Genomic DNA, 72089 nt, shown 5'->3' on the forward strand with positions numbered 1-72089 from the left:
CGTCTCTTCCAAGGGGCATTGAAACAGTTTTGTTAAACCACTCTGAACTCCACGTCTCTTCCACTCTGCATTAAAACCGTCTTGTTAAGCTACTGTGACCTCCACGTCTCTTCCAAGGGGCATTAAAACCATCTTGTTAAGCTACTGTGACCTCCACGTCTCTTCCAAGGGGAATTAAAACCGTCATATTAAGCTACTGTGACCGCCACGTCTCTTCGAAAGGGCATTAAAACCATCTTGTTAAGCTACTTTGACCTCCACGTCTCTTCCAAGGGGCATTAAATCCGCCTTGTTAAGCTACTGTGATCTCCACGTATCTTGCAAGGGGCATTAAAACCGACTTTTTAAACCTCTCTGAAATCCACATCTCATCCAAGAGACATTAAATTCGTCTTGTTAAACCACTTTGATCTCCACTTCTCTTCCAAGGGGCATAAAAACCGTCTTGTTAAGCTACTGTGACCTCCACGTCTTCTCCAAGGGGCGTTAAAACCGTCTTTTTAAACCACTCTGAACTCCACGTCTCTTCCACGGGGCATTAAAACCGTCTTGTTAAGCTACTGTGACCTCCAGGTCTCTTCCAAGGGGCATGAAAACCGTCTTGTTAAGCTACTGTAACCTAAACGTCTCTTCCAAGGGACATTAAAACCGTCTTGTTAAGCTACTGTGATCTCCACGTCTCTTCCAAGGGGAAATAAAACCGTCTTGTTAAACCACTCTGAAATCCACATCTCTTCCAAGGGACATTAAATCCGTCTTGTTAAACCACTCTGATCTCCACTTCTCTTCCAAGGGACATTAAAACCGTCTTTTTAAACCACTCTAAACTACACATCTCTTCCAAGAGGCATTAAAACCGTCTTGTTAAGCTGCAGTGACCTCCACATCTCTTCCAAGGGGCATTAAAACCATTTTGTTAAGCTACTGTGACCTCCACGTCTCTTCCAAGGGGCATTAAAATCGTCTTGTTAAGCTACTGTGATCTCCACGTCTCTTCCAAAGGACATTAAAACCGTCTTGTTGAACCACTATGAAATCCACATCTCTTCCAAGGGACATTAAAACCGTCTTGTGAAACCTCTCTGAACTCCACGTCTCTTCCAAGAGACATTAAAACCGTCTTGTTAAGCTACTGTGACCTCCACGTCTCTTCCAAGGGGCATTAAAACCATATTGTTAAGCTACTGTGACGTCCGCTTCGCCTCCGAGGGGCGTTAAAACCGTCTTGTTAGCTCACTCTGAATGCCACATCTCTTCCAAGGGACAATAAAACCGTTTTGTTAAGCTACTGTGACCTCCACGTCTCTTCCAAGGGGCATTAAAACCATCTTGTTAAACCACTCTGATCTCCACGTCTATTCCAAGGGGCATTAAAACCGTCTTGTAAAGCTACTGTGACCTCCACGTCTCTTCCAAGGGGCATTAAAACCGTCTTTTAAGCTACTGTGACCTCCAGGTCTCTTCCAAGGGGCATTAAAACTGTCTTATTAAACCATGCTGACCTCCACGTCTCTTCCAAGGGGCATTAAAACCGTCTTGTTAAACCACTCTGAACTCCACTTCTCTTCCAGGGGGCATTAAAACCATCTTGTTAAGCTAGAATGATCTCCACGTCTTTTCCTAGGGGCATTAAAACAGTCTAGTTAACCCAGTCTGACCTCCACGTGTCTTCCAAGAGGCATTAAAACCATCTTGTTAAGCTACTGTGACCTCCACGTCTCTTCCAAGGGGCATTTAAACAGTCTTGTTAAACAACTCTGACTTCCACGTCTCTTCCAAAGGGCATTAAAACCGTCTTGTTATGCTACTGTGACATCCACGTCTCTTACAAGGAGCATTAAAACAGTTTTTTTAAGCTACTGTGACCTCCACATCTCTTCCAAGGGGCATTAAAACCGTCTCGTTAAACACTCTGAACTCCACATCTCTTCCAAGGGGCGTTAAAATCGTTTTGTTAAGCTACTCTGACCTCCACGTCTTTTCCAAGGGGCATTAAAACAGTTTAGTTAAACCACTCTGAACTCCAAGTCTCTTCCACGGGGCATTAAAACCGTCTTGTTAAGCTACTGTGACCTCCACGTCTCTTCCAAGGGGCATTAAAACCGTCTTGTTAAGCTACTGTGACCTCCCCGTCTCTTCCAAGGGGAATTAAAACCGCCTTATTAAGCTACTGTGTCCGCCACGTCTCTTCCAAGGGGCATTAAAACCATCTTGTTAAGCTACTGTGATCTCCACGTATCTTGCAAGGGGCATTAAAACCGACTTGTTAAACCACTCTGAAATCCACATCTCATCCAAGAGACATTAAATCCGTCTTGTTAAACCACTCTGATCTCCACTTCTCTTCCAAGGGGCTTTAAAACCGTCTTGTTAAGCTACTGAGACCTCCATGTGTCCTGCAAGGGGCGTTAAAACCGTCTTTTTAAACCACTCTGAACTCCACGTCTCTTCCACGGGGCATTAGAACCGTCTTGTTAAGCTACTGTGACCTCTAGGTCTCTTCCAAGGGGCATGAAAACCGTCTTGTTAAGCTACTGTGACCTACAAGTCTTTTCCAAGGGGCATTAAAACCGTTTTATTAAGCTACTGTGACCTCCACGTCGCTTCCAAGGGGCATTAAAACCATGTTGTTAAGCTACTGTGACCTTCACGTCTCTTTCAAGGGGCATTAAAACCATCTTGTTAAGCTACTGTGATCTCCACCTCTCTTCCAAGGGGCATTAAAACCGTCTTGTTAAACCACTCTGAAATCCACATCTCTTCCAAGGGACATTAAATCCATCTTGTTAAACCACTCTGATCTCCACTTCTCTTCCAAGGGACATTAAAACGTCTTGTTAAGCTACTGTGACATCCACGTCTCTTCCGAGGTGCATTAAGACCATCTTGTTAAGCTACTGTGACCTCCACGTCTCCTCCAAGGGGCATGAAAACCGGCTTGTTAAACCACTCTGACCTCCACGTCTCCTTTAAGGGGCATTAAAACCGTCTTCTTAAACCACTCTGAACTCCACGTCTCTTCCAAGGTGCGTTAAAACCATCTTGTAAAGCTACTGTGACCTACAAGTCTCTTCCAAGGGGCATTAAAACCGTCTTGTTAAACCACTCTGACCGCCAAGTCTCTGTCAAGGGGCATTAAAACCGTCTTGTTAAACCACTCTGAACTCCACGTCTCTTCCAAGGGGCATTAAAACCATCTTTTTAAGCAACTGTGACCTCTACGTCTCTTCCAAGGGGCGTTAAAACTGTCTTGTTATCGCACTCTTAACTCCACATCTCTTCCAAGGGGCATTAAAACCATCTTGTTAAGCTACTGTGACCTCCACGTCTCTTCCAAGGGGCATTAAAACCGTCTTGTTAAACCACTCTGACCTCTACGTCTCTTCCAAGGGGCATTAAAACCATCTTGTTAAGCTACTGTGACCTCCACGTCTCTTCCAAGGGGTATTAAAACTGTCTTGTTAAACCACTCTGACCTCCACGTCTCTTCCAAGGGGCATTAGAACCGTCTTCTTAAGCTCCTGTAACCACCACGTCTCTTCCAAGGGGCATTTAAACCGTCTTGTTAAGATACTGTGACCTCCACGTCTTTTCCAAGGGGCATTAAAACCGTTTTGTTAAACAACTGTCAACTCCACGTCTCTTCCAAGGGGCATTAAAACCTTCTTGTAAAGATACTGTGACCTACAAGTCCCTTCCAAGGGGCATTAAAACCGTCTTGTTAAACCACTCTGACCGCCAAGTCTCTGTCAAGGGGCATTAAAACCGTCTTGTTAAACCACTCTGAACTCCACGTTTCTTCCAAGGGGCATTAAAACCGTCTTTTTAAGCAACTGTGACCTCTACGTCTCTTCCAAGGGGCATTAAAACCGTCTTGTTAAGCTACTGTGACCTCCACATCTCTTGCAAGGGTCATTAAAACCATCTTGTTAAGCTGCTATGACCTCCACGTCTCTTCCAAGGGGCAATAAAACCGTCTTGTTAAGCTACTGTGACCTCCTCATCTCTTCCAAGGGGCATTAAAATCGTCTTGGTAAGCTACTGTGATCTCCACATCTCTTCCAAGGGACATTAAAACCGTCTTGTTAAACCACTATGAAATCCACATCTCTTCCAAGGGACAATAAAACCGTCTTGTTAAACCTCTGAACTCCACGTCTCTTCCAAGGGGCATTAAAACCGTCTTATTAAACCACTCTGACCTCCACGTCTCTTCCAAGGGGGAATTAAAACCGTCTTATTAAACCCCTCTGAACACCACGTCTCTTCCAAGGGGCATTAAAACCGTCTTTTTAAGCTACTGTGACCTCCACGTCTCTTCCAAGGGGAATTAAAACAGTCTTGTTAAGCTACAGTGATCTCCACGTCTTTTCCAAGGAGCATTAAAACAGTCTAGTTAACCCAGTCTGACCTCCACGTCTCTTCCAAGGGGCATTAAAACCATCTTGTTTAGCTACTGTGACCTCCACGTCTCTTCCAAGGGGCATTTAAACAGTCTTGTTAAACAACTCTGACATCCACGTCTCTTCCAAAGGGCATTTAAACCGTCTTTTTAAGCTACTGTGACCTCCACGTCTCTTCCAAGGGGCATTAAAACCGTCTTGTTAAACCACTCTGAACTCCACATCTCTTCCAAGGGGCGTTAAAACCGTTTTATTAAGCTACTCTGATCTCCACGTCTCTTTCAAGGGGCATTAAAACAGTTTTGTTAAACCACTCTGAACTCCACGTCTCTTCCACGCGGCATTAAAACCGTCTTGTTAAGCTACTGTGACCTCCAGGTCTCTTCCAAGGGGCATGAAAACCGTCTTGTTAAGCTACTGTAACCTAAACGTCTCTTCCAAGGGACATTAAAACCGTCTTGTTAAGCTACTGTGATCTCCACGTCTCTTCCAAGGGGAATTAAAACTGTCTTGTTAAACCACTCTGAAATCCACATCTCTTCCAATGGACATTAAATCCGTCTTGTTAAACCACTCTGATCTCCACTTCTCTTCCAAGGGACATTAAAACCGTCTTTTTAAACCACTCTAAACTACACATCTCTTCCAAGAGGCATTAAAACTGTCTTGTTAAGCTGCAGTGACCTCCACATCTCTTCCAAGGGGCATTAAAACCATTTTGTTAAGCTACTGTGACCACCACGTCTCTTCCAAGGGGCATTAAAATCGTCTTGTTAAGCTACTGTGATCTCCACGTCTCTTACAAGGGACATTAAAACCGTCTTGTTGAACCACTATGAAATCCACATCTCTTCCAAGGGACATTAAAACCGTCTTGTGAAACCTCTCTGAACTCCACGTCTCTTCCAAGAGACATTAAAACCGTCTTGTTAAGCTACTGTGACCTCCACGTCTCTTCCAAGGGGCATTAAAACCATATTGTTAAGCTACTGTGACGTCCGCTTCGCCTCCGAGGGGCGTTAAAACCGTCTTGTTAGCTCACTCTGAATGCCACATCTCTTTCAAGGGACAATAAAACCGTCTTGTTAAGCTACTGTGACCTCCACGTCTCTTCCAAGGGGCATTAAAACCATCTTGTTAAACCACTCTGATCTCCACGTCTATTCCAAGGGGCATTAAAACCGTCTTGTAAAGCTACTGTGACCTCTACATCTCTTCCAAGGGGCATTAAAACCGTCTTTTAAGCTACTGTGACCTCCAGGTCTCTTCCAAGGGGCATTAAAACTGTCTTATTAAACCATGCTGACCTCCACGTCTCTTCCAAGGGGCATTAAAACCGTCTTGTTAAACCACTCTGAACTCCACTTGTCTTCCAGGGGGCATTAAAACCATCTTGTTAAGCTACAATGATCTCCACGTCTTTTCCTAGGGGCATTAAAACAGTCTAGTTAACCCAGTCTGACCTCCACGTGTCTTCCAAGAGGCATTAAAACCATCTTGTTAAGCTACTGTGACCTCCACGTCTCTTCCAAGGGGCATTTAAACAGTCTTGTTAAACAACTCTGACCTCCACGTCTCTTCCAAAGGGCATTAAAACCGTCTTGTTATGCTACTGTGACATCCACGTCTCTTACAAGGGGCATTAAAACAGTCTTTTTAAGCTACTGTGACCTCCACATCTCTTCCAAGGGGCATTAAAACCATTTTGTTAAGCTACTGTGACCTCCACGTCTCTTCCAAGGGGCATTAAAATCGTCTTGTTAAGCTACTGTGATCTCCACGTCTCTTCCAAGGGACATTAAAACCGTCTTGTTGAACCACTATGAAATCCACATCTCTTCCAAGGGACATTAAAACCGTCTTGTGAAACCTCTCTGAACTCCACGTCTCTTCCAAGAGACATTAAAACCGTCTTGTTAAGCTACTGTGACCTCCACGTCTCTTCCAAGGGGCATTAAAACCATATTGTTAAGCTACTGTGACGTCCGCTTCGCCTCCGAGGGGCGTTAAAACCGTCTTGTTAGCTCACTCTGAATGCCACATCTCTTTCAAGGGACAATAAAACCGTCTTGTTAAGCTACTGTGACCTCCACGTCTCTTCCAAGGGGCATTAAAACCATCTTGTTAAACCACTCTGATCTCCACGTCTATTCCAAGGGGCATTAAAACCGTCTTGTAAAGCTACTGTGACCTCTACGTCTCTTCCAAGGGGCATTAAAACCGTCTTTTAAGCTACTGTGACCTCCAGGTCTCTTCCAAGGGGCATTAAAACTGTCTTATTAAACCATGCTGACCTCCACGTCTCTTCCAAGGGGCATTAAAACCGTCTTGTTAAACCACTCTGAACTCCACTTGTCTTCCAGGGGGCATTAAAACCATCTTGTTAAGCTACAATGATCTCCACGTCTTTTCCTAGGGGCATTAAAACAGTCTAGTTAACCCAGTCTGACCTCCACGTGTCTTCCAAGAGGCATTAAAACCATCTTGTTAAGCTACTGTGACCTCCACGTCTCTTCCAAGGGGCATTTAAACAGTCTTGTTAAACAACTCTGACCTCCACGTCTCTTCCAAAGGGCATTAAAACCGTCTTGTTATGCTACTGTGACATCCACGTCTCTTACAAGGGGCATTAAAACAGTCTTTTTAAGCTACTGTGACCTCCACATCTCTTCCAAGGGGCATTAAAACCGTCTCGTTAAACATTCTGAACTCCACATCTCTTCCAAGGGGCGTTAAAATCGTTTTGTTAAGCTACTCTGACCTCCACGTCTTTTCCAAGGGGCATTAAAACAGTTTAGTTAAACCACTCTGAACTCCAAGTCTCTTCCACGGGGCATTAAAACCGTCTTGTTAAGCTACTGTGACCTCCACGTCTCTTCCAAGGGGCATTAAAACCGTCTTGTTAAGCTACTGTGACCTCCCCGTCTCTTCCAAGGGGAATTAAAACCGCCTTATTAAGCTACTGTGTCCGCCACGTCTCTTCCAAGGGGCATTAAAACCATCTTGTTAAGCTACTGTGATCTCCACGTATCTTGCAAGGTGCATTAAAACCGACTTGTTAAACCACTCTGAAATCCACATCTCATCCAAGAGACATTAAATCCGTCTTGTTAAACCACTCTGATCTCCACTTCTCTTCCAAGGGGCATTAAAACCGTCTTGTTAAGCTACTGAGACCTCCACGTGTCCTCCAAGGGGCGTTAAAACCGTCTTTTTAAACCACTCTGAACTCCACGTCTCTTCCACGGGGCATTAGAACCGTCTTGTTAAGCTACTGTGACCTCTAGGTCTCTTCCAAGGGGCATGAAAACCGTCTTGTTAAGCTACTGTGACCTCCAAGTCTTTTCCAAGGGGCATTAAAACCGTCTTAATAAGCTACTGTGACCTCCACGTCTCTTTCAAGGGGCATTAAAACCATCTTGTTAAGCTACTGTGATCTCCACCTCTCTTCCAAGGGGCGTTAAAACCGTCTTGTTAAACCACTCTGAAATCCACATCTCTTCCAAGGGACATTAAATCCGTCTTGTTAAACCACTCTGATCTCCACTTCTCTTCCAAGGGACATTAAAACCGTCTTGTTAAGCTACTGTGACATCCACGTCTCTTCCGAGGTGCATTAAGACCATCTTGTTAAGCTACTGTGACCTCCACGTCTCCTCCAAGGGGCATGAAAACCGGCTTGTTAAACCACTCTGACCTCCACGTCTCCTTTAAGGAGCCTTAAAACCGTCTTCTTAAACCACTCTGAACTCCACGTCTCTTCCAAGGGGCGTTAAAACCATCTTGTAAAGCTACTGTGACCTACAAGTCTCTTCCAAGGGGCATTAAAACCGTCTTGTTAAACCACTCTGACCTCGACGTCTCTTCCAAGGGGCATTAAAACTGTCTTGTTATCGCACTCTTAACTCCACATCTCTTCCAAGGGTCATTAAAACCATCTTGTTAAGCTACTGTGACCTCCACGTCTCTTCCAAGGGGCATTAAAACCGTCTTGTTAAACCACTCTGACCTCGACGTCTCTTCCAAGGGGCATTAAAACCATCTTGTTAAGCTACTGTGACCTCCACGTCTCTTCCAAGGGGCATTAAAACTGTCTTGTTAAACCACTCTGACCTCCACGTCTCTTCCAAGGGGCATTAGAACCGTCTTGTTAAGCTCCTGTAACCTCCACGTCTCTTCCAAGGGGCATTTAAACCGTCTTGTTAAGATACTGTGACCTCCACGTCTTTTCCAAGTGGCATTAAAACCGTCTTGTTAAACAACTCTGAACTCGACGTCTCTTCCAAGGGGCATTAAAACCATCTTGTTAAGCTACTGTGACCTCCACGTCTCTTCCAAGGGGCATTAAAACTGTCTTGTTAAACCACTCTGACCTCCACGTCTCTTCCAAGGGGCATTAGAACCGTCTTGTTAAGCTCCTGTAAACTCCACGTCTCTTCCAAGGGGCATTTAAACTGTCTTGTTAAGATACTGTGACCTCCACGTCTTTTTCAAGGGGCATTAAAACCGTCTTGTTAAACAACTCTCAACTCCACGTCTCTTCCAAGGGGCATTAAAACCTTCTTGTAAAGCTACTGTGACCTACAAGTCCCTTCCAAGGGGCATTAAAACCGTCTTGTTAAACCACTCTGACCGCCAAGTCTCTGTCAAGGGGAATTAAAACCGTCTTGTTAAACCACTCTGAACTCCACGTCTCTTCCAAGGGGCATTAAAACCGTCTTTTTAAGCAACTGTGACCTCTCCGTCTCTTCCAAGGGGCATTAAAACCGTCTTGTTAAGCTACTGTGACCTCCACATCTCTTGCAAGGGTCATTAAAACCATCTTGTTAAGCTGCTATGACCTCCACGTCTCTTCCAAGGGGCAATAAAACCGTCTTGTTAAGCTACTGTGACCTCCTCATCTCTTCCAAGGGGCATTAAAATCATCTTGTTAAGCTACTGTGATCTCCACATCTCTTCCAAGGGACATTAAAACCGTCTTGTTAAACCACTATGAAATCCACATCTCTTCCAAGGGACATTAAAACCGTCTTGTTAAACCTCTCTGATCTCCACTTCTCTTCCAAGGGACATTAAAACCGTCTTGTTAAGCTACTGTGACATCCACGTCTCTTCCGAGGTGCATTAAGACCATCTTGTTAAGCTACTGTGACCTCCACGTCTCCTCCAAGGGGCATGAAAACCGGCTTGTTAAACCACTCTGACCTCCACGTCTCCTTTAAGGGGCCTTAAAACCGTCTTCTTAAACCACTCTGAACTCCACGTCTCTTACAAGGGGCGTTAAAACCATCTTGTAAAGCTACTGTGACCTACAAGTCTCTTCCAAGGGGCATTAAAACCGTCTTGTTAAACCACTCTGACCTCGACGTCTCTTCCAAGGGGCATTAAAACTGTCTTGTTATCGCACTCTTAACTCCACATCTCTTCCAAGGGTCATTAAAACCATCTTGTTAAGCTACTGTGACCTCCACGTCTCTTCCAAGGGGCATTAAAACCGTCTTGTTAAACCACTCTGACCTCGACGTCTCTTCCAAGGGGCATTAAAACCATCTTGTTAAGCTACTGTGACCTCCACGTCTCTTCCAAGGGGCATTAAAACTGTCTTGTTAAACCACTCTGACCTCCACGTCTCTTCCAAGGGGCATTAGAACCGTCTTGTTAAGCTCCTGTAACCTCCACGTCTCTTCCAAGGGGCATTTAAACCGTCTTTTTAAGCAACTGTGACCTCTCCGTCTCTTCCAAGGGGCATTAAAACCGTCTTGTTAAGCTACTGTGACCTCCACATCTCTTGCAAGGGTCATTAAAACCATCTTGTTAAGCTGCTATGACCTCCACGTCTCTTCCAAGGGGCAATAAAACCGTCTTGTTAAGCTACTGTGACCTCCTCATCTCTTCCAAGGGGCATTAAAATCATCTTGTTAAGCTACTGTGATCTCCACATCTCTTCCAAGGGACATTAAAACCGTCTTGTTAAACCACTATGAAATCCACATCTCTTCCAAGGGACATTAAAACCGTCTTGTTAAACCTCTCTGATCTCCACTTCTCTTCCAAGGGACATTAAAACCGTCTTGTTAAGCTACTGTGACATCCACGTCTCTTCCGAGGTGCATTAAGACCATCTTGTTAAGCTACTGTGACCTCCACGTCTCCTCCAAGGGGCATGAAAACCGGCTTGTTAAACCACTCTGACCTCCACGTCTCCTTTAAGGGGCCTTAAAACCGTCTTCTTAAACCACTCTGAACTCCACGTCTCTTACAAGGGGCGTTAAAACCATCTTGTAAAGCTACTGTGACCTACAAGTCTCTTCCAAGGGGCATTAAAACCGTCTTGTTAAACCACTCTGACCTCGACGTCTCTTCCAAGGGGCATTAAAACTGTCTTGTTATCGCACTCTTAACTCCACATCTCTTCCAAGGGTCATTAAAACCATCTTGTTAAGCTACTGTGACCTCCACGTCTCTTCCAAGGGGCATTAAAACCGTCTTGTTAAACCACTCTGACCTCGACGTCTCTTCCAAGGGGCATTAAAACCATCTTGTTAAGCTACTGTGACCTCCACGTCTCTTCCAAGGGGCATTAAAACTGTCTTGTTAAACCACTCTGACCTCCACGTCTCTTCCAAGGGGCATTAGAACCGTCTTGTTAAGCTCCTGTAACCTCCACGTCTCTTCCAAGGGGCATTTAAACCGTCTTGTTAAGATACTGTGACCTCCACGTCTTTTCCAAGGGGCATTAAAACCGTCTTGTTAAACAACTCTCAACTCCACGTCTCTTCCAAGGGGCATTAAAACCTTCTTGTAAAGCTACTGTGACCTACAAGTCCCTTCCAAGGGGCATTAAAACCGTCTTGTTAAACCACTCTGACCGCCAAGTCTCTGTCAAGGGGAATTAAAACCGTCTTGTTAAACCACTCTGAACTCCACGTCTCTTCCAAGGGGCATTAAAACCGTCTTTTTAAGCAACTGTGACCTCTCCGTCTCTTCCAAGGGGCATTAAAACCGTCTTGTTAAGCTACTGTGACCTCCACATCTCTTGCAAGGGTCATTAAAACCATCTTGTTAAGCTGCTATGACCTCCACGTCTCTTCCAAGGGGCAATAAAACCGTCTTGTTAAGCTACTGTGACCTCCTCATCTCTTCCAAGGGGCATTAAAATCATCTTGTTAAGCTACTGTGATCTCCACATCTCTTCCAAGGGACATTAAAACCGTCTTGTTAAACCACTATGAAATCCACATCTCTTCCAAGGGACATTAAAACCGTCTTGTTAAACCTCTCTGAACTCCACGTCTCTTCCAAGGGGCATTAAAACCGTCTTATTAAACCACTCTGACCTCCACGTCTCTTCCAAGGGGCATTAAAACTGTCTTATTAAACCCCTCTGAACACCACGTCTCTTCCAAGGGGCATTAAAACCGTCTTTTTAAGCTACTGTGACCTCCACGTCTCTTCCAAGGGGCATTAAAACAGTCTTGTTAAGCTACAGTGATCTCCACGTCTTTTCCAAGGAGCATTAAAACAGTCTAGTTAACCCAACTGACCTCCACGTCTCTTCCAAGGGGCATTAAAACCATCTTGTTTAGCTACTGTGACCTCCTCATCTCTTCCAAGGGGCATTTAAACAGTCTTGTTAAACAACTCTGACATCCACGTCTCTTCCAAAGGGCATTTAAACCGTCTTTTTAAGCTACTGTGACCTCCACGTCTCTTCCAAGGGGCATTAAAACCGTCTTGTTAAACCACTCTGAACTCCACATCTCTTCCAAGGGGCGTTAAAATCGTTTTGTTAAGCTACTCTGATCTCCACGTCTCTTTCAAGGGGCATTAAAACAGTTTTGTTAAACCACTCTGAACTCCACGTCTCTTCCACGGGGCATTAAAACCGTCTTGTTAAGCTACTGTGACCTCCACGTCTGTTCCAATGGGCATTAAAACCGTCTTGTTAAGCTACTGTCACCTCCAGGTCTCTTCCAAGGGGCATTAAAACCGTCTTTTTAAACCACTCTGAATTCCACGTCTCTTCCAATGGGCATTAAAACCTTCTTATTATGCTACTGTGACCTCCACTTCTCTTCCAAGGGGCATTAAAACCGTCTTGTTAAACCACTCTGACCTCCACGTGTCTTCCAAGAGAAATTAAATCCGTCTTGTTAAACCACTCTGATCTCCACTTCTCTTCCAAGGGGCATTAAAACCGTCTTGTTAAGCTACTGTGACCTCCACGTCTCCTCCAAGGGGCGTTAAAACCGTCTTGGTAAACCACTCTGAACTCCACTTCTCTTCCAAGGGGCATTAAAACCATCTTGTTAAGCTACTGTGACCTCCACGTCTCTACCAAGGGGCATTAAAACCGTCTTGTTATGCTACTGTGACATCCACGTCTCTTACAAGGGGCATTAAAACAGTCTTTTTAAGCTACTGTGACCTCCACATCTCTTCCAAGGGGCATTAAAACCATTTTGTTAAGCTACTGTGACCTCCACGTCTCTTCCAAGGGGCATTAAAATCGTCTTGTTAAGCTACTGTGATCTCCACGTCTCTTCCAAGGGACATTAAAACCGTCTTGTTGAACCACTATGAAATCCACATCTCTTCCAAGGGACATTAAAACCGTCTTGTGAAACCTCTCTGAACTCCACGTCTCTTCCAAGAGACATTAAAACCGTCTTGTTAAGCTACTGTGACCTCCACGTCTCTTCCAAGGGGCATTAAAACCATATTGTTAAGCTACTGTGACGTCCGCTTCGCCTCCGAGGGGCGTTAAAACCGTCTTGTTAGCTCACTCTGAATGCCACATCTCTTTCAAGGGACAATAAAACCGTCTTGTTAAGCTACTGTGACCTCCACGTCTCTTCCAAGGGGCATTAAAACCATCTTGTTAAACCACTCTGATCTCCACGTCTATTCCAAGGGGCATTAAAACCGTCTTGTAAAGCTACTGTGACCTCTACGTCTCTTCCAAGGGGCATTAAAACCGTCTTTTAAGCTACTGTGACCTCCAGGTCTCTTCCAAGGGGCATTAAAACTGTCTTATTAAACCATGCTGACCTCCACGTCTCTTCCAAGGGGCATTAAAACCGTCTTGTTAAACCACTCTGAACTCCACTTGTCTTCCAGGGGGCATTAAAACCATCTTGTTAAGCTACAATGATCTCCACGTCTTTTCCTAGGGGCATTAAAACAGTCTAGTTAACCCAGTCTGACCTCCACGTGTCTTCCAAGAGGCATTAAAACCATCTTGTTAAGCTACTGTGACCTCCACGTCTCTTCCAAGGGGCATTTAAACAGTCTTGTTAAACAACTCTGACCTCCACGTCTCTTCCAAAGGGCATTAAAACCGTCTTGTTATGCTACTGTGACATCCACGTCTCTTACAAGGGGCATTAAAACAGTCTTTTTAAGCTACTGTGACCTCCACATCTCTTCCAAGGGGCATTAAAACCGTCTCGTTAAACATTCTGAACTCCACATCTCTTCCAAGGGGCGTTAAAATCGTTTTGTTAAGCTACTCTGACCTCCACGTCTTTTCCAAGGGGCATTAAAACAGTTTAGTTAAACCACTCTGAACTCCAAGTCTCTTCCACGGGGCATTAAAACCGTCTTGTTAAGCTACTGTGACCTCCACGTCTCTTCCAAGGGGCATTAAAACCGTCTTGTTAAGCTACTGTGACCTCCCCGTCTCTTCCAAGGGGAATTAAAACCGCCTTATTAAGCTACTGTGTCCGCCACGTCTCTTCCAAGGGGCATTAAAACCATCTTGTTAAGCTACTGTGATCTCCACGTATCTTGCAAGGTGCATTAAAACCGACTTGTTAAACCACTCTGAAATCCACATCTCATCCAAGAGACATTAAATCCGTCTTGTTAAACCACTCTGATCTCCACTTCTCTTCCAAGGGGCATTAAAACCGTCTTGTTAAGCTACTGAGACCTCCACGTGTCCTCCAAGGGGCGTTAAAACCGTCTTTTTAAACCACTCTGAACTCCACGTCTCTTCCACGGGGCATTAGAACCGTCTTGTTAAGCTACTGTGACCTCTAGGTCTCTTCCAAGGGGCATGAAAACCGTCTTGTTAAGCTACTGTGACCTCCAAGTCTTTTCCAAGGGGCATTAAAACCGTCTTAATAAGCTACTGTGACCTCCACGTCTCTTTCAAGGGGCATTAAAACCATCTTGTTAAGCTACTGTGATCTCCACCTCTCTTCCAAGGGGCGTTAAAACCGTCTTGTTAAACCACTCTGAAATCCACATCTCTTCCAAGGGACATTAAATCCGTCTTGTTAAACCACTCTGATCTCCACTTCTCTTCCAAGGGACATTAAAACCGTCTTGTTAAGCTACTGTGACATCCACGTCTCTTCCGAGGTGCATTAAGACCATCTTGTTAAGCTACTGTGACCTCCACGTCTCCTCCAAGGGGCATGAAAACCGGCTTGTTAAACCACTCTGACCTCCACGTCTCCTTTAAGGAGCCTTAAAACCGTCTTCTTAAACCACTCTGAACTCCACGTCTCTTCCAAGGGGCGTTAAAACCATCTTGTAAAGCTACTGTGACCTACAAGTCTCTTCCAAGGGGCATTAAAACCGTCTTGTTAAACCACTCTGACCTCGACGTCTCTTCCAAGGGGCATTAAAACTGTCTTGTTATCGCACTCTTAACTCCACATCTCTTCCAAGGGTCATTAAAACCATCTTGTTAAGCTACTGTGACCTCCACGTCTCTTCCAAGGGGCATTAAAACCGTCTTGTTAAACCACTCTGACCTCGACGTCTCTTCCAAGGGGCATTAAAACCATCTTGTTAAGCTACTGTGACCTCCACGTCTCTTCCAAGGGGCATTAAAACTGTCTTGTTAAACCACTCTGACCTCCACGTCTCTTCCAAGGGGCATTAGAACCGTCTTGTTAAGCTCCTGTAACCTCCACGTCTCTTCCAAGGGGCATTTAAACCGTCTTGTTAAGATACTGTGACCTCCACGTCTTTTCCAAGTGGCATTAAAACCGTCTTGTTAAACAACTCTGAACTCGACGTCTCTTCCAAGGGGCATTAAAACCATCTTGTTAAGCTACTGTGACCTCCACGTCTCTTCCAAGGGGCATTAAAACTGTCTTGTTAAACCACTCTGACCTCCACGTCTCTTCCAAGGGGCATTAGAACCGTCTTGTTAAGCTCCTGTAAACTCCACGTCTCTTCCAAGGGGCATTTAAACTGTCTTGTTAAGATACTGTGACCTCCACGTCTTTTTCAAGGGGCATTAAAACCGTCTTGTTAAACAACTCTCAACTCCACGTCTCTTCCAAGGGGCATTAAAACCTTCTTGTAAAGCTACTGTGACCTACAAGTCCCTTCCAAGGGGCATTAAAACCGTCTTGTTAAACCACTCTGACCGCCAAGTCTCTGTCAAGGGGAATTAAAACCGTCTTGTTAAACCACTCTGAACTCCACGTCTCTTCCAAGGGGCATTAAAACCGTCTTTTTAAGCAACTGTGACCTCTCCGTCTCTTCCAAGGGGCATTAAAACCGTCTTGTTAAGCTACTGTGACCTCCACATCTCTTGCAAGGGTCATTAAAACCATCTTGTTAAGCTGCTATGACCTCCACGTCTCTTCCAAGGGGCAATAAAACCGTCTTGTTAAGCTACTGTGACCTCCTCATCTCTTCCAAGGGGCATTAAAATCATCTTGTTAAGCTACTGTGATCTCCACATCTCTTCCAAGGGACATTAAAACCGTCTTGTTAAACCACTATGAAATCCACATCTCTTCCAAGGGACATTAAAACCGTCTTGTTAAACCTCTCTGATCTCCACTTCTCTTCCAAGGGACATTAAAACCGTCTTGTTAAGCTACTGTGACATCCACGTCTCTTCCGAGGTGCATTAAGACCATCTTGTTAAGCTACTGTGACCTCCACGTCTCCTCCAAGGGGCATGAAAACCGGCTTGTTAAACCACTCTGACCTCCACGTCTCCTTTAAGGGGCCTTAAAACCGTCTTCTTAAACCACTCTGAACTCCACGTCTCTTACAAGGGGCGTTAAAACCATCTTGTAAAGCTACTGTGACCTACAAGTCTCTTCCAAGGGGCATTAAAACCGTCTTGTTAAACCACTCTGACCTCGACGTCTCTTCCAAGGGGCATTAAAACTGTCTTGTTATCGCACTCTTAACTCCACATCTCTTCCAAGGGTCATTAAAACCATCTTGTTAAGCTACTGTGACCTCCACGTCTCTTCCAAGGGGCATTAAAACCGTCTTGTTAAACCACTCTGACCTCGACGTCTCTTCCAAGGGGCATTAAAACCATCTTGTTAAGCTACTGTGACCTCCACGTCTCTTCCAAGGGGCATTAAAACTGTCTTGTTAAACCACTCTGACCTCCACGTCTCTTCCAAGGGGCATTAGAACCGTCTTGTTAAGCTCCTGTAACCTCCACGTCTCTTCCAAGGGGCATTTAAACCGTCTTTTTAAGCAACTGTGACCTCTCCGTCTCTTCCAAGGGGCATTAAAACCGTCTTGTTAAGCTACTGTGACCTCCACATCTCTTGCAAGGGTCATTAAAACCATCTTGTTAAGCTGCTATGACCTCCACGTCTCTTCCAAGGGGCAATAAAACCGTCTTGTTAAGCTACTGTGACCTCCTCATCTCTTCCAAGGGGCATTAAAATCATCTTGTTAAGCTACTGTGATCTCCACATCTCTTCCAAGGGACATTAAAACCGTCTTGTTAAACCACTATGAAATCCACATCTCTTCCAAGGGACATTAAAACCGTCTTGTTAAACCTCTCTGATCTCCACTTCTCTTCCAAGGGACATTAAAACCGTCTTGTTAAGCTACTGTGACATCCACGTCTCTTCCGAGGTGCATTAAGACCATCTTGTTAAGCTACTGTGACCTCCACGTCTCCTCCAAGGGGCATGAAAACCGGCTTGTTAAACCACTCTGACCTCCACGTCTCCTTTAAGGGGCCTTAAAACCGTCTTCTTAAACCACTCTGAACTCCACGTCTCTTACAAGGGGCGTTAAAACCATCTTGTAAAGCTACTGTGACCTACAAGTCTCTTCCAAGGGGCATTAAAACCGTCTTGTTAAACCACTCTGACCTCGACGTCTCTTCCAAGGGGCATTAAAACTGTCTTGTTATCGCACTCTTAACTCCACATCTCTTCCAAGGGTCATTAAAACCATCTTGTTAAGCTACTGTGACCTCCACGTCTCTTCCAAGGGGCATTAAAACCGTCTTGTTAAACCACTCTGACCTCGACGTCTCTTCCAAGGGGCATTAAAACCATCTTGTTAAGCTACTGTGACCTCCACGTCTCTTCCAAGGGGCATTAAAACTGTCTTGTTAAACCACTCTGACCTCCACGTCTCTTCCAAGGGGCATTAGAACCGTCTTGTTAAGCTCCTGTAACCTCCACGTCTCTTCCAAGGGGCATTTAAACCGTCTTGTTAAGATACTGTGACCTCCACGTCTTTTCCAAGGGGCATTAAAACCGTCTTGTTAAACAACTCTCAACTCCACGTCTCTTCCAAGGGGCATTAAAACCTTCTTGTAAAGCTACTGTGACCTACAAGTCCCTTCCAAGGGGCATTAAAACCGTCTTGTTAAACCACTCTGACCGCCAAGTCTCTGTCAAGGGGAATTAAAACCGTCTTGTTAAACCACTCTGAACTCCACGTCTCTTCCAAGGGGCATTAAAACCGTCTTTTTAAGCAACTGTGACCTCTCCGTCTCTTCCAAGGGGCATTAAAACCGTCTTGTTAAGCTACTGTGACCTCCACATCTCTTGCAAGGGTCATTAAAACCATCTTGTTAAGCTGCTATGACCTCCACGTCTCTTCCAAGGGGCAATAAAACCGTCTTGTTAAGCTACTGTGACCTCCTCATCTCTTCCAAGGGGCATTAAAATCATCTTGTTAAGCTACTGTGATCTCCACATCTCTTCCAAGGGACATTAAAACCGTCTTGTTAAACCACTATGAAATCCACATCTCTTCCAAGGGACATTAAAACCGTCTTGTTAAACCTCTCTGAACTCCACGTCTCTTCCAAGGGGCATTAAAACCGTCTTATTAAACCACTCTGACCTCCACGTCTCTTCCAAGGGGCATTAAAACTGTCTTATTAAACCCCTCTGAACACCACGTCTCTTCCAAGGGGCATTAAAACCGTCTTTTTAAGCTACTGTGACCTCCACGTCTCTTCCAAGGGGCATTAAAACAGTCTTGTTAAGCTACAGTGATCTCCACGTCTTTTCCAAGGAGCATTAAAACAGTCTAGTTAACCCAACTGACCTCCACGTCTCTTCCAAGGGGCATTAAAACCATCTTGTTTAGCTACTGTGACCTCCTCATCTCTTCCAAGGGGCATTTAAACAGTCTTGTTAAACAACTCTGACATCCACGTCTCTTCCAAAGGGCATTTAAACCGTCTTTTTAAGCTACTGTGACCTCCACGTCTCTTCCAAGGGGCATTAAAACCGTCTTGTTAAACCACTCTGAACTCCACATCTCTTCCAAGGGGCGTTAAAATCGTTTTGTTAAGCTACTCTGATCTCCACGTCTCTTTCAAGGGGCATTAAAACAGTTTTGTTAAACCACTCTGAACTCCACGTCTCTTCCACGGGGCATTAAAACCGTCTTGTTAAGCTACTGTGACCTCCACGTCTGTTCCAATGGGCATTAAAACCGTCTTGTTAAGCTACTGTCACCTCCAGGTCTCTTCCAAGGGGCATTAAAACCGTCTTTTTAAACCACTCTGAATTCCACGTCTCTTCCAATGGGCATTAAAACCTTCTTATTATGCTACTGTGACCTCCACTTCTCTTCCAAGGGGCATTAAAACCGTCTTGTTAAACCACTCTGACCTCCACGTGTCTTCCAAGAGAAATTAAATCCGTCTTGTTAAACCACTCTGATCTCCACTTCTCTTCCAAGGGGCATTAAAACCGTCTTGTTAAGCTACTGTGACCTCCACGTCTCCTCCAAGGGGCGTTAAAACCGTCTTGGTAAACCACTCTGAACTCCACTTCTCTTCCAAGGGGCATTAAAACCATCTTGTTAAGCTACTGTGACCTCCACGTCTCTACCAAGGGGCATTAAAACCGTCTTGTTAAACCACATTGAACTCAACATCTCTTCCAAGGGGCATTAAAACCTTCTTGTTAAGCTACTGTGACCTCCACGTCTCTTCCAAGGGGCATTAAAACCATCTTGTTAAGCTACTGTGACCTCCACGTCTCTTCCAAGGGGCATTAAAACCGTCTTGTTAAACCACTCTGAACTCAACGTCTCTTCCAAGGGGCATTAAAACCTTCTTGTTAAGCTACTGTGATCTCTACGTCTCTTCCAAGGGGCATTAAAACCATCTTGTTAAACCACTCTGACCTCCACGTCTCTTCCAAGGGGCATTAAAACCGTCTTGTTAAACCACTCTGAACTTCACGTCTCTTCCAAAGGGCATTAAAACCACCTTGTTAAGGTACTATGACCTCCACGTCTCTTCCAAGGGGCATTAAAACTGTCTAGTTAAAACAGTCTGACCTCCACGTTCCTTCCAAGGGGCATTAAAACCATCTTGTTTAGCTCCTGTGACCTCCACGTCTCTTCCAAGGGGCATTAAAACCATCTTTTTAAGCTACTGTGACCTCCACGTCTCTTCCAAGGGGCATTAAAACCGTCTATTTAACCCTCTCTCAACTCCACATCTCTTCCATGGGGCATTATAACCGTTTTTTTAAGCTACTCTGACCTCCACGTCTCTTCTAAGTGGCATTAAAACAGTGTTGTTAAACCACTCTGAACTCCACGTCTCTTCCAAGGGACATTAAAACCGTCTTGTTAAACCTCTCTGATCTCCACTTCTCTTCCAAGGGACATTAAAACCGTCTTGTTAAGCTACTGTGACATCCACGTCTCTTCCGAGGTGCATTAAGACCATCTTGTTAAGCTACTGTGACCTCCACGTCTCCTCCAAGGGGCATGAAAACCGGCTTGTTAAACCACTCTGACCTCCACGTCTCCTTTAAGGGGCCTTAAAACCGTCTTCTTAAACCACTCTGAACTCCACGTCTCTTACAAGGGGCGTTAAAACCATCTTGTAAAGCTACTGTGACCTACAAGTCTCTTCCAAGGGGCATTAAAACCGTCTTGTTAAACCACTCTGACCTCGACGTCTCTTCCAAGGGGCATTAAAACTGTCTTGTTATCGCACTCTTAACTCCACATCTCTTCCAAGGGTCATTAAAACCATCTTGTTAAGCTACTGTGACCTCCACGTCTCTTCCAAGGGGCATTAAAACCGTCTTGTTAAACCACTCTGACCTCGACGTCTCTTCCAAGGGGCATTAAAACCATCTTGTTAAGCTACTGTGACCTCCACGTCTCTTCCAAGGGGCATTAAAACTGTCTTGTTAAACCACTCTGACCTCCACGTCTCTTCCAAGGGGCATTAGAACCGTCTTGTTAAGCTCCTGTAACCTCCACGTCTCTTCCAAGGGGCATTTAAACCGTCTTTTTAAGCAACTGTGACCTCTCCGTCTCTTCCAAGGGGCATTAAAACCGTCTTGTTAAGCTACTGTGACCTCCACATCTCTTGCAAGGGTCATTAAAACCATCTTGTTAAGCTGCTATGACCTCCACGTCTCTTCCAAGGGGCAATAAAACCGTCTTGTTAAGCTACTGTGACCTCCTCATCTCTTCCAAGGGGCATTAAAATCATCTTGTTAAGCTACTGTGATCTCCACATCTCTTCCAAGGGACATTAAAACCGTCTTGTTAAACCACTATGAAATCCACATCTCTTCCAAGGGACATTAAAACCGTCTTGTTAAACCTCTCTGATCTCCACTTCTCTTCCAAGGGACATTAAAACCGTCTTGTTAAGCTACTGTGACATCCACGTCTCTTCCGAGGTGCATTAAGACCATCTTGTTAAGCTACTGTGACCTCCACGTCTCCTCCAAGGGGCATGAAAACCGGCTTGTTAAACCACTCTGACCTCCACGTCTCCTTTAAGGGGCCTTAAAACCGTCTTCTTAAACCACTCTGAACTCCACGTCTCTTACAAGGGGCGTTAAAACCATCTTGTAAAGCTACTGTGACCTACAAATCTCTTCCAAGGGGCATTAAAACCGTCTTGTTAAACCACTCTGACCTCGACGTCTCTTCCAAGGGGCATTAAAACTGTCTTGTTATCGCACTCTTAACTCCACATCTCTTCCAAGGGTCATTAAAACCATCTTGTTAAGCTACTGTGACCTCCACGTCTCTTCCAAGGGGCATTAAAACCGTCTTGTTAAACCACTCTGACCTCGACGTCTCTTCCAAGGGGCATTAAAACCATCTTGTTAAGCTACTGTGACCTCCACGTCTCTTCCAAGGGGCATTAAAACTGTCTTGTTAAACCACTCTGACCTCCACGTCTCTTCCAAGGGGCATTAGAACCGTCTTGTTAAGCTCCTGTAACCTCCACGTCTCTTCCAAGGGGCATTTAAACCGTCTTGTTAAGATACTGTGACCTCCACGTCTTTTCCAAGGGGCATTAAAACCGTCTTGTTAAACAACTCTCAACTCCACGTCTCTTCCAAGGGGCATTAAAACCTTCTTGTAAAGCTACTGTGACCTACAAGTCCCTTCCAAGGGGCATTAAAACCGTCTTGTTAAACCACTCTGACCGCCAAGTCTCTGTCAAGGGGAATTAAAACCGTCTTGTTAAACCACTCTGAACTCCACGTCTCTTCCAAGGGGCATTAAAACCGTCTTTTTAAGCAACTGTGACCTCTCCGTCTCTTCCAAGGGGCATTAAAACCGTCTTGTTAAGCTACTGTGACCTCCACATCTCTTGCAAGGGTCATTAAAACCATCTTGTTAAGCTGCTATGACCTCCACGTCTCTTCCAAGGGGCAATAAAACCGTCTTGTTAAGCTACTGTGACCTCCTCATCTCTTCCAAGGGGCATTAAAATCATCTTGTTAAGCTACTGTGATCTCCACATCTCTTCCAAGGGACATTAAAACCGTCTTGTTAAACCACTATGAAATCCACATCTCTTCCAAGGGACATTAAAACCGTCTTGTTAAACCTCTCTGAACTCCACGTCTCTTCCAAGGGGCATTAAAACCGTCTTATTAAACCACTCTGACCTCCACGTCTCTTCCAAGGGGCATTAAAACTGTCTTATTAAACCCCTCTGAACACCACGTCTCTTCCAAGGGGCATTAAAACCGTCTTTTTAAGCTACTGTGACCTCCACGTCTCTTCCAAGGGGCATTAAAACAGTCTTGTTAAGCTACAGTGATCTCCACGTCTTTTCCAAGGAGCATTAAAACAGTCTAGTTAACCCAACTGACCTCCACGTCTCTTCCAAGGGGCATTAAAACCATCTTGTTTAGCTACTGTGACCTCCTCATCTCTTCCAAGGGGCATTTAAACAGTCTTGTTAAACAACTCTGACATCCACGTCTCTTCCAAAGGGCATTTAAACCGTCTTTTTAAGCTACTGTGACCTCCACGTCTCTTCCAAGGGGCATTAAAACCGTCTTGTTAAACCACTCTGAACTCCACATCTCTTCCAAGGGGCGTTAAAATCGTTTTGTTAAGCTACTCTGATCTCCACGTCTCTTTCAAGGGGCATTAAAACAGTTTTGTTAAACCACTCTGAACTCCACGTCTCTTCCACGGGGCATTAAAACCGTCTTGTTAAGCTACTGTGACCTCCACGTCTGTTCCAATGGGCATTAAAACCGTCTTGTTAAGCTACTGTCACCTCCAGGTCTCTTCCAAGGGGCATTAAAACCGTCTTTTTAAACCACTCTGAAATCCACGTCTCTTCCAATGGGCATTAAAACCTTCTTATTATGCTACTGTGACCTCCACTTCTCTTCCAAGGGGCATTAAAACCGTCTTGTTAAACCACTCTGACCTCCACGTGTCTTCCAAGAGAAATTAAATCCGTCTTGTTAAACCACTCTGATCTCCACTTCTCTTCCAAGGGGCATTAAAACCGTCTTGTTAAGCTACTGTGACCTCCACGTCTCCTCCAAGGGGCGTTAAAACCGTCTTGGTAAACCACTCTGAACTCCACTTCTCTTCCAAGGGGCATTAAAACCATCTTGTTAAGCTACTGTGACCTCCACGTCTCTACCAAGGGGCATTAAAACCGTCTTGTTAAACCACTCTGAACTCAACATCTCTTCCAAGGGGCATTAAAACCTTCTTGTTAAGCTACTGTGACCTCCACGTCTCTTCCAAGGGGCATTAAAACCATCTTGTTAAGCTACTGTGACCTCCACGTCTCTTCCAAGGGGCATTAAAACCGTCCTGTTAAACCACTCTGAACTCAACGTCTCTTCCAAGGGGCATTAAAACCTTCTTGTTAAGCTACTGTGATCTCTACGTCTCTTCCAAGGGGCATTAAAACCATCTTGTTAAACCACTCTGACCTCCACGTCTCTTCCAAGGGGCATTAAAACCGTCTTGTTAAACCACTCTGAACTTCACGTCTCTTCCAAAGGGCATTAAAACCACCTTGTTAAGGTACTATGACCTCCACGTCTTTTCCAAGGGGCATTAAAACTGTCTAGTTAAAACAGTCTGACCTCCACGTTCCTTCCAAGGGGCATTAAAACCATCTTGTTTAGCTCCTGTGACCTCCACGTCTCTTCCAAGGGGCATTAAAACCATCTTTTTAAGCTACTGTGACCTCCACGTCTCCTCCAAGGGGCATTAAAACCGTCTATTTAACCCTCTCTCAACTCCACATCTCTTCCATGGGGCATTATAACCGTTTTTTTAAGCTACTCTGACCTCCACGTCTCTTCTAAGTGGCATTAAAACAGTGTTGTTAAACCACTCTGAACTCCACGTCTCTTCCAAGGGACATTAAAACCGTCTTGTTAAACCTCTCTGATCTCCACTTCTCTTCCAAGGGACATTAAAACCGTCTTGTTAAGCTACTGTGACATCCACGTCTCTTCCGAGGTGCATTAAGACCATCTTGTTAAGCTACTGTGACCTCCACGTCTCCTCCAAGGGGCATGAAAACCGGCTTGTTAAACCACTCTGACCTCCACGTCTCCTTTAAGGGGCCTTAAAACCGTCTTCTTAAACCACTCTGAACTCCACGTCTCTTACAAGGGGCGTTAAAACCATCTTGTAAAGCTACTGTGACCTACAAGTCTCTTCCAAGGGGCATTAAAACCGTCTTGTTAAACCACTCTGACCTCGACGTCTCTTCCAAGGGGCATTAAAACTGTCTTGTTATCGCACTCTTAACTCCACATCTCTTCCAAGGGTCATTAAAACCATCTTGTTAAGCTACTGTGACCTCCACGTCTCTTCCAAGGGGCATTAAAACCGTCTTGTTAAACCACTCTGACCTCGACGTCTCTTCCAAGGGGCATTAAAACCATCTTGTTAAGCTACTGTGACCTCCACGTCTCTTCCAAGGGGCATTAAAACTGTCTTGTTAAACCACTCTGACCTCCACGTCTCTTCCAAGGGGCATTAGAACCGTCTTGTTAAGCTCCTGTAACCTCCACGTCTCTTCCAAGGGGCATTTAAACCGTCTTGTTAAGATACTGTGACCTCCACGTCTTTTCCAAGTGGCATTAAAACCGTCTTGTTAAACAACTCTGAACTCGACGTCTATTCCAAGGGGCATTAAAACCATCTTGTTAAGCTACTGTGACCTCCACGTCTCTTCCAAGGGGCATTAAAACTGTCTTGTTAAACCACTCTGACCTCCACGTCTCTTCCAAGGGGCATTAGAACCGTCTTGTTAAGCTCCTGTAACCTCCACGTCTCTTCCAAGGGGCATTTAAACCGTCTTGTTAAGATACTGTGACCTCCACGTCTTTTCCAAGGGGCATTAAAACCGTCTTGTTAAACAACTCTCAACTCCACGTCTCTTCCAAGGGGCATTAAAACCTTCTTGTAAAGCTACTGTGACCTACAAGTCCCTTCCAAGGGGCATTAAAACCGTCTTGTTAAACCACTCTGACCGCCAAGTCTCTGTCAAGGGGAATTAAAACCGTCTTGTTAAACCACTCTGAACTCCACGTCTCTTCCAAGGGGCATTAAAACCGTCTTTTTAAGCAACTGTGACCTCTCCGTCTCTTCCAAGGGGCATTAAAACCGTCTTGTTAAGCTACTGTGACCTCCACATCTCTTGCAAGGGTCATTAAAACCATCTTGTTAAGCTGCTATGACCTCCACGTCTCTTCCAAGGGGCAATAAAACCGTCTTGTTAAGCTACTGTGACCTCCTCATCTCTTCCAAGGGGCATTAAAATCATCTTGTTAAGCTACTGTGATCTCCACATCTCTTCCAAGGGACATTAAAACCGTCTTGTTAAACCACTATGAAATCCACATCTCTTCCAAGGGACATTAAAACCGTCTTGTTAAACCTCTCTGAACTCCACGTCTCTTCCAAGGGGCATTAAAACCGTCTTATTAAACCACTCTGACCTCCACGTCTCTTCCAAGGGGCATTAAAACCGTCTTATTAAACCCCTCTGAACACCACGTCTCTTCCAAGGGGCATTAAAACCGTCTTTTTAAGCTACTGTGACCTCCACGTCTCTTCCAAGGGGCATTAAAACAGTCTTGTTAAGCTACAGTGATCTCCACGTCTTTTCCAAGGAGCATTAAAACAGTCTAGTTAACCCAACTGACCTCCACGTCTCTTCCAAGGGGCATTAAAACCATCTTGTTTAGCTACTGTGACCTCCACATCTCTTCCAAGGGGCATTTAAACAGTCTTGTTAAACAACTCTGACATCCACGTCTCTTCCAAAGGGCATTTAAACCGTCTTTTTAAGCTACTGTGACCTCCACGTCTCTTCCAAGGGGCATTAAAACCGTCTTGTTAAACCACTCTGAACTCCACATCTCTTCCAAGGGGCGTTAAAATCGTTTTGTTAAGCTACTCTGATCTCCACGTCTCTTTCAAGGGGCATTAAAACAGTTTTGTTAAACCACTCTGAACTCCACGTCTCTTCCACGGGGCATTAAAACCGTCTTGTTAAGCTACTGTGACCTCCACGTCTGTTCCAATGGGCATTAAAACCGTCTTGTTAAGCTACTGTCACCTCCAGGTCTCTTCCAAGGGGCATTAAAACCGTCTTTTTAAACCACTCTGAATTCCACGTCTCTTCCAATGGGCATTAAAACCTTCTTATTATGCTACTGTGACCTCCACTTCTCTTCCAAGGGGCATTAAAACCGTCTTGTTAAACCACTCTGACCTCCACGTGTCTTCCAAGAGAAATTAAATCCGTCTTGTTAAACCACTCTGATCTCCACTTCTCTTCCAAGGGGCATTAAAACCGTCTTGTTAAGCTACTGTGACCTCCACGTCTCCTCCAAGGGGCGTTAAAACAGTCTTGGTAAACCACTCTGAACTCCACTTCTCTTCAAAGGGGCATTAAAACCATCTTGTTAAGCTACTGTGACCTCCACGTCTCTACCAAGGGGCATTAAAACCGTCTTGTTAAACCACTCTGAACTCAACATCTCTTCCAAGGGGCATTAAAACCTTCTTGTTAAGCTACTGTGACCTCCACGTCTCTTCCAAGGGGCATTAAAACCATCTTGTTAAGCTACTGTGACCTCCACGTCTCTTCCAAGGGGCATTAAAACCGTCTTGTTAAACCACTCTGAACTCAACGTCTCTTCCAAGGGGCATTAAAACCTTCTTGTTAAGCTACTGTGATCTCTACGTCTCTTCCAAGGGGCATTAAAACCATCTTGTTAAACCACTCTGACCTCCACGTCTCTTCCAAGGGGCATTAAAACCGTCTTGTTAAACCACTCTGAACTTCACGTCTCTTCCAAAGGGCATTAAAACCACCTTGTTAAGGTACTATGACCTCCACATCTTTTCCAAGGGGCATTAAAACTGTCTAGTTAAAACAGTCTGACCTCCACGTTCCTTCCAAGGGGCATTAAAACCATCTTGTTTAGCTCCTGTGACCTCCACGTCTCTTCCAAGGGGCATTAAAACCATCTTTTTAAGCTACTGTGACCTCCACGTCTCTTCCAAGGGGCATTAAAACCGTCTATTTAACCCTCTCTCAACTCCACATCTCTTCCATGGGGCATTATAACCGTTTTTTTAAGCTACTCTGACCTCCACGTCTCTTCTAAGTGGCATTAAAACAGTGTTCTTAAACCACTCTGAACTCCACGTCTCTTCCAAGGGACATTAAAACCGTCTTGTTAAACCACTCTGACCTCCACGTCTCCTCCAAGGGGCGTTAAAACTGTCTTGTTAAACCACTCTGATCTCCACTTCTCTTCCAAGGGGCATTAAAGCCATCTTGTTAAGCTACTGTGACCTCCACGTGTCTTCCAAGGGGCATTAAAACTGTCTTGTTAAACCACTCTGACCTCCACGTCTCTTCCAAGGGGCATTAAAACTGTGTTGTTAAGCTCCTGTAACCTCCACATTTCTTCCAAGAGGCATTTAAACCGACTTGTTAAGCTACTGTGACCTTCACGTCTTTTCCAAGGGGCATTAAAACCGTCTTGTTAAACAACTCTGAACTCCACGTCTGATCCAAGGGGCATTAAAACTTTCTTTTTAAGCTGCTGTGACCTACACGTCTCTTCCAAAGGGCACTAAAACCGTCTTGTTAATCCACTCTGACCTCCACGTCTCTTCCAAGGGGCATTAAAACCGTCTTGTTAAACCACTCTGAACTCCACATCTCTTCCAAGAGGCATTACAACCGTCTTGTTAAGCTGCGGTGACCTCCCCGTCTCTTCCAAGGGGCATTAAAACCGTCTTCTTAAGCTACTGTCACCTCCACATCTCTTCCAAGGGGCATGAAAACCGTTTTTTTTATCTACTGTGACCTCCACGTCTCTTCCAAGGGTCATTAAAACCGTCTTGTTAAACCACTCTGACCTCCTCGTCTCCTCCAAGGGACGTTAAATCCGTCTTGTTAAACCACTCTGACCTCCACGTCTCTTCCAAGGGGCATTAAAACCATCTTGTTAAGCTACTGTGACCTCCACGTCTCTTCCAAGGGGCATTAAAACTGTCTTGTTAAACCACTCTGACCTCCACGTCTCTTCCAAGGGGCATTAAAACGTCTTGTTAAGCTCCTGTAACCTCCACGTCTCTTCCAAGGGGCATTTAAACCGTCTTGTTAAGCTACTGTGTACTCCACATCTATTCCAAGGGGCATTAAAACCGTCTTGTTAAACTACTCTGAACTCCACGTCTCTTCCAAGGGGCATTAAAACCTTCTTGTAAAGCTACTGTGACCTACCAGTCTCTTCCAAGGGGCATTAAAACCGTCTTGTTAAGCCACTCTGACCTCAAAGTCTCTCTCAAGGGGCATTAAAACCGTCTTGTTAAACCACTCTGAACTCCACGTCTCTTCCAAGGGGCATTAAAACCGTCATTTTATGCAACTGTGACCTCTACGTCTCTTCCAAGGGGCATTAAAACCGTCTTGTTAAGCTGCTGTGACCTCCACATCTCTTCCAAGAGTCATTAAAACCGGCTTGTTAAGCTGCTGTGACCTCCACGTCTCTTCCAAGGGGCAATAAAAACGTCTTGTTAAGCTACTGAGACCTCCATATCTCTTCCAAGGGACATTAAAATCGTCTTGTTAAGCTACTGTGATCTCCACGTCTCTTCCAAGGGACATTAAAACCGTCTTGTTAAACCACTATGAAATCCACATCTCTTCCAAGGGACATTAAAACCGTCTTGTTAAACCACTCTGAACTCCACGTCTCTTCCAGGGGGCATAAAAACCATCTTGTTAAGCTACAATGACCTCCACTTCTCTTCCAAGGGACATTAAAACCATCTTATTAAACCACTCTGACCTCCACGTCTCTTCCAAGGGGCATTAAAACCGTCTTGTTAAACTACTCTGAACTCCACGTCTTTTCCAAGGGGCATTAAAACCGTCTTGTTAAACCACTCTGAACTCCACGTCTTTTCCACGGGGCATTAAAACCGTCTTGTTAAGCTACTGTGACCTCCAGGTCTCTTCCAAGGGGCATTAAAACCGTCTTGTTAAACCACTCTGACCTCCACGTGTCTTCCAAGAGACATTAAATCCGTCTTGTTAAACTACTCTGATCTCCTCTTCTCTTCCAAGGGGCATTAAAACCATCTTGTTAAGCTACTGTGACATCCACGTCTCCTCCAAGGGGCGTTAAAACCGTCTTGGTAAACCACTCTGAACTCCACGTCTCTTCCACGGTGCATTAAAACCGTCTTGATAAGCTACTGTGACCTCCAGGTCTCTTCCAAGGGGCATGAAAACCGTCTTGTTAAGCTACTGTGACCTCCACATCTCTTCCAAGGAGCATTAAAACCATCTTGTTAAGCTACTGTGACCTCCACGTCTCTTCCAAGAGGCATTAAAACCGTCTTGTTAAACCACTCTGAACTCAACGTCTCTTCCAAGGGGCATTAAAACCTTCTAGTTAAGCTACTGTGACCTCCACGTCTCTTCCAAGGGGCATTAAAACCATCTTGTTAAACCACTCTGACCTCCACGTCTCTTCCAAGGGGCATCAAAACCATCTTGTTAAACCACTCTGAACTTCACGTCTCTTCCAAAGGGCATTTAAACCACCTTGTTAAGCTACTATGACCTCCACGTCTTTTCCAAGGGGCATTAAAACCATCTAGTTAAACCAGTCTGACCTCCACGTCTCTTCCAAGGGGCATTTAAACCATCTTGTTTAGCTACTCTGACCTCCACGTCTCTTCCAAGGGGCATTAAAACCATCTTTTTAAGCTTCTGTGACCTCTACGTCTCTTCCAAGGGGCATTAAAACCGTCTATTTAACCCTCTTTGAACTCCACATCTCTTCCATGGGGCATTATAACCGTTTTGTTAAGGTACTCTGACCTCCACGTCTCTTCCAAGGGGCATTGAAACAGTCTTATTAAACCACTCTGAACTCCACGCCTCTTCCAAGGGACATTAAAACAGTCTTGTTAAACCACTCTGACCTCCACGTCTCCTCCAAGGGGCGTTAAAACTGTCTTGTTAAACCACTCTGATCTCTACGTCTCTTCCAAGGGGCATTAAAGCCATCTTGTTAAGCTACTGTGACCTCCACGTCTCTTCCAAGGGACATTAAAACTGTCTTGTTAAACCACTCTGACCTCCATGTCTCTTCCAAGGGGCATTAAAACTGTGTTGTTAAGCTCCTGTAACCTCCACGTCTCTTCAAAGGGGCATTTAAAACGTCTTGTTAAGCTACTGTGACCTCGACGTCTTTTCCAAGGGGCATTAAAACCGTCTTGTTAAACAACTATGAACTCCACGTCTGATCCAAGGGGCATTAAAACCTTCTTTTTAAGCTACTGTGACCTCCACGTCTCTTCCAAAGGGCACTAAAACCGTCTTGTTAAACCACTCTGAACTCCACATCTCTTCCAATAGGCATTAAAACCGTCTTGCTAAGCTGCGGTGACCTCCACTTCTCTTCCAAGGGGCATTAAAACCGTCTTCTTAAGCTACTGTGACCTCCACATATCTTCCAAGGGGCATTAAAACCGTTTTGTTAAGCTACTGTGACCTCCACGTCTTTTCCAAGGGGCATTAAAATCGTCTTGTTAAGCTACTGTGATCTCCACGTCTCTTCCAATTGACATAAAAACCGTCTTGTTAAACCACTATGAAATCCACATCTCTTGCAAGGGGCATTAAAACTGTTTTTTTTATCTACTGTGACCTCCACGTCTCTTGCAAGGGACATTAAAACCGTCTTGTTAAACCACTCTGACCTCCACATCTCCTCCAAGGGGCGTTAAATCCGTCTTGTTAAACCACTCTGACCTCCACGTCTCTTCCAAGGGGCATGAAAACCATCTTGTTAAGGTACTGTGACCTCCACGTCTCTACCAAGGGGCATTAAAACTGTCTTTTTAAACCACTCTGACCTCCACGTCTCTTCCAAGGGGCATTAAAACCATATTGTTAATCTACTGTGATCTCCACGTGTCTACCAAGAGGCATTAAAACTGTCTAGTTAAACCACTCTGACCTCCACGTTTCTTCCAAGGGGCATTAAAACTGTCTTGTTAAACCACTCTGACCTCCACGTCTCCTCCAAGGGACATTAAAACCGTCTTGTTAAACCACTATGAAATCCACATCTCTTCCAAGGGACATTAAAACCGTCTTGTGAAACCTCTCCGTACTCCACGTCTCTTCCAAGAGACATTAAAACCATCTTTTTAAGCAACTGTGACCTCCACGTCTCTTCCAAGGGGCATTAAAACCATATTGTTAAGGTACTGTGACGTCCGCTTCGCCTCCAAGGGGCGTTAAAACCGTCTTTTAAACTCACTCTGAATGCCACATCTGTTCCAAGGGGCAATAAAACCGACTTGTTAAGCTACTGTGACCTCCACGTCTCTTCCAAGGGGCATTAAAACCGTCTTGTTAAACCACTCTGATCTCCACGTCTTTTTCAATGGGCATTAAAACTGTCTTGTAAAGCTACTGTGACCTCCACGTCTCTTCCAAGGGGCATTAAAACCATCTTGTTAAACCACTCTGAACTCAACGACTCTTCTAAGGGGCATTAAAACCGTCTTGTTAAGCTACTGTGACCTCCACGTCTCTTCCAAGGGGCATTAAAACAGTCTTATTAAAACACTCTGACCTCCACGTCTCTTCCAGTGGGCATTAAAACCATCTTGTTAAGCTACAATGATCTCCACGTCTTTTCCAAGGGTCATTGAAACAGTCTAGTTAACCCAGTCTGACCTTCACGTCTCTTCCAAAGGGCATTAAAACCGTCTTGTTAAGCTACTGTGACACCCACGTCTCTTCCAAGGGGCATTAAAACCGTCTTTTTAAGCTACTGTGACCTCCACGTCTCTTCCAAGGGGCATTAAAACCGTCTTGTTAAACCACTCTGAACTCCACATCTCTTCCAAGGCGCGTTAAAATCGTTTTGTTAAGCTACTCTGACCTCCACGTCTCTTCCAAGGGGCATTAAAACAGTTTTGTTAAACCACTCTGAACTCCACGTCTCTTCCACGGGGCATTAAAACCGTCTTGTTAAGCTACTGTGACCTCCACGTCTCTTCCAAGGGGCATTAAAACCGTTTTGTTAAGCTACTGTGACCTCCACGTCTCTTCCAAGGGGAATTAAAACAGTCTTATTAAGCTACTGTGACCGCCACGTCTCTTCCAAGGGGCATTAAAACCTTCTTGTTAAGCTATTCTGACCTCCACGTCTCTTCCAAGGGGTATTAAATCCGTCTTGTTAAGCTACTGTGATCTCCACGTATCTTGCAAGGGGCATTAAAACCGACTTGTTAAACCACTGTGAAATCCACATCTCATCCAAGAGACATTAAATCCGTCTTGTTAAACCACTCTGATCTCCACTTCTCTTCGAAGGGCCATTAAAACCGACTTGTTAAGCTACTGTGACCTCCACGTCTCCTCCAAGGGGCGTTAAAACCGTCTTTTTAAACCACTCTGAACTCCACGTCTCTTCCAAAGGGCATTAAAACCGTCTTGTTAGGCTACTGTGACCTCCAGGTCTCTTCCAAGGGGCATGAAAACCGTCTTGTTAAGCTACTGTGACCTCCAAGTCTTTTCCAAGGGGCATTAAAACCATCTTATTAAGCTACTGTGACCTCCATGTCTCTTCCAAGGGGCATTAAAACCATCTTGTTAAGCTACTGTGACCTCCACGTCTCTTCCAAGGGGCATTAAAACCGTCTTGTTAAGCTACTGTGATCTCCACGTCTCTTCCAAGGGGCATTAAAACTGTCTTGTTAAACCACTCTGAAATCCACATCTCTTCCAAGGGACATTAAATCCGTCTTGTTAAACCACTCTGAACTCAACGTCTCTTCCAAGGGGCATTAAAACCTTCTTGTTAAGCTACTGCGACCTCCACGTCTCTTCCAAGGGGCATTAAACCATCTTGTTAAACCACTCTGACCTCCACGTCTCTTTCAAGGGGCAGTAAAACCGTCTTGTTAAACCACTCTGAACTTCACGTCTCTTCCAAAGGGCATTAAAACCACCTTGTTAAGCGACTATGACCTCCACTTCTTTTCCAAGGGGCATTAAAACCATCTAGTTAAACCAGTGTGACCTCCACGTCTCTTAAAGGGGCATTAAAACCATCTTGTTTAGCTACTGTGACCTCCACGTCTCTTCCAAGGGGCTTTAAAACCATCTTTTTAAGCTACTGTGACCTCCACGTCTCTTCCAAGGGGCATTAAAACCGTCTATTTAACCCTCTTTGAACTCCACATCTCTTCCATGGGGCATTATAACCGTTTTGTGAAGCTACTGTGACATCCACGTCTCTTCCAAGGGGCATTAAAATAGTCTTGTTAAACCACTCTGAACTCCACGTCTCTTCCAATGGACATTAAAACTGTCTTGTTAAACCACTCTGACCTCCACTTCTCCTCCAAGGGGCGTTAAAAGTGTCTTGTTAAACCACTCTGATATCCACGTCTCTTCCAATGGGCATTAAAGACATCTTCTTAAGCTACTGTGACCTCCACGTCTCTTCCAAGGGGCATTAAAACTGTCTTGTTAAACCACTCTGACCTCCATGTCTCTTCCAAGGGTCATTAAAACTGTCTTGTTAAGCTCCTGTAACCTCCACATCTCTTCAAGGGGCATTTAAAACGTCTTGTTAAGCTACTGTGACCTGCACGTCTTTTCCAAGGGGCATTAAAACCGTCTTGTTAAACAACTCTGAAATCCACGTCTGATCCAAGGGGCATTAAAACCTTCTTTTTAAGCTACTGTGACCTCCACGTCTCTTCCAAAGGGCACTAAAACCGTCTTGTTAAACCACTCTGACCTCCACGTCTCTTCCAAGGGGCATTAAAAAAGTCTTGTTAAACCACTCTGAACTCCACATCTCTTCCAATAGGCATTAAAACCGTCTTGTTAAGCTGCGGTGACCTCCACGTCTCTTCCAAGGGGCATTAAAACCATCTTCTTAAGCTACTGTGACCTCCACATCTCTTCCAAGGGGCATTTAAACCGTTTTGTTAAGCTACTGTGACCTCCACGTCTCTTCCAAGGGGCATTAAAATCGACTTGTTAAGCTACTGTGATCTCCACGTCTCTTCCAAGGGACATTAAAACCGACTTGTTGAACCGCTATGAAATCCACATCTCTTCCAAGGGGCATTAAAACCGTTTTTTTATCTACTGTGACCTCCACGTCTCTTCCAAGGGACATTAAAACTGTCTTGTTAAACCACTCTGACCTCCACATCTCCTCCAAGGGGCGTTAAATCCGTCTTGTTAAACCACTCTGACCTCCACGTCTCTTCCAAGGGGCATTGAAACCATCTTGTTAAGCTACTGTGACCTCCACGTCTCTTCCAAGGGGCATTAAAACTGTCTTGTTAAAACACTCTGACCTCCACGTCTATTCCAAGGGGCATTAAAACCGTTTTGTTAAGCTCCTGTAACCTCCACGTCTCTTCCAAGGGGCATTTAAACCGTCTTGTTAAGCTACTGTTACATCCACGTCTTTTCCAAGGGGCATTAAAACCGTCTTGTTAAACTACTCTGAACTCCACTTCTCTTCCAAGGGGCATTAAAATCTTCTGGTAAAGCTACTGTGACCTACAAGTCTCTTCCAAGGTGCATTAAAACCGTCTTGTTAAACCATTCTGACCTCCACGTCTCTGTCAAGGGGCATTAAAACCGTCTTGTTAAACCACTCTGAACTCTGCGTCTCTTCCAAGGGACATTAAAACCGTCTTTTTAAGCAACTGTGACCTCTACGTCTCTTCCAAGGGGCATTAAAACCGTCTTGTTAAGCTGCTGTGACCTCCACATCTCTTCCAAGGGTCATTAAAACCATCTTGTTAAGCTGCTGTGACCTCCACGTCTCTTCCAAGGGGCAATAAAACAGTCTTGTTAAGCTACTGTGACCTCCACATCTCTTCCAAGGGGCATTAAAATCGTCTTGTTAAGCTACTGTGATCTCCACGTCTCTTCCAAGGGACATTAAAACCGTCTTGTTAAACCACTATGAAATCCACATCTCTTCCAAGGGACATTAAAACAGTCTTGTTAAACCTCTCTGAACTCCACGTCTCTTCCAGGGGGCATTAAAACCATCTTGTTAAGCAACAATGACCTCCACCTCTCTTCCAAGGGGCATTAAAACCGTCTTATTAAACCAATCTGACCTCCATGTCTCTTCCAAGGGGCATTAAAACCATCTTGTTAAACCACTCTGTACTCCACGTCTCTTCCAATGGGCATTAAAACCTCCTTATTAAGCTACTGTGACCTCCACGTCTCTTCCAGGGGGCATTAAATCCATCTTGTTAATCTACAATGATCTACACGTCTTTTCCAAGGGGCATTAAAACAGTCTAGTTAACCCAGTCTGACCTCCACGTCTCTTCCAAGGGGCATTAAAACCATCTTGTTAAGCTACTGTGACCTCCACGTCTCTTCCAAGGTGCATTTAAACAGTCTTGTTAAACAACTCTGACCTTCACGTCTCTTCCAAAGGGCATTAAAACCGTCTTGTTAAGCTACTGTGACATCCACGTCTCTTCCATGGGGCATTAAAACCGTCTTTTTAAGCTACTGTGACCTTCACGTCTCTTCCCAGGGGCATTAAAACCATCTTGTTAAACCACTCTGAACTCCACATCTCTGCCAAGGGGCGTTAAAATCGTTTTGTTAAGCTACTCTGATCTCCAAGTCTCTTCCAAGGGGCATTAAAACAGTTTTGTTAAACCACTCTGAACTCCACGTCTCTTCCACGGGGCATTAAAACAGTCTTGTTAAGCTTCTGTGACCTCCACGTCTCTTCCAAGGGGCATTAAAACCGTCTTGTTAAGCTACTGTCACCTCCAGGTCTCTTCCAAGGGGCATTAAAACCGTCTTTTTAAACCACTCTGAACTCCACGTCTCTTCCAGTGGGCATTAAAACCTTCTTATTAAGCTACTGTGACCTCCACATCTCTTCCAAGGGGCATTAAAACCGTATTGTTAAACCACTCTGACCTCCACGTGTCTTCCAAGAGACATTAAATCCGTCTTGTTAAACCACTCTGATCTCCACGTCTCTTCCAAGGGGCATTAAAGCCATCTTGTTAAGCTACTGTGACTTCCACGTCTCTTCCAAGGGGCATTAAAACTGTCTTGTTAAGCTCCTGTAACCTCCACGTCTCTTCCAAGGGGCATTTAAACCGTCTTGTTAAGCTACTGTGACCTCCACGTCTTTTCCAAGGGGCATTAAAACGGTCTTGTTAAACAACTCTGAACTCCACGTCTGATCCAAGGGGCGTTAAAACCGTCTTGTTAAACCACTCTGACCTCCACGTCTCTTCCAAAGAGCACTAAAACCATCTTGTTAAACCACTCTGACCTCCACTTCTCTTCCAAGGGGCATTAAAACCGTCTTGTTAAATGACTCTGAACTCCACATCTCTTCCAAGAGGCATTAAAACCGTCTTGTTAAGCTGCGGTGACCACCAAGTCTCTTCCAAGGGGCATTAAAACTGTCTTCTTAAGCTACTGTGACCTCCACATCTCTTCCAAGGGGCATTAAAACAGTTTTGTTAAGCTACTGTGACCTCCACGTCTCTTCCAAGGGGCGTTAAATTCATCTTGTTAAGCTACTGTGATCTCCACCTCTCTTCCAAGGGACATTAAAACCGTCTTGTTGAAACACTATGAAATCCACATCTCTTCCAAGGGACATTAAAACCATCTTGTTAAGCTACTGTGACCTCCATGTCTCTTCCAAGTTGCATTAAAACCATATTGTTAAGCTACTGTGACGTCCGCTTTGCCTCCAAGGGGCATTAAAACCGTATTGTTAACTCACTCCGAATGCCACATCTCTTCCAAGGGGCAATAAAACCGTCTTGTTAAGCTACTGTGACCTCCACATCTCTTCCAAGGGGCATTAAAACGGTCTTGTTAAACCACTCTGATCTCCATGTCTTTTCCAAGGGGCATTAAAACCGTCTTGTAAAGCTACTGTGACCTCCACGTCTCTTCCAAGGGGCATTAAAACCGTGTTTTAAGTTACTGTGACCTCCAGGTCTCTTCCAAGGGGCATTAAAACCATCTTGTTAAACTACTCTGAACTCAACGTCTCTTCCAAGGGGCATTAAAACTTTCTTGTTAAGCTACTGTGACCTCCACGTCTCTTCCAAGGGGCATTAAAACAGTCTTATTAAACCACTCTGATCTCCACGTCTCCTCCAGTGGGCATTAAAACCATGTTGTTAAGCTACAATGATCTCCACGTCTTTTCCAAGGGGCATTAAAACAGTCTTGTTAAACAACTCTGACCTACACGTTTCTTCCAAAGGGCATTAAAACCGTCTTGTTAAGCTACTGTGACACCCACGTCTCTTCCAAGGCGCATTAAAACCGTCTTTTTAAGCTACTGTGACCTCCACGTCTCTTCCAAGGGGCATTAAAGCCGTCTTGTTAAACCCCTCTGAACTCCACATCTCTTCCAAGGTGCGTTAAAATCGTTTTGTTAAGCTACTCTGACCTCCACGTCTCTTCCAAGGGGCATTAAAACAGTTTTGTTAAACCACTCTGAACTCCACGTCTCTTCCACGGGGCATTAAAAACGTCTTGTTAAGCTACTGTGACCTACACATCTCTTCCAAGGGGCATTAAAACCGTCTTGTTAAGCTACTGTGACCTCCACGTCTCTTCCAAGGGGAATTAAAACCGTCTTATTAAGCTACTGTGACCTCCACGTCTCTTCCAAGGGGCATTAAAACCATCTTGTTAAGCTACTTTGACCTCCACGTCTCTTCCAAGGGGCATTAAAACCGTCTTGTTAAGCTACTGTGACCTCCACGTCTCTTCCAAGGGGCATTAAAACCGTCTTGTTAAACCACTCTGAAATCTACATCTCTTCCAAGGGACATTAAATCCGTCTTGTTAAACCACTCTGATCTCCACTTCTCTTCCAAGGGACATTAAAACCATCTTGTTAAGCTACTGTGACATCCACGTCTCTTCCAAGGTGCATTAAAACCATCTTGTTAAGCTACTGTGACCTCCACGTCTCCTCCAAGGGGCGTGAAAACCGTCTTGTTAAACCACTCTGACCTCCACGTCTGTTTCAAGGGGCGTTAAAACCATCTTCTTAAACCACTCTGACCTCCACGTCTCTTCCAAGGGGCATTAAAACTGTCTTGCTAAGCTACTGTGACCTCCACGTCTCCTCCAAGGGGAGTTAAAACTGTCTTGTTATCCCACTCTGAACGCCACATCTCTTCCAAGGGGCATTAAAACCATCTTGTTAAGCTACTGTGACCTCCACGTCTCTTCCAAGGGGCATTAAAACCGTCTTGTTAAACCACTCTGACCTCCACGTCTCTTCCAAGGGGCATTAAAACCGTCTTGTTAAGCTCCTGTGACCTCCACTTCTTTTCCAAGGGGCATTAAAACAGTCTTGTTAAACAACTCTGAACTCCACTTCTCTTCCAAGGGGCATTAAAACCTTCTTGTTAAGGTACTGTGACCTCCACGTCTCTTCCAAGGGGCATTAAAACCGTCTTGTTAAACCACTCTGACCTCCACGTCTCTTCCAAAAGGGATTAAAAGCGTCTTGTTAAACCACTCTGAATTCCACGACTCTTCCAATGGGCATTAAAACCGTCTTGTTAAGGTACTGTGACCTCTATGTCTCTTCCAAGGGGCATTAAAACCATATTTTTAAGCTACTGTGACCTCCATGTCTCCTCCAAGGGGCATTAAAACCATCTTGTTAACTCAATCTGAATGCCACATCTCTTTCAATGGGCATTAAACCCGTCTTGTTAAGCTTCTGTGACCTCCAGGTCTCTTCCAAGGGGCATTAAAACCATCTTGTTAAACCACTCTGACCTCCACGTCTCTTCCAAGGTGCATTAAAACCGTCTTGTAAAGCTACTGTGACCTCCACGTCTCTTCCAAGGGGCATTAAAACCGTCTTTTAAGCTACTGTGACTTCCTTGTCTCTTCCAAGGGGCATTAAAACCGTCTTGTTAAACCACTCTGATCTCCAAGTCTCTTCCAAGGGGCATTAAAGACATCTTGTCAAGCTACTGTGACCTCCACGTCTCTTCCAAGGGGCATTAAAACTGTCTTGTTAAACAACTCTGACCTCCACGTCTCCTCCAAGATGCATTAAAACTGTATTGTTAAGCTCCTGTAACCTCCACGTCTCTTCCAAGGGGCATTTAAACCGGCTTGTTAAGCTACTGTGACCTCCACGTCTGATCCAAGGGGCATTAAAACCTTCTTTTTAAGCTACTGTGACCTCCACGTCTCTTCCAAAGTGCATTAAAACCGTCTTGTTAAACCACTCTGACCTCCACGTCTCTTCCAAGTGGCATTAAAACCGTCTTGTTAAACCACTCTGAACTCCACATCTCTTCCAAGAGGCATTAAAACCGTCTTGTTAAGCTGCGGTGACGTCCACGTCTCTTCCAAGGGGCATTAAAACCGTCTTCTTAAGCTACTGTGACCTCCACATCTCTTCCAAGGGGCATTAAAACCGTTTTGTTAAGCTAATGTGACCTCAACGTCTCTTCCAAGGGGCATTAAAATCGTCTTGTTAAGCTACTGTGATCTCCACGTCTCTTCCAAGGGACATTAAAACCGTCTTGTTAAACCACTCTGAACTCCACATCTCTTCCAAGGGGCGTTAAAACCGTTTTGTTAAGTTACTCTGACCTCCACGTCTCTTCCAAGGGACATTAAAACCTTCTTGTTAAGCTACTGTGACCTCCACGTCTCTTCCAAGGGGCATTAAAACCGTCTTGTTAAACCACTCTGACCTCCACGTCTCTTCCAAGGGGCATTAAAACCGTCTTGTTAAACCACTCTGAACTTCACGTCTCTTCCAAAGGGCATTAAAACCATCTTGTTAAGCTACTATGACCTCCACGTCTCTTCCAAGGGGCATTAAAACCGTCTAGTTAAAACAGTCTGACCTCCTAGTCTCTTCCAAGGGGCTTTAAAACCATCTTGTTTAGCTACTGTGACCTCCACGTCTCTTCCAAGGGGCATTAAAACGGTCTTGTTAAACCACTCTGACCTCCACGTCTCTTCCAAGGTTCATTAAAACCGTCTTGTTAAACCACTCTGAACTCCACGTCTCTTCCAAGGGGCATTAAAACCGTCTTATTAAACCAGTCTGACCTCCACGTCTCTTCCAAGGGGCATTAAAACAGTCTTGTTAAACCAGTCTGACCTCCACGTCTCCTCGAAGGGGCATTAAAACCATCTTGTTAAGCTACTGTGACATCCACGTCTCTTCCAAGGGGCATTAAAACCGTCTTTTTAAGCTACTGTGAACTCCACGTCTCTTCCAAGGGGCATTAAAACCGTCTTGTTAAACCACTCTGAACTCCACATCTCTTCCAAGGGGCATTAAAACCATCTTGTTAAGCTACTGTGACCTCCACGTCTCTTACAATGGGCATGAAAACCGTCTTGTTAAGCTACTGTGACCTCCACGTCTCTTCAAAGGGGCATTAAAACCGTCTTATTAAGCTACTGTGACTTCCACGTCTCTTCCAAGGGGCATTAAAACCTTCTTCTTAAGATACTGTGACCTCCACGTCTCTTCCAAGGGGCATTAAAGCAGTCATTTAAGCTACTGTGACTTCCAGGTCTCTTCCAAGGGGCATTAAAACTGTCTTGTTAAACCACTCTGAACTCAACGTCTCTTCCAAGGGGCATTAAAACCTTCTTGTTAAGCTACTGTGACCTCCACGTTTCTTCCAAGGGGCATTAAAACCGTCTTCTTAAACCACTCTGACCTCCACGTCTCTTCCAAGGGGCATTAAAACCGTCTTGTTAAACCACTCTGAACTTCACGTCTCTTCCAAAGGGCATTAAAACCATCTTGTTAAGCTACTATGACCTCCACGTCTTTTCCAAGGGGCATTAAAACCGTCTAGTTAAACCAGTCTGACCTCCACGTCTCTTCCAAGGGGCATTAAAACCGACTTGTTTAGCTACTGTGACCTCCACGTCTCTTCCAAGGGGCAATAAAAATTTCTATTTAACCCTCTCTGAACTCCACATCTCTTCCATGGGGCAATAAAACCGTTTTGTTAAGCTACTCTGACCTCCACGTCTCTTCCAAGGAGCATTAAAACAGTCTTGTTAAACCACTCTGAACTCCACGTCTCTTCCAAGGGACATTAAAACCGTCTTGTTAAACCACTATGACCTCCACGACTCCTCCAAGGGGCGTTAAAACCGTCTTGTTAAACCACTCTGATCTCCACGTCTCTTCCAAGGGGCATTAAACCCATCTTGTTAAGCTACTGTGACCTCCACGTCTCTTCCAAGGGGCATTAAAACTGTCTTGTTAAACCACGCTGACCTCCACGTCTGATCCAAGGGGCATTAAAACCTTCTTTTTAAGCTACTGTGACCTCCACGTCTCTTCCAAAGGGCATTAAAACCGTCTTGTTAAACCACTCTGACCTCCACGTCTCTTCCAAGGGGCATTAAAACCGTCTTGTTAAACCACTCTGAACTCCACATCTCTTCCAAGAGGCATTAAAACCGTCTTATTAAGCTGCGGTGACCTCCACGTCTCTTGCCAAAGGGCATTAAAACCGTCTTCTTCAGCTACTGTGACCTCCACATCTCTTCCAAGGGGCATTAAAACCGTTTTGTTAAGCTACTGTGACCTCCACGTCTCTTCCAAGGGGCATTAAAATCGTCTTGTTAAGCTACTGTGATCTCCACGTCTCTTCCAAGGGACATTAAAACCGTCTTGTTAAACCACTATGAAATCCACATCTCTTCCAAGTGACATTAAAACCGTCTTGTGAAACCTCTCTGAACTCCACGTCTCTTCCAAGAGACATTAAAACCGTCTTGTTAAGCTGCGGTGACCTCCACGTCTCTTGCCAAAGGGCATTAAAACCGTCTTCTTCAGCTACTGTGACCTCCACATCTCTTCCAAGGGGCATTAAAACCATATTGTTAAGCTACTGTGACCTCCACGTCTCTTCCAAGGGGCATTAAAACCATATTGTTAAGCTACTGTGACGTCCACGTCGCCTCCAAGGGGCGTTAAAACCGACTTGTTAACTCACTCTGAATGTCACATCTCTTCCAATGGGCAATAAAACCATCTTGTTAAGCTACTGTGACCTCCACTTCTCTTCCAAGGGGCATTAAAACAGTCTTGTTAAACCACTCTGCTCTCCACGTCTTTTCCAAGGGGCATTAAAACTATCTTGTAAAGCTACTGTGACCTCCACGTCTCTTCCAAGGGGCATTAAAAACGTCTTTTAACCCACTGTGACCTCCAGGTCTCTTCCAAGGGGCATTAAAACCATCTTGTTTAACCACTCTAAACTCAACGTCTCTTCCAAGGGGCATTAAAACCGTCTTATTAAACCACTCTGACCTCCACGTCTCTTCCAAGGGGCATTAAAACCGTCTTGTTAAACCACTCTGAACTCCACGTCTCTTCCAGTGGGCATTAAAACCATCTTGTTAAGCTACAATGATCTCCATGTCTTTTTCAAGGGGCATTAAAACAGTCTAGTTAACCCAGTCTGACCTCCACGTCTCTTCCAAGGGGCATTAAAAACATCTTGTTAAGCTACTGTGACCTCCACGTCTCTTCCAAGGGGCATTTAAACAGTCTTGTTTAACAACTCTGAAATCCACGTCTCTTCCAAAGTGCATTAAATCCATCTTGTTACGCTACTGTGACATCCACGTCTCTTCCAAGGAGCATTAAAACCGTCTTTTTAAGCTACTGTGACCTCCACGTCTCTTCCAAGGCGCATTAAAACCGTCTTTTTAAACCACTCTGATCTCCACGTGTCATCCAAGGGGCATTAAAACCATCTTGTTAAACTACTGTGAACTCCACGTCTCTTCCAAGGGGCATTAAAACCATCTTGTTAAGCTATTGTGACCTCCACGTCTCTTCCAAGGGGCATTAAAACCATATTGTTAAGCTACTGTGACCTCCACGTCCCCTCCAAGGGGCGTTAAAACCGTCTTGTTAACAAACTCTGAACGCCACATCTCTTCCAAGGGGCATTAAAATCGTCTTGTTAAGCTACTGTGACCTCCACGTCTCTTCTAAGGGGCATTAAAACCGTCTTGTTAAATGACTCTGACTTCCACAACTCTTCCAAGGGGCATTAAAACCGTCTTGTAAAGCTACTGTGACCTCCACGTCTCTTCCAAGGGGCATTAAAACCGTCTTTTAAGCTACTGTGACTTCCAGGTCTCTTCCAAGGGGCATTAAAACCGTCTTGTTAAACCACTCTGAACTCAACGTCTCTTCCAATGGACATTAAAACCATCTTGTTTAGCTACTGTGACCTCCACGTCTCTTCCAAGGGGCATTAAAAGTTTCTATTTAACCCTCTCTGAACTCCACATCTCTTCCAAGGGGCATTATAACTGTTTTGTTAAGCTAATCTGACCTCCACGTCTCTTCCAAGGGGCATTAAAACAGTCTTGTTAAACCACTCTGAACTCCATGTCTCTTCCAAGGGACATTAAAAACGTCTTGCTAAACCACTCTGACCTCCACGTCTCCTCCAAGGGGCGTTAAAACCGTCTTGTTAAACAACTCTGACCTCCACGTCTCTTCCAAGGGGCATTAAAAGTTTCTATTTAACCCTCTCTGATCTCCACGTCTCTTCCAAGGGGCATTAAAGCAACCTTGTTAAGCTACTGTGACCTCCACGTCTCTTCCAAGGGGCATTAAAACTGTCTTGTTAAACCACTCTGATCTCCACGTCTCTTCCAAGGGGCATTAAAACTGTCTTGTTAAGCTCCTGTAACCTCCACGTCTCTTCCAAGGGGCATTTAAACCGTCTTGTTAAGATACTGTGACCTCCACGTCTTTTTCAAGGGGCATTAAAACCGTCTAGTTAAACAACTCTGAACTCCACGTCTGAACCAAGGGGCATTAAAACCTTCTTTTTAAGCTACTGTGACCTCCACATCTCTTCGAAAGGGCATTAAAACCGTCTTGTTAAACCACTCTGACCTCCACGTCTCTTCCAAGGGGCATTAAAACTGTCTTGTTAAACCACTCTGACCTCCACGTCTCTTGTAAGGGGCATTAAAACCGTCTTGTTAAGCTCCTGTGACCTCCACGTCTCTTGCAAGGGGCATTAAAACCGTCTTGTTAAGCTACTGTGACCTCCACGTCTTTTCCAAGGGGCATTAAAACCATCTTGTTAAACAACTTTGAACTCCAAGTCTCTTCCAAGGGGCATTAAAACTTTCCTGTTAAGCTACTGTGACCTCCACGCCTCTTCCAAGGGGCATTAATACCGTCTTGTTAAACCACTCTGATCTCCACGTCTCTTCAAAGGGGCATTAAAACCGTCTTGTTAAACCACTCTGAACCCCACGTCTCTTCCAAGGGGCATTAAAACTGTCTTGCTAAGCTACTGTGACCTCCACGTCTCTTCCAAGGGGCATTAAAACCATATTGTTAAGCTACTGTGACCTCCACTTCTCCTCCAAGGGGCGTTAAAACCGTCTTGTTAACAAACTCTGAACGCCACATCTCTTCCAAGGGGCATTAAAATCATCTTGTTAAGCTACTGTGACCTCCACTTCTCTTCCAAGGGGCATTAAAACCGTCTTGTAAAACCACTCTGACCTCCACATCTCTTCCAAAGGGCATTAAAACCGTCTTGTAAAGCTACTGTGACCTCCACGTCTCTTCCAAGGGGCATTAAAACCGTCTTTTAAGCTACTGTGACTTCCAGGTCTCTTCCAAGGGGCATTAAAACCGTCTTGCTAAACCACTCTGAACTCAACGTCTCTTCCAAGGGGCATTAAAACCTTCTTGTTAAGCTACTGTGACCTCCACGTCTCTTCCAAGGGGCATTAAAACCGTCTTCTTAAACCACTCTGACCTCCACGTCTCTTCCAAGGGGCATTAAAACCGTCTTGTTAAACCACTCTGAACTTCACGTCTCTTCGAAGGGGCATTAAAACCATCTTGTTAAGCTACTATGACCTCCACGTCTTTTCCAAGGGGCATTAAAACCGTCTAGTTAAACCAGTCTGACCTCCACGTCTCTTCCAAGGTGCATTAAAACCATCTTGTTTAGCTACTGTGACCTCCACGTCTCTTCCAAGGGGCATTAAAAATTTCTATTTAACCCTCTCTGAACTCCACATCTCTTCCATGCGGCATTATAACCGTTTTCTTAAGCTATTCTGACCTCCACGTCTCTTCCAATGAGCATTAAAACAGTCTTGTTAAACCACTCTGAACTCCACGTCTCTTCCAAGAGATATTAAAACCGTCTTGTTAAACCACTCCGACCTCCACGACTACTCCAAGGGGCGTTAAAACCGTCTTGTTAAACCACTCTGATCTCCACGTCTCTTCCAAGGGGCATTAAAGCCATCTTGTTAAGCTACTGTGACCTCCACGTCTCTTCCAAGGGGCATTAAAACTGTCTTGTTAAACCACTCTGACCTCCACGTCTCTTCCAACGGGCATTAAAACTGTCTTGTTAAGCTCCTGTAACCTCCACGTCTCTTCCAAGGAGCATTTAAACCGTCTTGTTAAGCTACTGTCACCTCCACGTCTTTTCCAAGGGATATTAAAACCGTCTTGTTAAACAACTCTGAACTCCACGTCTAATCCAAGGGGCATTAAAACCTTCTTTTTAAGCTACTGTGACCTCCACTTCTCTTCCAAAGGGCATTAAAACCGTCTTGTTAAACCACTCTGACCTCCACGTCTCTTCCAAGGGGCATTAAAATCGTCTTGTTAAACCACTCTGAACTCCACATCTCTTCCAAGAGTCATTAAAACCGTCTTGTTAAGCTGCAATGACCTCCACGTCTCTCCCAAGGGGCATTAAAACCGTCTTCTTCAGCTACTGTGACCTCCACATCTCTTCCAAGGGGCATTAAAACCGTTTTGTTAAGCTACTGTGACCTCCACGACTCTTCCAAGGGGCATTAAAATCGTCTTGTTAAGCTACTGTGATCTCCACGTCTCTTCCAAGGGACATTAAAACCGTCTTTTTAAACCACTATGAAATCCACATCTCTTCCAGGTGACATTAAAACAGTCTTGTGAAACCTCTCTGAACTCCACGTCTCTTCCAAGGGACATTAAAACCGTCTTGTTAAGCTACTGTGACCTCCACGTCTCTTCCAAGGTGCATTAAAACCATATTGTTAAGCTACTGTGACGTCCACATCGCCTCCAAGAAGCGTTAAAACCGACTTGTTAACTCACTCTGAATGCCACATCTCTTCCAAGGGGCAATAAAACCATCTTGTTAAGCTACTGTGACCTTCACGTCTCTTCCAAGGGGCATTAAACAGTCCTGTTAAACCACTCTGATCTCCACGTCTTTTCCAAGTGGCATTTAAACAGTCTTGTTTAACAACTCTGAACTCAATGTGTCTTCCAAGGGACATTAAAACCGTCTTGTTAAACCACTCTGACCTCCACGTCTCCTCCAAGGGGCGTTAAAACCGTCTTGTTAAACCACTCTGACCTCCACGTCTCTTCCAAGGGGCATTAAAAGTTTCTATTTAACCCTCTCTGATCTCCACGTCTCTTCCAAGGGGCATTAAAGCCATCTTGTTAAGCTACTGTGACCTCCACGTCTCTTCCAAGGGGCATTAAAACTGTCTTGTTAAACCACTTTGACCTCCACGCCTCTTCCAAGGGGCATTAAAACTGTCTTGTTAAGCTCCTGTAACCTCCACATCTCCTCCAAGGGGCATTTAAACCGTCTTGTTAAGATACTGTGACCTCCACGCCTTTTTCAAGGGGAATTAAAACCGTCTAGTTAAACAACTCTGTACTCCACGTCTGAACCAAGGGGCATTAAAACCTTCTTTTTAAGCTACTGTGACCTCCTCATCTCTTCCAAAGGGCATTAATACCGTCTTGTTAAACCACTCTGACCTCCACGTCTCTTCCAAGGGGCATTAAAACTGTCTTGTTAAACCACTCTGACCTCCTCGTCTCTTCTAAGGGGCATTAAAACCGTCTTGTTAAGCACCTGTGACCTCCACGTCTCTTCCAAGGGGCATTAAAACCGTCTTGTTAAGCTACTGTGACCTACACGTCTTTTCCAAGGGGCATTAAAACCATCTTGTTAAACAACTTTGAACTCCACGTCTTTTCCAAGGGGCATTAAAACCTTCCTGTTAATCTACTGTGACCTCCACGCCTCTTCCAAGGGGCATTAATACCGTCTTGTTAAACCACTCTGATCTCCACGTCTCTTCAAAGGGGCATTAAAACCGTCTTGTTAAACCACTCTGAACCCCACGTCTCTTCCAAGGGGCATTAAAACTGTCTTGTTAAGCTACTGTGACCTCCAGGTCTCTTCCAAGGGGCATTAAAACCATATTGTTAAGCTACTGTGACATCCACGTCTCCTCCAAGGGGCGTTAAAACCGTCTTCTTAACAAACTCTGAACGCCACATCTCTTCCAAGGGGCATTAAAATCATCTTGTTAAGCTACTGTGACCTCCACTTCTCTTCCAAGGGGCATTAAAACCGTCTTGTAAAACCACTCTGACCTCCACATCTCTTCCAAGGGGCATTGAAACCGTCTTGTAAAGCTACTGTGACCTCCACGTCTTTTCCAAGGGGCATGAAAACCGTCTTTTAAGCTACTGTGACTTCCAGGTCTCTTCCAAGGGGCATTAAAACCGTCTTGCTAAACCACTCTGAACTCAACGTCTCTTCCAAGGGGCATTAAAACCTTCTTGTTAAGCTACTGTGACCTCCACGTCTCTTCCAAGGGGCATTAAAAATTTCTATTTAACCCTCTCTGAACTCCACATCTCTTCCATGGGGCATTAAAACCGTTTTCTTAAGCTACTCTGACCTCCACGTCTCTTCCAATGAGCATTAAAACAGTCTTGTTAAACCACTCTGAACTCCACGTCTCTTCCAAGGGATATTAAAACCGTCTTGTTAAAACACTCTGACCTCCACGACTCCTCCAAGGGGCGTTAAAACCGTCTTGTTAAACCACTCTGATCTCCACGTCTCTTCCAAGGGGCATTAAAGCCATCTTGTTAAGCTACTGTGACCTACACTTTTCTTTCAAGGGGCATTAAAACTGTCTTGTTAAACCACTCTGACCTCCAAGTCTCTTCCAACGGGCATTAAAACTGTCTTGTTAAGCTCCTGTAACCTCCACGTCTCTTCGAAGGAGCATTTAAACCGTCTTGTTAAGCTACGGTGACCTCCATGTCTTTTCCAAGGGGCATTAAAACCGTCTTGTTAAACAACTCTGAACTCCACGTCTGATCCAAGGGGCATTAAAACCTTCTTTTTAAGCTACTGTGACCTCCACTTCTCTTCCAAAGGGCATTAAAACCGTCTTGTTAAACCACTCTGACCTCCACGTCTCTTCCAAGGGGCATTAAAATCGTCTTGTTAAACCACTCTGAACTCCACATCTCTTCCAAGAGTCATTAAAACCGTCTTTTTAAGCTGCTGTGACCTCCACGTCTCTTCCAAGGGGCATTAAAACCGTCTTCTTCAGCTACTGTGACCTCCACATCTCTTCCAAGGGGCATTAAAACCGTTTTGTTAAGCTACTGTGACCTCCACGACTCTTCCAAGGGGCATTAAAATCGTCTTGTTAAGCTACTGTGATCTCCACGTCTCTTCCAAGGGACATTAAAACCGTCTTGTTAAACCACTATGAAATCCACATCTCTTCCAGGTGACATTAAAACAGTCTTGTGAAACCTCTCTGAACTCCACGTCTCTTCCAAGGGACATTAAAACCGTCTTGTTAAGCTACTGTGACCTCCACGTCTCTTCCAAGGTGCATTAAAACCATATGGTTAAGCTACTGTGACGTCCACGTCGCCTCCAAGGGGCGTTAAAACCGACTTGTTTACTCACTCTGAATGCCACATCTCTTCCAAGGGGCAATAAAACCATCTTGTTAATCTACTGTGACCTTCACATCTCTTCCAAGGGGCATTAAACAGTCCTGTTAAACCACTCTGATCTCCACGTCTTTTCCAAGTGGCATTTAAACAGTCTTGTTTAACAACTCTGACCTCCACGTCTCTTTCAAAGTGCATTAAAACTGTCTTCTTAAGCTACTGTGACATCCACGTCTCTTCCAAGGGGCATTAAAACCGTCTTTTTAAGCTACTGTGACCTCCACGTCTCTTCCAAGGGGCATTAAAACCGTCTTTTTAAGCTACTGTGACCTCCACGTCTCTTCCAAAGCGCATTAAAACCGTCTTGTTAAACCACTCTGATCTCCACGTCTCTTCCAAGGGGAATTAAAACCGTCTTGTTAAACTACTGTGAACTCCACGTCTCTTCCAAGGGGCATTAAAACCGTCTTGTTAAGCTACTGTGACCTCCAAGTCTCTTCCAAGGGGCATTAAAACCATATTGTTAAGCTACTGTGACCTCCACGTCTCCTCCAAGGGGCGCTAAAACCGTCTTGTTAACAAACTCTGAACGCCACATCTCTTCCAAGGGGCATTAAAATCGTCGTGTTAAGCTACTGTGACCTCCACGTCTCTTCCAAGGGGCATTAAAACCGTCTTGTTAAACCACTCTGACTTCCACAACTCTTCCAAGGGGCATTAAAACCGTCTTGTAAAGCTACTGTGACCTCCACGTCTCTTCCAAGGGGCATTAAAACCGTCTTTTAAGCTACTGTGACTTCCAGGTCTCTACCAAGGGGCATTAAAACCGTCTTGTTAAACCACTCTGAACTCAACATCTCTTCCAATGGGCATTAAAACCATCTTGTTTAGCTACTGTGACCTCCACGTCTCTTCCAAGGGGCATTAAAAGTTTCTATTTAACCCTCTCTGAACTCCACATCTCTTCCAAGGGGCATTATAACCGTTTTGTTAAGCTACTCTGACCTCCACGTCTCTTCCAAGGGGCATTAAAACAGTCTTGTTAAACCACTCTGAACTCAATGTGTCTTCCAAGGGACATTAAAACCGTCTTGTTAAACCACTCTGACCTCCACGTCTCCTCCAAGGGGCGTTAAAAACGTCTTGTTAAACCACTCTGACCTCCACGTCTCTTCCAAGGGGCATTAAAAGTTTCTATTTAACCCTCTCTGATCTCCACGTCTCTTCCAAGGGGCATTAAAGCCATCTTGTTAAGCTACTGTGACCTCCACGTCTCTTCCAAGGGGCATTAAAACTGTCTTGTTAAACCACTTTGACCTCCACGCCTCTTCCAAGGGGCATTAAAACTGTCTTGTTAAGCTCCTGTAACCTCCACATCTCTTCCAAGGGGCATTTAAACCGTCTTGTTAAGATACTGTGACCTCCACGTCTTTTTCAAGGGGCATTAAAACCGTCTAGTTAAACAACTCTGTACTCCACGTCTGAACCAAGGGGCATTAAAACCTTCTTTTTAAGCTACTGTGACCTCCACATCTCTTCCAAAGGGCATTAATACCGTCTTGTTAAACCACTCTGACCTCCACGTCTCTTCCAAGGGGCATTAAAACCGTCTTGTTAAACCACTCTGACCTCCTCGTCTCTTCCAAGGGGCATTAAAACCGTCTTGTTAAGCACCTGTGACCTCCAGGTCTCTTCCAAGGGGCATTAAAACCGTCTTCTTAAGCTACTGTGACCTACACGTCTTTTCCAAGGGGCATTAAAACCATCTTGTTAAACAACTTTGAACTCCACGTCTTTTCCAAGGGGCATTAAAACCTTCCTGTTAAGCTACTGTGACCTCCACGCCTCTTCCAAGGGGCATTAATACCGTCTTGTTAAACCACACTGATCTCCACGTCTCTTCAAAGGGGCATTAAAACCGTCTTGTTAAACCACTCTGAACCCCACGTCTCTTCCAAGGGGCATTAAAACTGTCTTGTTAAGCTACTGTGACCTCCACATCTCTTCCAAGGGGCATTAAAACCATATTGTTAAGCTACTGTGACCTCCACGTCTCCTCCAAGGGGCGTTAAAACCGTCTTCTTAACAAACTCTGAACGCCACATCTCTTCCAAGGGGCATTAAAACCGTCTTGTAAAACCACTCTGACCTCCACATCTCTTCCAAGGGGCATTGAAACCGTCTTGTAAAGCTACTGTGACCTCCACGTCTTTTCCAAGGGGCATGAAAACCGTCTTTTAAGCTACTGTGACTTCCAGGTCTCTTCCAAGGGGCATTAAAACCGTCTTGCTAAACCACTCTGAACTCAACGTCTCTTCCAAGGGGCATTAAAACCTTCTTGTTAAGCTACTGTGACCTCCACGTCTCTTCCAAGGGGCATTAAAAATTTCTATTTAACCCTCTCTGAACTCCACATCTCTTCCATGGGGCATTAAAACCGTTTTCTTAAGCTACTCTGACCTCCACGTCTCTTCCAATGAGCAATAAAACAGTCTTGTTAAACCACTCTGAACTCCACGTCTCTTCCAAGGGATATTAAAACCGTCTTGTTAAAACACTCTGACCTCCACGACTCCTCCAAGGGGCGTTAAAACCGTCTTGTTAAACCACTCTGATCTCCACGTCTCTTCCAAGGGGCATTAAAGCCATCTTGTTAAGCTACTGTGACCTACACTTCTCTTTTAAGGGGCATTAAAACTGTCTTGTTAAACCACTCTGACCTCCAAGTCTCTTCCAACAGGCATTAAAACTGTCTTGTTAAGCTCCTGTAACCTCAACGTCTCTTCGAAGGAGCATTTAAACCGTCTTGTTAAGCTACGGTGACCTCCATGTCTTTTCCAAGGGGCATTAAAACCGTCTTGTTAAACAACTCTGAACTCCACGTCTGATCCAAGGGGCATTAAAACCTTCTTTTTAAGCTACTGTGACCTCCACTTCTCTTCCAAAGGGCATTAAAACCGTCTTGTTAAACCACTCTGACCTCCACGTCTCTTCCAAGGGGCATTAAAATCGTCTTGTTAAACCACTCTGAACTCCACATCTCTTCCAAGAGTCATTAAAACCGTCTTTTTAAGCTGCGGTGACCTCCACGTCTCTTCCAAGGGGCATTAAAACCGTCTTCTTCAGCTACTGTGACCTCCACATCTCTTCCAAGGGGCATTAAAACCGTTTTGTTAAGCTACTGTGACCTCCATGACTCCTCCAAGGGGCATTAAAATCGTCTTGTTAATCTACTGTGATCTCCACGTCTCTTCCAAGGGACATTAAAACCGTCTTGTTAAACCACTATAAAATCCACATCTCTTCCAGGTGACATTAAAACAGTCTTGTGAAACCTCTCTGAACTCCACGTCTCTTCCAAGGGACATTAAAACCGTCTTGTTAAGCTACTGTGACCTCCACGTCTCTTCCAAGGTGCATTAAAACCATATGGTTAAGCTACTGTGACGTCCAAGTCGCCTCCAAGGGGCGTTAAAACCGACTTGTTAACTCACTCTGAATGCCACATCTCTTCCAAGGGGCAATAAAACCATCTTGTTAATCTACTGTGACCTTCACATCTCTTCCAAGGGGCATTAAACAGTCCTGTTAAACCACTCTGATCTCCACGTCTTTTCCAAGTGGCATTTAAACAGTCTTGTTTAACAACTCTGACCTCCACGTCTCTTTCAAAGTGCATTAAAACTGTCTTCTTAAGCTACTGTGACATCCACGTCTCTTCCAAGGGGCATTAAAACCGTCTTTTTAAGCTACTGTGACCTCCACGTCTCTTCCAAGGGGCATTAAAACCGTCTTGTTAAGCTACTGTGACCTCCAAGTCTCTTCCAAGGGGCATTAAAACCATATTGTTAAGCTACTGTGACCTCCACATCTCCTCCAAGGGGCATTAAAACCGCCTTGTTAACAAACTCTGAACGCCACATCTCTTCCAAGGGGCATTAAAATCGTCTTGTTAAGCTACTGTGGCCTCCACGTCTCTTCCAAGGGACATTAAAACCGTTTTGTTAAACCACTCTGACCTCCACGTCTCTTCCAAGGGGCATTAAAACCGTCTTGTAAAGCTACTGTGACCTCCACGTCTCTTCCAAAGGGCATTAAAACCGTCTTTTAAGCTACTGTGACTTCCAGGTCTCTTCCAAGGGGCATTAATAGTTTCTATTTAACCCTCTGTGAACTCCACATCTCTTCCATGGGGCATTATAACCATTTTATTAAGCTACTCTGACCTCCACATCTCTTCCAAGGGGCATTAAAACAGTCTTGTTAAACCACTCTGAACTCCATGTCTCTTCCAAGGGACATTAAAACCGTCTTGTTAAACCACGCTGACCTCCACGTCTCCCCCAAGGGGCGTTAAAACCGTCTTGTTAAACCACTCTGATCTCCACGTCTCTTCCAAGGGACATTAAAGCCATCTTGTTAAGCTACTGTGACCTCTACGTCTCTTCCAAGGGGCATTAAAACTGTCTTGTTAAACCACTCTGACCTCCACGTCTCTTCCAAGGGGCATTAAAACCGTCTTGTAAAGCTACTGTGACCTCCACGTCTCTTCCAAAGGGCATTAAAACCGTCTTTTAAGCTACTGTGACTTCCAGGTCTCTTCCAAGGGGCATTAATAGTTTCTATTTAACCCTCTGTGAACTCCACATCTCTTCCATGGGGCATTATAACCATTTTATTAAGCTACTCTGACCTCCACATCTCTTCCAAGGGGCATTAAAACAGTCTTGTTAAACCACTCTGAACTCCATGTCTCTTCCAAGGGACATTAAAACCGTCTTGTTAAACCACGCTGACCTCCACGTCTCCTCCAAGGGGCGTTAAAACCGTCTTGTTAAACCACTCTGATCTCCACGTCTCTTCCAAGGGACATTAAAGCCATCTTGTTAAGCTACTGTGACCTCTACGTCTCTTCCAAGGGGCATTAAAACTGTCTTGTTAAACCACTCTGACCTCCACGTCTCTTCCAAGCGGCATTAAAACTGTCTTGTTAAGCTCCTGTAACCTCCACGTCTCTTCCACGGGGCATTTAAACCGTCTTGTTAAGTTACTGTGACCTCCACGTCTTTTCCAAGGGGCATTAAAACCGTCTTGTTAAACCACTCTGAACTCCACGTCTTAACCAAGGGGCATTAAAACCTTCTTTTTAAGCTACTGTGACCTCCACATCTCTTCCAAAGGGCATTAAAACCGTCATGTTAAACCACTCTGACCTCCACGTCTCTTCCAACGGGCATTAAAACCGTCTTGTTAAACCACTCTGAACACCACATCTCTTCCAAGAGGCATTAAAACCGTCTTGTTAAGCTGCGGTGACCTCCACGTCTCTTCCAAGGGGCATTAAAACCGTCTTCTCAAGCTACTGTGACCTCCACATCTCTTCCAAGGGGCATTAAAACCGTTTTGTTAAGCTTCTGTGACCTCCACGTCTATTCCAAGTGGCATTAAAATCGTCTTGTTAAGCTACTGTGATCTCCACGTCTCTTCCAAGGGACATTAAAACCATCTTGTTAAACCACTATGAAATCCACATTTCTTCCAAGGGACATTAAAACCCTCTTATGAAACCTCTGAACTCCACGTCTCTTCCAAGAGACATTAAAACAGTCTTGTTAAGCTACTGTGACCTCCACGTCTCTTCCAAGGGGCATTAAAACCATCTTGTTAAGCTACTGTGACGTCCACGTCGCCTCCAAGGGCGTTAAAACTGTATTGTTAAACCACTCTGATCTCCACATCTTTTCCAAGGGGCATTAAAACCGTCTTGTAAAGCTACTGTGACCTCCATGTCTCTTCCAAGGGGCATTAAAACCGTCTTTTAAGCTACTGTGACCTCCAGGTCTCTTCCAAGGGGCATTAAAACCATCTTGTTAAACCACTCTAAACTCAACGTCTCTTCCAAGGGGCATTAAAACCTTCTTGTTAAGCTACTGTGACCTCCACGTCTCTTCCAAGGAGCATTAAAACCGTCTTATTAAACCACTCTGACCTCCACATCTCTTCCAAGGGGCATTAAAACCGTCTTGTTAAAACACTCTGATCTCCACGTCTCTTCCAGGGGGCATTAAAACCATCTTGTTAAGCTACAATGATCTCCACTTCTTTTCCAAGGGGCAATAAAACAGTCTAGTTAACAAAGTTTGACCTCCACGTCTCTTCCAAGTGGCATTTAAACAGTCTTGTTAAAGAACTCTGACCTCCAAGTCTCTTCCAAAGGGCATTAAAACAGTCTTATTAAACCACTCTGACCTCCACGTCTCTTCCAAGGGGCATTAAAACCGTCTTTTTAAGCTACTGTGACCTCCAAGTCTCTTCCAAGGGGCATTAAAACCGTCTTGTTATACCACTCTGAACTCCACATCTCTTCCAAGGGGCGTTAAAATCGTTTTGTTAAGCTACTCTGACCTCCACGTCTCTTCCAAGGGGCATTAAAACAGTTTTGTTAAACCACTTTGAACTCCACGTCTCTTCCAAGGGGTATTAAAACCTTCTTGTTAAGCTACTGTGACCTCCACGTCTCTTCCAAGGGGCATTAAAACCGTCTTGTTAAACCTCTCTGACCTCCACGTCTCTGCCAAGGGGCATTAAAACCATCTTGTTAAAGCACTCTGAACTCCACATCTCTTCCAAGGGGCATTAAAACCATCTTTTTAAGCTACTGTGACCTCCACGTCTCTTCCAAGGGGCATTAAAACCGTCTATTTAACCCCCTCTGAACTCCACATCTCTTCCATGGGGCATGATAACCGTTTTGTTAAGCTACTCTGACCTCCACGTTCTCTTCCAAGGGGCATTAAAACAGTCTTGTTAAACCACTCTGAACTCCACGTCTCTTCCAATTGGCAATAAAATCATCTTTTTAAGCTACTGTGACCTCCACGTCTCTTCCAGCGGGCATTAAAACCGTCTTGTTAAGCTACTGTGACCTCCCCGTCTTTTCCAAGGAGCATTAAAACCGTCTTGTTAAACCACTCTGAACTCCACGTCTCTTGCAAGGGACATTAAAACTATCTTGTTAAGCTACAGTGACCTCCACATCTCTTTCAAGGGGCATTAAAACCATATTGCTAAGCTAATGTGACCTCCACGTCTCCTCCAAGGGGCGTTAAAACCGTCTTGTTAACTCACTCTGTACTCCACGTCTCTTCCAAGGGGTATTAAAACCTTCTTATTAAGCTACTGTGACCTCCACGTCTCTTCCAAGGGGCATTAAAATCATCTTGTTAAGCTACTGTGACCTCCACGTCTCATCCAAGGGTAATTAAAACAGTCTTGTTAAGCTACTGTGACCTCCACGTCTCTTCCAAGGGGCATTAAAAGCGTCTTTCTAAGCTACTGTGACCTCCATGTCTCTTCCAAGGGGCATTAAAACCGTCTTGTTAAGCTACTGTGACCTCCACGTCTCTTCCAAGGGGCATTAAAACAGTCTTGTTAAACCACTCTGACCTCCACGTCTCTTCCAAGGGGCATTAATTCCGTGTTGTTAAGCTACTGTGACCTCCACGTCTCTTCCAAGGGGCAATAAAACCGTCTATTTAACCCACTCTGAACTCCACATCTCTTCCATGGGGTATTAAAACCGTTTTGTTAAGCTACTGTGACCTCCACGTCTCTTCCAAGGGGCATTAAAACTGTCTTTTTAAGCTACTGTGACATCCACTTCTCTTCCAAGGGGCATTAAAACTGTCTTGTTAAACCACTCTGATCTCCTCGTCTCTTCCAAGGGGCATTAAAACCGTCTTGTTAAACCACTGTAAACTCCACGTCTCTTCGAAGGGGCATTAAAACCGTCTTGTTAAGCTACTGTGACCTCCACGTCTCTTCCAAGGGGCATTAAAACCATATTGTTAAGCTACTGTGACCTCCACGTCTCCTCCAAGGGGCGTTAAAACCGTCTTGTTAACAAACTCTGAACGCCACATCTCTTCCAAGGGACATTAAAATCGTCTTGTTAAGCTACTGTGGCCTCCACGTCTCTTCCAAGGGACATTAAAACCGTCTTGTTAAACCACTCTGACCTCCACATCTCTTCCAAGGGGCATTAAAACCGTCTTGTAAAGCTACTGTGACCTCCACGTCTTTTCCAAGGGGCATTAAAACCGTCTTTTAAGCTACTGTGACTTCCAGGTCTCTTCCAAGCGGCATTAAAACCGTCTTGTTAAACCACTCTGAACTCAACGTCTCTTCCAAGGGGCATTAAAACCTTCTTGTTAAGCTACTGTGACCTCCACGTCTCCTCCAAGGGGCATTAAAACGGTCTTGTTAAACCACTCTGACCTCCACGTCTCTTCCAAGGGGCATTAAAACCCTCTTGTTAAACCACTCTGAACTTCACGTCTCTTCCAAAGGGCGTTAAAACCATCTTTTTAAGCTACTATGACCTCCACGTCTTTTCCAGGGGGCATTAAAACCGTCTTTTTAAGCTACTGTGACCTCCACGTCTCTTCCAAGGCGCATTAAAACCGTCTTGTTAAACCACTCTGATCTCCACGTCTCTTCCAAGGGGAATTAAAACCGTCTTGTTAAACTACTGTGAACTCCACGTCTCTTCCAAGGGGCATTAAAACCGTCTTGTTAAGCTACTGTGACCTCCAAGTCTCTTCCAAGGGGCATTAAAACCATATTGTTAAGCTACTGTGACCTCCACGTCTCCTCCAAGGGGCGCTAAAACCGTCTTGTTAACAAACTCTGAACGCCACATCTCTTCCAAGGGGCATTAAAATCGTCGTGTCAAGCTACTGTGACCTCCACGTCTCTTCCAAGGGGAATTAAAACCGTCTTGTTAAACCACTCTGACTTCCACAACTCTTCCAAGGGGCATTAAAACCGTCTTGTAAAGCTACTGTGACCTCCACGTCTCTTCCAAGGGGCATTAAAACCGTCTTTTAAGCTACTGTGACTTCCAGGTCTCTACCAAGGGGCATTAAAACCGTCTTGTTAAACCACTCTGAACTCAACGTCTCTTCCAATGGGCATTAAAACCATCTTGTTTAGCTACTGTGACCTCCACGTCTCTTCCAAGGGGCATTAAAAGTTTCTATTTAACCCTCTCTGAACTCCACATCTCTTCCAAGGGGCATTATAACCGTTTTGTTAAGCTACTCTGACCTCCACGTCTCTTCCAAGGGGCATTAAAACAGTCTTGCTAAACCACTCTGAACTCAATGTGTCTTCCAAGGGACATTAAAACCGTCTTGTTAAACCACTCTGACCTCCACGTCTCCTCCAAGGGGCGTTAAAAACGTCTTGTTAAACCACTCTGACCTCCACGTCTCTTCCAAGGGGCATTAAAAGTTTCTATTTAACCCTCTCTGATCTCCACGCCTCTTCCAAGGGGCATTAAAGCCATCTTGTTAAGCTACTGTGACCTCCACGTCTCTTCCAAGGGGCATTAAAACTGTCTTGTTAAACCACTTTGACCTCCACGCCTCTTCCAAGGGGCATTAAAACTGTCTTGTTAAGCTCCTGTAACCTCCACATCTCTTCCAAGGGGCATTTAAACCGTCTTGTTAAGATACTGTGACCTCCACGTCTTTTTCAAGGGGCATTAAAACCGTCTAGTTAAACAACTCTGTACTCCACGTCTGAACCAAGGGGCATTAAAACCTTCTTTTTAAGCTACTGTGACCTCCACATCTCTTCCAAAGGGCATTAATACCGTCTTGTTAAACCACTCTGACCTCCACGTCTCTTCCAAGGGGCATTAAAACCGTCTTGTTAAACCACTCTGACCTCCTCGTCTCTTCTAAGGGGCATTAAAACCGTCTTGTTAAGCACCTGTGACCTCCAGGTCTCTTCCAAGGGGCATTAAAACCGTCTTGTTAAGCTACTGTGACCTACACGTCTTTTCCAAGGGGCATTAAAACCATCTTGTTAAACAACTTTGAACTCCACGTCTTTTCCAAGGGGCATTAAAACCTTCCTGTTAAGCTACTGTGACCTCCACGCCTCTTCCAAGGGGCATTAATACCGTCTTGTTAAACCACTCTGATCTCCACGTCTCTTCAAAGGGGCATTAAAACCGTCTTGTTAAACCACTCTGAACCCCACGTCTCTTCCAAGGGGCATTAAAACTGTCTTGTTAAGCTACTGTGACCTCCACGTCTCTTCCAAGGGGCATTAAAACCATATTGTTAAGCTACTGTGACCTCCACGTCTCCTCCAAGGGGCGTTAAAACCGTCTTCTTAACAAACTCTGAACGCCACATCTCTTCCAAGGGGCATTAAAACCGTCTTGTAAAACCACTCTGACCTCCACATCTCTTCCAAGGGGCATTGAAACCGTCTTGTAAAGCTACTGTGACCTCCACGTCTTTTCCAAGGGGCATGAAAACCGTCTTTTAAGCTACTGTGACTTCCAGGTCTCTTCCAAGGGGCATTAAAACCGTCTTGCTAAACCACTCTGAACTCAACGTCTCTTCCAAGGGGCATTAAAACCTTCTTGTTAAGCTACTGTGACCTCCACGTCTCTTCCAAGGGGCATTAAAAATTTCTATTTAACCCTCTCTGAACTCCACATCTCTTCCATGGGGCATTAAAACCGTTTTCTTAAGCTACTCTGACCTCCACGTCTCTTCCAATGAGCAATAAAACAGTCTTGTTAAACCACTCTGAACTCCACGTCTCTTCCAAGGGATATTAAAACCGTCTTGTTAAAACACTCTGACCTCCACGACTCCTCCAAGGGGCGTTAAAACCGTCTTGTTAAACCACTCTGATCTCCACGTCTCTTCCAAGGGGCATTAAAGCCATCTTGTTAAGCTACTGTGACCTACACTTCTCTTTTAAGGGGCATTAAAACTGTCTTGTTAAACCACTCTGACCTCCAAGTCTCTTCCAACGGGCATTAAAACTGTCTTGTTAAGCTCCTGTAACCTCCACGTCTCTTCGAAGGAGCATTTAAACCGTCTTGTTAAGCTACGGTGACCTCCATGTCTTTTCCAAGGGGCATTAAAACCGTCTTGTTAAACAACTCTGAACTCCACGTCTGATCCAAGGGGCATTAAAACCTTCTTTTTAAGCTACTGTGACCTCCACTTCTCTTCCAAAGGGCATTAAAACCGTCTTGTTAAACCACTCTGACCTCCACGTCTCTTCCAAGGGGCATTAAAATCGTCTTGTTAAACCACTCTGAACTCCACATCTCTTCCAAGAGTCATTAAAACCGTCTTTTTAAGCTGCGGTGACCTCCACGTCTCTTCCAAGGGGCATTAAAACCGTCTTCTTCAGCTACTGTGACCTCCACATCTCTTCCAAGGGGCATTAAAACCGTTTTGTTAAGCTACTGTGACCTCCATGACTCTTCCAAGGGGCATTAAAATCGTCTTGTTAATCTACTGTGATCTCCACGTCTCTTCCAAGGGACATTAAAACCGTCTTGTTAAACCACTATGAAATCCACATCTCTTCCAGGTGACATTAAAACAGTCTTGTGAAACCTCTCTGAACTCCACGTCTCTTCCAAGGGACATTAAAACCGTCTTGTTAAGCTACTGTGACCTCCACGTCTCTTCCAAGGTGCATTAAAACCATATGGTTAAGCTACGGTGACGTCCACGTCGCCTCCAAGGGGCGTTAAAACCGACTTGTTAACTCACTCTGAATGCCACATCTCTTCCAAGGGGCAATAAAACCATCTTGTTAATCTACTGTGACCTTCACATCTCTTCCAAGGGGCATTAAACAGTCCTGTTAAACCACTTTGATCTCCACGTCTTTTCCAAGTGGCATTTAAACAGTCTTGTTTAACAACTCTGACCTCCACGTCTCTTTCAAAGTGCATTAAAACTGTCTTCTTAAGCTACTGTGACATCCACGTCTCTTCCAAGGGGCATTAAAACCGTCTTTTTAAGCTACTGTGACCTCCACGTCTCTTCCAAGGGGCATTAAAACCGTCTTGTTAAGCTACTGTGACCTCCAAGTCTCTTCCAAGGGGCATTAAAACCATATTGTTAAGCTACTGTGACCTCCACATCTCCTCCAAGGGGCATTAAAACCGCCTTGTTAACAAACTCTGAACGCCACATCTCTTCCAAGGGGCATTAAAATCGTCTTGTTAAGCTACTGTGGCCTCCACGTCTCTTCCAAGGGACATTAAAACCGTTTTGTTAAACCACTCTGACCTCCACGTCTCTTCCAAGGGGCATTAAAACCGTCTTGTAAAGCTACTGTGACCTCCACGTCTCTTCCAAAGGGCATTAAAACCGTCTTTTAAGCTACTGTGACTTCCAGGTCTCTTCCAAGGGGCATTAATAGTTTCTATTTAACCCTCTGTGAACTCCACATCTCTTCCATGGGGCATTATAACCATTTTATTAAGCTACTCTGACCTCCACATCTCTTCCAAGGGGCATTAAAACAGTCTTGTTAAACCACTCTGAACTCCATGTCTCTACCAAGGGACATTAAAACCGTCTTGTTAAACCACGCTGACCTCCACGTCTCCTCCAAGGGGCGTTAAAACCGTCTTGTTAAACCACTCTGATCTCCACGTCTCTTCCAAGGGACATTAAAGCCATCTTGTTAAGCTACTGTGACCTCTACGTCTCTTCCAAGGGGCATTAAAACTGTATTGTTAAACCACTCTGACCTCCACGTCTCTTCCAAGCGGCATTAAAACTGTCTTGTTAAGCTCCTGTAACCTCCACGTCTCTTCCACGGGGCATTTAAACCGTCTTGTTAAGTTACTGTGACCTCCACGTCTTTTCCAAGGGGCATTAAAACCGTCTTGTTAAACCACTGTGAACTCCACGTCTTAACCAAGGGGCATTAAAACCTTCTTTTTAAGCTACTGTGACCTCCACATCTCTTCCAAAGGGCATTAAAACCGTCATGTTAAACCACTCTGACCTCCACGTCTCTTCCAACGGGCATTAAAACCGTCTTGTTAAACCACTCTGAACACCACATCTCTTCCAAGAGGCATTAAAACCGTCTTGTTAAGCTGCGGTGACCTCCACGTCTCTTCCAAGGGGCATTAAAACCGTCTTCTCAAGCTACTGTGACCTCCACATCTCTTCCAAGGGGCATTAAAACCGTTTTGTTAAGCTTCTGTGACCTCCACGTCTATTCCAAGTGGCATTAAAATCGTCTTGTTAAGCTACTGTGATCTCCACGTCTCTTCCAAGGGACATTAAAACCATCTTGTTAAACCACTATGAAATCCACATTTCTTCCAAGGGACATTAAAACCCTCTTATGAAACCTCTGAACTCCACGTCTCTTCCAAGAGACATTAAAACAGTCTTGTTAAGCTACTGTGACCTCCACGTCTCTTCCAAGGGGCATTAAAACCATCTTGTTAAGCTACTGTGACGTCCACGTCGCCTCCAAGGGCGTTAAAACTGTATTGTTAAACCACTCTGATCTCCACATCTTTTCCAAGGGGCATTAAAACCGTCTTGTAAAGCTACTGTGACCTCCATGTCTCTTCCAAGGGGCATTAAAACCGTCTTTTAAGCTACTGTGACCTCCAGGTCTCTTCCAAGGGGCATTAAAACCATCTTGTTAAACCACTCTAAACTCAACGTCTCTTCCAAGGGGCATTAAAACCTTCTTGTTAAGCTACTGTGACCTCCACGTCTCTTTCAAGGAGCATTAAAACCGTCTTATTAAACCACTCTGACCTCCACATCTCTTCCAAGGGGCATTAAAACCGTCTTGTTAAAACACTCTGATCTCCACGTCTCTTCCAGGGGGCATTAAAACCATCTTGTTAAGCTACAATGATCTCCACTTCTTTTCCAAGGGGCAATAAAACAGTCTAGTTAACAAAGTTTGACCTCCACGTCTCTTCCAAGTGGCATTTAAACAGTCTTGTTAAAGAACTCTGACCTCCAAGTCTCTTCCAAAGGGCATTAAAACAGTCTTATTAAACCACTCTGACCTCCACGTCTCTTCCAAGGGGCATTAAAACCGTCTTTTTAAGCTACTGTGACCTCCAAGTCTCTTCCAAGGGGCATTAAAACCGTCTTGTTATACCACTCTGAACTCCACATCTCTTCCAAGGGGCGTTAAAATCGTTTTGTTAAGCTACTCTGACCTCCACGTCTCTTCCAAGGGGCATTAAAACAGTTTTGTTAAACCACTTTGAACTCCACGTCTCTTCCAAGGGGTATTAAAACCTTCTTGTTAAGCTACTGTGACCTCCACGTCTCTTCCAAGGGGCATTAAAACCGTCTTGTTAAACCTCTCTGACCTCCACGTCTCTGCCAAGAGGCATTAAAACCATCTTGTTAAAGCACTCTGAACTCCACATCTCTTCCAAGGGGCATTAAAACCATCTTTTTAAGCTACTGTGACCTCCACGTCTCTTCCAAGGGGCATTAAAACCGTCTATTTAACCCCCTCTGAACTCCACATCTCTTCCATGGGGCATGATAACCGTTTTGTTAAGCTACTCTGACCTCCACGTTCTCTTCCAAGGGGCATTAAAACAGTCTTGTTAAACCACTCTGAACTCCACGTCTCTTCCAATTGGCAATAAAATCATCTTTTTAAGCTACTGTGACCTCCACGTCTCTTCCAGCGGGCATTAAAACCGTCTTGTTAAGCTACTGTGACCTCCCCGTCTTTTCCAAGGAGCATTAAAACCGTCTTGTTAAACCACTCTGAACTCCACGTCTCTTGCAAGGGACATTAAAACTATCTTGTTAAGCTACAGTGACCTCCACATCTCTTACAAGGGGCATTAAAACCATATTGCTAAGCTAATGTGACCTCCACGTCTCCTCCAAGGGGCGTTAAAACCGTCTTGTTAACTCACTCTGTACTCCACGTCTCTTCCAAGGGGTATTAAAACCTTCTTATTAAGCTACTGTGACCTCCACGTCTCTTCCAAGGGGCATTAAAATCATCTTGTTTAGCTACTGTGACCTCCACGTCTCATCCAAGGGTAATTAAAACAGTCTTGTTAAGCTACTGTGACCTCCACGTCTCTTCCAAGGGGCATTAAAAGCGTCTTTCTAAGCTACTGTGACCTCCATGTCTCTTCCAAGGGGCATTAAAACCGTCTTGTTAAGCTACTGTGACCTCCACGTCTCTTCCAAGGGGCATTAAAACAGTCTTGTTAAACCACTCTGACCTCCACGTCTCTTCCAAGGGGCATTAATTCCGTGTTGTTAAGCTACTGTGACCTCCACGTCTCTTCCAAGGGGCAATAAAACCGTCTATTTAACCCACTCTGAACTCCACATCTCTTCCATGGGGTATTAAAACCGTTTTGTTAAGCTACTGTGACCTCCACGTCTCTTCCAAGGGGCATTAAAACTGTCTTTTTAAGCTACTGTGACATCCACTTCTCTTCCAAGGGGCATTAAAACTGTCTTGTTAAACCACTCTGATCTCCTCGTCTCTTCCAAGGGGCATTAAAACCGTCTTGTTAAACCACTGTAAACTCCACGTCTCTTCGAAGGGGCATTAAAACCGTCTTGTTAAGCTACTGTGACCTCCACGTCTCTTCCAAGGGGCATTAAAACCATATTGTTAAGCTACTGTGACCTCCACGTCTCCTCCAAGGGGCGTTAAAACCGTCTTGTTAACAAACTCTGAACGCCACATCTCTTCCAAGGGACATTAAAATCGTCTTGTTAAGCTACTGTGGCCTCCACGTCTCTTCCAAGGGACATTAAAACCGTCTTGTTAAACCACTCTGACCTCCACATCTCTTCCAAGGGGCATTAAAACCGTCTTGTAAAGCTACTGTGACCTCCACGTCTTTTCCAAGGGGCATTAAAACCGTCTTTTAAGCTACTGTGACTTCCAGGTCTCTTCCAAGCGGCATTAAAACCGTCTTGTTAAACCACTCTGAACTCAACGTCTCTTCCAAGGGGCATTAAAACCTTCTTGTTAAGCTACTGTGACCTCCACGTCTCCTCCAAGGGGCATTAAAACGGTCTTGTTAAACCACTCTGACCTCCACGTCTCTTCCAAGGGGCATTAAAACCCTCTTGTTAAACCACTCTGAACTTCACGTCTCTTCCAAAGGGCGTTAAAACCATCTTTTTAAGCTACTATGACCTCCACGTCTTTTCCAGGGGGCATTAAAACCGTCTAGTTAAACCAGTCTGACCTCCACGTCTCTTCCAAGGGGCATTAAAACCATCTTGTTTAGCTACTGTGACCTCCACGTCTCTTCCAAGGGGCATTAAAAGTTTCTATTTAACCCTCACTGAACTCCATATCTCTTCCATGGGGCATTATAACCGTTTTGTTAAGCTACTCTGACCTCCACATATCTTCCAAGGGGCATTAAAACAGTCTTGTTAAACCACACTGAACTCCATGTCTCTTCCAAGGAACATTAAAACGGTCTTGTTAAACCACGCTGACCTTCACGTCTCCTCCAAGGGGCGTTAAAACCGTCTTGTTAAACCACTCTGATCTCCACATCTCTTCCAAGGGGCATTAAAGCCATCTTGTTAAGCTACTGTGACCTCCACGTCTCTTCCAAGGGGCATTAAAACTGTCTTGTTAAACCACTCTGACCTCCACGTCTCTTCCAAGGGGCAATAAAACTGTCTTGTTAAGCTCCTGTAACCTCCACGTCTCTACCAAGGGGCATTTAAACCGTCTTGTTAAGTTACTGTGACCTCCACGTCTTTTCCAAGGGGCATTAAAACCGTCTTGTTAAACAACTCTGAACTCCACGTCTGAACCAAGGGGCATTAAAACCTTCTTTTTAAGCTACTGTGACCTCCACTTCTCTTCCAAAGGGCATTAAAACCGTCTTGTTAAACCACTCTGACCTCCACGTCTCTTCCAAGGGGCATTAAAACCGTCTTGTTAAACCACTCTGAACTCCACATCTCTTCCAAGAGGCATTAAAACCGTCTTGCTAAGCTGCGGTTGTAGCGCCGGCGTCCCTGCCCTCTGCTAGGCAGGGACGCTGTTCCCCTCACCTCCCTGCTCCGTGCTCGGCGTCCTCCTCCTGCTCTGCTGGCAGCGCGCGCTCCTTCCCATCCACTGTGCTTAGGGCGCGCGCGCGCGCTCTCCCTCCCTCTTAAAGGGGCCGCGCGCGCCGTCCTAAGGAGTCCCCGGCCAATGGCCCGAGGACTTCACCATATATAAGGCACCTCCTCCAAAATGGAGGTGCCCGAGCAATGTTGTTGCACTGTTCACTACTCTGCTTCAGCCCTCAGGTCCCGTTGCCAGTTACCTGCCAGTTACCTGCCAGATTCCTGCCAGATTCCTGCCTGATTATCTGCTACCTGCCTGCTAGTCTGAGGTCCGACGGTCTGCCTTACTACTCCTGTCAGTCTGTCTAAGGACCAGTCTGCCCGCTCACCTGGGAGCGCACATCAGCCTCCTGCCTGCTTGCCCGAGGTCCGACGGTCTGCCTTCCAACTCCTGTCAGTCTGTCTATGGACCAGCTTGCCCGCTCACCTGGGAGCACACACCTGCTACCTGCCTGCTAGTCTACCTGGAGGCTCCGCCGTCACGTGCTGTGACCACCTGCCTGTCCAGTGACTCCTGCTCGCTCACCTGGGAGCGCTCATCTGCTGCCTGTCTGCTAGCCTACCTGGAGGCTCTGCCGTCACGTGCTGTGACCACCCGCCTGTCCAGAGTCTTCTGCCCGCTCACCTGGGAGCGCTCATCTGCACCTGTCTGTTGGTCTTCCTGGAGGCTCCGCCGTCACATGCTGTGACCACCCGTTCTTCCAGAGACTCTCGCCTGCTCACCTGGGAGCTCACGTCTATCATCAGCCGCCACAGGTCGTACCAACCCTTTACCTAGAGACTGCCCCGGTCACTTGCCGTGACCATCTGCCCGTTCATCCAGAGACTGCCCCGGTCACTTGCCGTGACCATCTGCCCGTTCATTCAGAGACTGCCCCGGTCACTTGCCGTGACCATCAGCCCGTTCATCCAGAGACTGCCCCGGTCACTTGCCGTGACCTCCAGCCCGTTCACTCAGAGACTGTCCCGGTCACCTGCTGTGACCTCCTGCCCGTCTTCCCTGGTCGCCACCCGCTCCCTTACAAGGACTGCCCCCTTGTATAGTAGCTCAGAGGTTCCGCCTCCCAGACCCGTTACAGTTTGCTCGGGCCATGGAACCCGGTGGCACCCAAGCTCCCTCGCTCTCGGACCTGTGTCATGAACTGTCCCGTCAAAGGTCCCAACAGGAGTCCATCCTGGGTCACCTGCGGAATGTCAATACTCGCCTGGACACTCTGACTGCTCCACCAGCAACCTCCGCCAGTGCCATGTCTCGCAATCCGGCAGCTCCGCTGCCCACTAATACCATGGTATCCTACCCCGGACCCCGGCTTTCTGCACCTGCTCGCTTCGGAGGCGACTCCGCCCAGGCTCGGGGCTTCATAAATCAGTGCACCCTGCACTTTGAACTATTGTCCCACCAGTTTAACTCCGACCGGGCCAAAATTGCATTCATCATGTCCCATCTCACCGGGGAGGCCCTGGCCTGGCTAAATCCTCTATGGGAGAGAGGAGACCCCCTGGTGTCCAACTTGCCTGCTTTTCTCACGGCTTTCCGGAAAGTCTTCGACGAACCCGGACGGAAGACCTCATCCGCATCATCACTGCTACGCCTCCGTCAGGGAAGTCTCACCGTGGGCCAATATGCCATTCGGTTCCGTACCCTTGCCTCGGAGCTGGCCTGGGATAACGACGCTCTGGTATCCGTCTTCTGGGAGGGTCTGTCCGGCCGTATTAAAGATGAACTTGCCGGTCGGGACATTCCTACCACTCTCGATGACCTAATAACTCTTGCCACCCGGATTGACCTACGGTTCCAGGAGCGTGCCAAAGAGGTCACCCGTGAGAGGAGGTTACCATGTCTAGCTCCTACTTTTCAGAAACCCGTCACTCCCTCGGTCTCTACCCAGGTACACTCTCCTGAGTCTATGCAGGTTGACCAGACCAAGATGGTCAAAACCCGTCAGGACTTACGCCGTGCCGAAGGGAGCTGCTTCTACTGTGGCAGTAAGGAGCACCGGATCCGTGCCTGCCCGGAGAGGTCGGGAAACGCCTGTGTCTAGGTTCGCTCAGAGAGGTCAACCTAGACAAGAATAAATCCTCTCCATCTCTGCTGCTGTCAGTCTCAATCGTCTGCGGGGAGAACCGTTATTTCGAACTAGCCCAACTTGACTCTGGAGCAGCCGGGAATCTTATTTCACAGTCCCTGGTAGAGAAATACCGCATCCCCACCAAACCTCTGGCTGTACCCTTGTCTGTTGCTGCCGTGGATGGGGGCCTCTTACCACGCCCCATCCAATTCATCACCGAATCCATTACTCTGCAGGTGGGAATGCTGCATTCTGAAAGTATCTCCTTTCATGTTCTGCCTGGACTCTCTCACGCCCTCTTGCTAGGCCTACCTTGGCTCCAGAGACATGCACCCGTGCTTGACTGGCAGACCGGAGAAGTCCTTCGCTGGGGACAGGACTGCCATAAGACCTGTCTGGTTCCCGTCCATCCCGTCCGTCCTTCTCCTACCCCAGCTAATCTACCTGGATTTCCGATTCTTATTGGTCTTATGCTGATGTCTTTAATAAAAAGGAAGCAGAGACACTACCTCCTCATAGACCATACGACTGCCCTATCAACCTGCTACCTGGTACTACTCCTCCCCGTGGGCGTATTTATCCTTTATCCGCTGCTGAGACCCGGTCGATGTCCGAATATATTGAGGAGAATCTGGCCAGGGGATTCATCCGGAAATCTACCTCCCCGGCGGGAGCAGGCTTCTTTTTCGTCAAAAAGAAGGACGGCTCTCTCCGTCCCTGTATAGACTATAGAGGCCTTAACCAGATCACGGTGAAGAATAAGTACCCCCTTCCGCTCATTCCGGAGTTATTTGATCGTCTGAGGGGGGCTAGAATCTTCACCAAACTGGACCTCCGTGGGGCGTACTGTTAGAACCTTGCTCTTAGGTTTTTTTTCCTTTGCTGGTCACATGACCTTGTTGGCCTATTTAATCCTGCTCCGCCCTTCTGGCTTTGCTGGACTTCATTGTATATCTACTTTCTAGCTAGCCTGTGCTCTGTGTCTTGCTCTGTTAGTTTGCTTGGTCTACTGACCTCTATGTTCTATATATCTTGTTTGTTCGTCTGTCTGCTAATATTTCTGTTAGGAGGTGTCCCTTTTTTCCTCCCAGTCCTTAGTACTTGTAGGGATTCCTTCCCCACATCTATAGGTCTCCGTACAGACTAGCTTAGGACTTTAGCAGGTCTGATCGCAGGATCAGGTCCCCTGTTACATCGTAGGGATTAAGCTGAGCTCTATCGTAGGGACAGATCTCCTCTCTTTCCTTAGCTCTGGTAGCAGAACATAACAGTAAGTCCAGCCTGCAAATTCTCTAAGGAAAGATTTTTCTGTTCCATCATGGTGTCGGTTCAGGATTTGGCTCATCGCCTGCAGGGACTCTCTCTGGAGGTGGCCGAGCTCCGTCAGCACGTGAGTAGCTGTCCTGGAGCACATTTCTTGGAGCCGAAGGTATGTTTGCCGGATTTATTTTTTGGTGAACACCGAGAATTTTTTTCATTTAAAAATGCTTGCTTATTGTATTTTCGTTTGAGACCTAAGTCCTCTGGGGATGAATCCCAGCGCGTAGGGTTCATAATGTCACTTTTGCGCAAAGAGCCTCAGGAGTGGGCCTTTTCTTTGCAACCTAGTGATACATGCTTCAGATCAGTGGATAGTTTTTTTTCTGCTTTGGGACTATTATATGATGATCCTGACCGTGTCGCATCAGCTGAGACTGAGTTGAGACGTTTAAAACAGGGATCAGGTAATGTGGAAAAATATTGTACTCATTTCCGTCGTTGGTCTACTCAAACAGGGTGGAACGATTCTGCTCTGAAAAGTCTATTTCTTGCTGGGCTCAGTGAAAGGGTTAAAGACCTGCTAATTGCTTATCCTACACCTGAAGATTTGCAACAGGCTATGCAATTAGCTATACGGGTGGATAGAAGACTGCGTGCAAGGGTTAATGAGAGCAAATCCTCTGCTATGTCAGTTTCTGGTTATGAGAATGTGTGTACTAACAGTGGTGAACCGATGGAGATTGGATCGGTGGCACCTCGCTCTCAAGAAAAAGACCGTCGATTTTCTGAAGGCTTGTGTTTCTATTGCAGAAAATCTGGTCATTTGATTAAAGGCTGTGAGCTTCGTATGAAGAAAGAAAAAAAAAAGGTCAGTCACGCCCGTATTGGCTGTTTAAATTCCAAGGGTATATTTTTAGCTGCTTCCACGATTGCTCAGAAAAAATTAATGGAATTTCGGGTGTTTGTTGATTGCGGGTCTACTCTGAATGTAATTGATGGGGGATTCGTGGAAAGACTCAATTTAAAACCTGAACCTTTATCATCCCCCATTGCTGTGGTTTCTGTGGATGGTTCCCCTTTGAAGAATATTACTCTCAAGGTCTGTGAATTTCCTCTCACTATTAATGGTGTTCACCATGAGAAATTGGATTTGGTAGTGTTGAATAACTTGCCTTCTCCAGTAATATTGGGATTGCCCTGGTTAAAATTTCACAATCCTGTACTGGATTGGTCTACCAGTGAAATTAAATCCTGGAGCCATAAATGTTATGACAAGTGTTGTAACGGGCGTATTGCAGCTTTGGATAGGGGAGAATTGCCTGTTCCTATTCAGGATTTTTGGAGAGTTTTTTCTGAGAAGGAATCGCAGGTTTTGCCTCCCCAAAGAGACTATGATTGTTCTATTGAATTTGTCCCTGGAGCGACTCTTCCTAAAAGTCATTTATTTAACCTTACTATTCCTGAGAGGAAGGCTTTGGAGGAATACATACAGACAAGTTTGGCCGCCGGTCACATTAGGCCCTCTAAGTCTCCTGTGGCGGTTGGATTTTTTTTTGTAAAAAAAAAGGACGGCGGTTTACGTCCTTGTCTGGATTTTCGTGAGATTAACAAAATTACTGTACGCAATCCTTACCCACTGCCATTGATTCCTGATCTGTTTAACCAGTTAATGGGGGCCAAGTGGTTCTCTAAAATTGACCTTAAGGGGGCATACAATCTGTTGCGCATGAAGGAGGGTGACGAATGGAAGACTGCTTTTAACACTCCTGTGGGTCATTTTGAGAATCTGGTTATGCCTTTTGGTCTTACTAATGCTCCTGCATTTTTTCAGAATCTGATTAATGACATCCTTAGACCTTTGATCGGTAAAAATGTGGTTGTGTATTTGGATGACATTTTGATTTATTCGCCGGATCTGGAGTCTCATTGGCGGAGCGTGCGTGAGGTATTACAGTTATTAATGGACAATTCGCTTTTTGCTAAGCTGGAGAAATGTGAGTTCGCTGTACAGAGAATTAGTTTTTTGGGCTACATTATCTCCAGCAAAGGTTTTGAGATGGATCCGGTTAAGGTTCAGGCTGTGCAGGAATGGCCTAGGCCTATTGGTTTGAAATCGATACAGAGGTTTTTGGGTTTCGCCAATTACTACAGAAAATTCATCAAAAATTTTTCTAGTATTGTCAAACCTCTGACTGATCTCACCAGGAAAGGTGCTGATGCGGTTCAGTGGTCTTCTGAGGCCATTGAAGCTTTTGTGTATCTCAAGGAGAGGTTCACCTCTGCTCCCATCCTTATGCAGCCTGATGTTACTAGGCCGTTTTTGGTTGAGGTTGATGCTTCCTCTGTGGGGGTTGGCGCAGTATTGTCTCAGGATAACGGGGATGGATTACATCCCTGTGCCTTTTTTTCAAAAAATTTTTCGGAGACTGAACTGAATTACGATATTGGTAATCGGGAATTATTGGCTATTAAACTCGCATTTGAACACTGCCGCCACTTCTTGGA

This window comes from Phyllobates terribilis, unplaced genomic scaffold (genome assembly GCF_046119375.1).
Source record: "Phyllobates terribilis strain yellow unplaced genomic scaffold, ASM4611937v1 Scaffold_1__5_contigs__length_1240528914, whole genome shotgun sequence".
NCBI classification, from domain to species: Eukaryota; Metazoa; Chordata; class Amphibia; order Anura; family Dendrobatidae; genus Phyllobates; species Phyllobates terribilis.